We start from the raw sequence: 72,089 nt of genomic DNA on the forward strand, positions 1-72,089 counted from the left end.
CTGGATTTCCTCTTCTAAAACCTGTGTGTCATGGTCCCGGAGTGTCTAATGTAGCAAGTAGTACGGTAGTTAGCAGACACTCTTGTAAGGCCTCACATGAGGTCTATTGAGCCATTGGCCTTCAAACTTAACTAGTATGTAGGCAGCATAACTAGTGCTTAACTAGTTTTCTCCAAAAAATAAAATTCAATCAAGAGTCTTCACACAGTTTTCATTTCATGGAATTTTAATAAAATATCGGAGGTGAACCACTTAATATTTTACAAAATAGGTGTAGAAATATGGAGGGGCTCATTCTGATAACCTCATTAAAATTAAAAAAAAAAAAAAAGTGTAGGAAATGAACATTTGGTGAGGAGTTTCTGTACAATCCTTACAACAGGACAAAAAGTAGAAATGAAGGCCTTGTTAGCACAGGGCCAGGTTATACACAGTCCACCACTGAACCAGACAGTCTTAAGTCAATCAATCATCTTCTCTCCGTTTCTTCTTTTTTTTCTTGATGCTTTTACTAGACTGTAAAAGAAGATGGTATAAATTAGATTACAAAATCAATGCAGCACCCTTTGTCCTTACATTCAGTGTGTACAGTACTTTGTATGGTTGGCAAAATAGTTTTCAAGTACTGACACAGATGTGAGTAATTTCTATTTAGAGGAAAGAAAAAGCCTAAGGGCCCTGTCACACTTACATAGTCAGTTATTTTGGTTGAAAAAAAAAAGACATACGTCCATGAGTTCAACCACTTGCAAGTTGCAACAGTTTTGTACGGGTGATCTTACTGCAATTAGTGCGGCAAAAACTGGACACTCACAATCCCAAAAATTACATTCAGTACTGTACTGCAATCGCTTGAGAATCACAGCAAAATGCTGCATGCAACATTCCTCGTAATCGCGGCAGAGAGGTCATGGTTATAACAGTGCTAGCGCTTTAAAAAGTGCTAGCACTTCGGCTATTAGCAGGAATTACCCGCTAATCGCTTTAGTGAAAACAGGCCCTCAGAGCCCAGGAAGTAATTCCTGTATTTTTCAGATTAAGACGCTCCACTATACAAGACACACCTAAAAAATAAAATAAAATGAAACCTAGCTGCGTCTCATGGACCTTTCCCCTCTAAACGGTCTCTCTAATCTACACTGCCCAGCTACACTACACTTACTCCTGCAGCCAACCGCAACTACACTTCACTAACTAAACCTCTGCTGCCACCAACTACACTTACAGTAACTAACCTGTTGCATCTCACCTGATCCTGCTGCCATGCTCCTACTCACTGTACTAATCTGAGGGTGCCCAGTCATCTTAAATAAAGCTATTCTGGGTCCCAGCTGCCGCACTCCTTTTCACTGCAGCCTCCACATGTAGACTGCAGCCCATCATGCTCCCTGGTTACAGCGTACTCTTCCTGATTCCTTTTGTCTTTGCTGTGTGACCTGCGGTGGCACGTGTACATGGCAAGGCTGCAGTCTACATACGTAGATTGCAGCGAAGAGGAGCTGGGACCCAAAAATAAACCTGGATGATCGAGAACTGCAAGTATATTCGAGGCCAAAAAACCATACCTTTGTTTTTTCCAAACAAAAACACACACAATTTTGGGGAAGAAAAAGTGCATCTTATATTCTGAAAAATATGGTATGCATTCTATATTTATAATCCGCAAAAAAAAAAAAAAAAAAAAATCTTTTAACACCTGCATTAGGCAGGGGTCTGCGAAAGGGCTCAGAACACCCAGTACATCACAGCTTGCTGTAGAGCCATAGATCAGTTGGACTCTTATGACCAGCATCTGGCATGACTTGCCTTCAATTGTACCAGTAATTTGAAACTTGCAGCAGGAGCATGCAACACCACTGGAATGCATACCGGAAGACATAGTCCCAACAAGAGCACAACTCTCGGCCTGGAAGATTTACTTCCATCGAAATACTATATCTCCCAGCATGCATTGCTGTGCAACCACAGGAAGCTTGAATCTGCTTCCCCAACTACCATCTGGGTTGGGGATAGGAATCCCCTCTGAAGGCACGTAATGCCAGTCACCACCAGGCCACTTTAATACAAACCTCCCTTATGGGGGGGGGGGGGGGGGGGTAGATACATTTTATATATTTACCAATATCGACACTCAGCAGCCCCCCCCCCCCCCCCCCCAAAAAAAAAAAACTGAATTGCGATTATGGAGGTTGACATTTCCTTTTAAACAATACCTGTAGCCTGGCAGCCCCACTGATCTAGTTGGCTGCAGTAGTGTCTGAATAACACCAGAAACAAGCATGCAGCTTATCTTGTCAGGTCTGACAATGTCAGAAATGCCTGATCTGCTGCATATTTGTTCAGTATCTATGGCTAAAGTATTAGAGGCAGATGACCAGCAGGCTAGCCAGGCCTATTTGTTGTTTAAGGAAATACAAATATGGCAATCTCCATATCCCTCTCACTTCAGCTACAGCTCTAAACACCTCGCAGAGTCTGCACTCACTAAATGCGTCTAATTGACTGTCCTAGAACAAATTTGCCACCACAAAAATAGTGTTTGCAATTTACACTGGTAATCACCTTGGGAGAATCTTCTGTCATTGCTGGCTCCTCCTCTTGCACTTCATGTTTTTTCTTCTTTTTCTTTGGCTTTACTAAGGCACTTTCCCCATCACTGCCACTCTCTAGCTGATTCTGTGGGAGACAAAATGTTACTATATTTTCTAGCACAAATTCATACAATTCCATGATTTAAGCATTTTCTGAAATTTCTATACCTTTGTCTAATTGGGGGGTCTTCGACTTTGTACTAGTTTCATTATTATGACAGTAACAACCTTTTCAGGTATTGCATCATTGTTATATAGATTGATAGAAATTAGCTAGGTTTACATAACACGTGGATGATGCAGGTTTGTATTTTTACGTCAAAACCAATTGATATCAGAACCTTTCTAAATATTATTGCTCAAGGCAAGTTCAAATTATCTTTTACATAGAGAGAGACTAGTCTTCCATATAAGTAGAGCTCTGCTCCCAATACTTTCAGACCAGATTTACCTGCAGATATTGCCTAGCAGTCTCATTTTACAACCCAAACAGCCATTTTGACGGTCAACCACATTCTCGAAGACAGTAGATTATACAACCTCTAAAATATCTACCCTCTACATGTGGGTACATTTTACTGATATTTTCCAGTGCATAACATACCATTCTAAGACATTTAATTCCAATTGTCTGGGATTATATTAGTACAAAACAAAGTGACTGCCACTCAAAGAACTATAAAGATACAAAACTTTAATCTCAATATCAATTCTGAACACCAGCTAATTCCCCCAAACCTAGTGCCTCCCCCCCCCCCCCCCCCCCATTAAAAAGCTGCATGGACTACAACAACAGGAGCGCTCCTGGGATTATAGTTAGGAGAATGTGATTCATTACAATGCAGAGCTGTAAAAAATGCCCATCCAATTGTATATAGACAGGCCACATGCAGTAAGGCCTGGAACCCACTAGGAGCACTTTTCTAAGCGCTTGTGATTTGAAAAGCTCTTGCAATGCTGTGTGTTCTCACTTGAAGGATGTGATTCAAATATTTGTTGGTACCATTCCAGCTCATTGAAAAAGTATTTTGTGCCTTCGGAAGAGTCTAACTGAAAACAAATCATTCCATGTATACCTGCATGTTGTCACAAAAAAAAGTAATAAAATGGAGATAACTGCTCTTACATTAAAGTGGATCCGAGGTGAAATTTTACTCATTGCATAATTGTGTTCCTTTCCTATTGTTTATAGGGCATTCCTCAAGCCAAATACATTTTTTGTTTTAATACTCTTAATTCCCTATAAACTAAATAAACCACGCCCACAGGTTTTCAGAAAGCCTTGGCAGTAGCAAGGGCTCATGGGAGCTCAGTCTGGGGAGGAGGAGGTGTTACTAGCCATCGATTTCAGAGGCAGAGGGGAGGAGGGGGGGAATTAGTTTTTTTTTTTCACAGGCTGAGTGCTTAAGATACAGATAAGCCTGCCTCTGTGTAATGTTTGCAAACATGGCTGCTGTCATTGTATCACAGGAAGAAATAATCATTTTCTATTAAAGCTGTTTGCAGCTAGATTTGCTGTGTAAACTGTCAAAACAAAAAAAAAAAACACTTTTGATAAGATATATAGACAAGTTACTGGTTATATAGTTTTTCATCTCGGATCCGCTTTAAATCACATCTTAGGTGTATCAATGCACATGCCTGTAGTTTTCTGAATATACATCTGGTATCTACTTATCCCTCCCCAATGTGCAGTAAAATAACTTTACCTTGTCAGATTCTTTTTCAGCTGAAGGGTCAGCATCTTGCCTTTTCTGGTGGGGAGGGGGAAGAGATGTTAGTCCTTTTAGTTACAGTTCTCTATTATAAAATCAAGTAATTTCTAACATACCAAGCTGCAGTGTTCTGCAATAAGATCACTAGTGAAAAAAGCAAGCAGTTTAAATCTAACAGAACCAATAGGTTTTGGACTAGTCCATTTCATGGGGGATTCTCAGATTTTTTTTTTTTAGTTTTCAAAAGCATTTCCTGAACGTCAATTTAACTGCCAAAATGGTAAGTTAGACAGCCTCCCTACTCACTTGCCCACCATTTTGGCAGTAAAAATCTATTAACCCTTCGCACACTCACATGCAAATGTTCAAACAATTGCATTCACAGATTCACTCATCCAGGCACAACTGTTATCCCTACAGCTAAATTAAAAGCCAGGGTTTTAGTTCACAGAAGAATGCATTCTTATGCTTAATCACCTATACTGCGCAGAAGTACCCAGGTAAACATAGGTGTCCTAACTCCAATTCGGTGCACTCCCCCCTTCCCCTGTATGTTTGTCAGCATGCAGACAGCTTATGCTGGTGTATGCGCATGGTGCACATGGACACATAACATTAGCTCCCTTGTGCGATTGGTAAGATGCACTGTCTTTCCCAGGAGAGGAAGTTAGGATGTGTGCTCCTAATCCATTGATAGGTTTGATGCAATGAATGTGTTTGCATGTCTGCACTATGCATGTTACAGGGCCAGAGTTAGGACACCTATGTTTACCTGGGTACTTCTGCGCAGTATAGGTGATTAAGCATAAGAATGCATTCTTCTGTGAACTAAAACCCTGGCTTTTAATTTAGCTGTAGGGATAACAGTTGTGCCTGGATGAGTGAATCTGTGAATGCAATTGTTTGAACATTTACATGTGAGTGTGCGAAGGGTTAATAGATTTTTGCTGTTTTCTAGCCACACCCCCTTCAGCACCTCCCTTTCCCTAATAATTTATTTAATGTCCTAACTAGAGGCGATGTGCCTGGATATATGTATGTTCATTTTGGCAGTAAGACTTAGAAACTGCAATTCAGGAAATGCTTTAGAAAACCATTAGAATACCCCATGTGGAGGTGGACTAGTCCAAAATCTGTCAGTTTCACTGCTTACTTTTTAGCTGGGGTGGTCCTTTATGCGGAAGGAAGACAGTATTAAATACAAAAAATTTAATTGGTCTCAAGGGATTCAATTCATTAAAATATTTCCACACTATTATACAACCTTCTCTGTACCAATATAGGGCCACAATGCATTCCGGGATATGTAGTTCATTGAAGTGGTTACATATCACACCCAGGAGATGGGAGGGAACTACATCAGCATGCAGCCGCCAAGGACAAGATATTATAATTTTGAACCTGGGATACTGAAAGAAAATGAATGTCTCCATATTAGCATAGCTGCAGCTGAGATGCGTGTGTGTATGCTCAGGACCCAAATTACTATGGGTGACATTAATATTGACATTTTAGTCACTCATGCCCAGAGATCATTTCTAAAGCAAATGTGTTTTTTTCGCTCTCCAAATTTATTGTATTGCCAAAAAGCCAGTAGGCTAGAGAAGAGAAAAAAAAAAAAAAAAAAAGGTACACGTGGAAGTACAAAATTACAAATGCTGTTATTCAATACTCAAGCCAAAGATGCTTTATGGGAGGTTCTCCATTAAGACGCTAATTAATATGGCATTGTCAGAATTTTTTGATTTAGAGTTAGCTGTAAGCATACGCGAAGGATAGAGGAAGAGTTGCAGTGGTCCTAAAGTGACATAACATCCAATAAAAAAAAAATAAAAAAAAAATTCCTACTTTATTACCCATTATTGCCTTTGTGCTCAAGTAATTGTTCATTTACAAATTACAAGTTCTCAAACATAGTTTATCTGCTCTGAACACTGCCATTGCATTTTATTCATAGCTGTGTGTACGCTTGAAGCAGAGAGCTCCTTTCTTAGCTAGGAATGTAACAGAGGAAGGCAAACAAAAGATAATGTTATAACGTCTCCAGATGTGGATCATAAGCTGAAGCTTTCCAAGTGCTGTGTTTAACTGTTTGAATGCTGTATGCTACTTTTTTTGTGGTAGAAGGTTTAAGGCTTAAGTAATCTTTTAGAGGGAAGGCTCGGTCCTAATGAGCCTTCCCTCGGTGCTGCGCTGGCTCCCCCGTTCGCGTCCGCAGGGACTTCGGGAGCACTCGGGCTTCCGAAGACGGGCCGCTCCATACTACATACGTGCGAGCGCCTCAGAGGGCGCTTGCACATGCGTAGTATGGAGCGGCCGCGTCATCGGGAGCCCGAGTGCTCCGTAAGCTCCCTGCAGCATGCGGAAGTGGCAGTATTTGACCGAACTGGTCGAATACTGCCACGGGGGATCCTGCGCGGGACCGGGCGAGGAGAGGGAAGGCTCATTAGGACCGAGCCTTCCCTCTCCTTAGGTGAGTATCTGACTTTTTTTTTTTAAAACGGTAAACATTCACTTTAAAAGCTTTTGCTATGATTACCTCAGGTTTACCTTAAAGGAAATAGGAAACAAAATGAGATCTACTTGCCTGGGGCTTCCTTCACCACAGCTTTGCTCCAAATCGGGCTACCCTCCGTAGCAGCTGCCGACCCTGCAGGGTTGGCAGCCCCTACACATGTGCGAGCGCCGCGCTCCTGTGGCCGGGAGCTTTGAGCACAGACACCAGATGCAGTGCTTCTGCGCCTGTGCAGAATGCTCCCGGCTACATGATTGTGAGCGTTGCGGCCTCACACATGCGCAGAGGCTGCCGTCCTTGCCTGGTCAACAGCTGCTATCGAGGGGACCCCGACTTGGAGTGGTGATCCAGTGAGGGATAGTCTTCCAGGGGCTGAAGGAAGCCACAGGTAAGTAGATTTTGTGCCAATTCCCCGATATTTCCAGAGAGTTCAGTGGTCAAGGCTAACTATTAGAAGCAGATTATCTGGACATCAATGCAATGTGTATGGTTTCAAAAGGAAGTAAACAGCCTCAATATTCCTATTCCTCTCAAAACAATTTTATATATAGGATCACTGTGCAGTTCAAGTCTGCATTTTAACAGAATTTAATTTGGTATACATATACACCACACAGTGCAATCCCTGTAATAAAAAAAAAAAAAAAAAAAAAAAATTGAATAGCAAATATAGCAATCAGGACTGTAATTTGTTATAGAATACCATGAAAGCTTACCTTTTTCTTTTTGCTTGAAGTTGCTGGGGTTGCTGCTTCACTGTCTGTATCACTCACATGCTTCCTCTTAAAATTGGTGTGGGGTGGGGGAGAATAAAAAGACCATACATGAAAACCCATCAATAGATCTGAGGGGGCAGTTTTGGAGGTTAATATTTCCAAGCCAATTAACATTTTAGGCAGCTTGGAATTGCTCCAGTCAAAAGCGGTTGTTGAGGTTTTGATTGGTCCAATTCAAACCTGCATACATTTGCATCTCACTGACTGCTACTAACAAAAATGCATGAGCTTCAGTGATTAGTGTTAGCCATCACCTGACAGAGGTAGCACTAGCTGCATCTGACAAATAGCAGCTTGTTAATTTTGCAGGGCGACTCCCCCATAATACCACAGGTTGGTGAGAGGGGGATAACTTCCTGCATTATAAACACTTTAGGAAATTACACAACATACCTTAGGAGCCAATTCAGCTTCAGTTTTGACACTTTTCGTTTGAAAACTTTTCTGTTGGGTGCTACAATAAAATAAATTTAAAAAAAACAATTTGGTACACATGCAGTTTAGATTGTTACAAGCTATTCTACACTGGTTCATACATTTATTGCAATTCAAAATCTGAAAGGATCTCTGGGTAGTTAAAGGAGAACTGAAGTGAGAGGTGTATGGAGGCTGCCATATTTAATTCCTTTTAAGCAATACTAGTTGCCTGGCTATCCTGCCTCTAATACTTTTAGCCATAGACCCTGAACAAGCATGCAACAGATCGGGTGTTTGACATTGTCCGATCTGACAAGATTAGCTGCATGCTTGTTTCTGTTTGTTGCGATTCAGACACTACTGCAGCCAAATAGATTACCAGGGCTGCCAGGCAACTGGTATTGTTTCACAGGAAATATGGCAGCCTCCAAATCCCCCTCACTTCAGTTGTCCTTTAAAGCTTGCAGTCAGGGATGGACTTAAGTCCGAAAGGACTCAAATAAGTGATCTAAATGAGACTTAATTGCCTCAGGTGTGCGGCTGGGAGAGAGGTGGCTACTTCCCATAAGTGTGCCGTCTATGCGTTTCAAATGTCTCGCACGCATCCTATTGGACACGTTGCAAGACTATCGTGCACTCTCCAAGCTGGAAGGAGGAAGTGCGCGGTAGTGAGTCTTGCAATGCATCCAATAGGATGCGTGCAAGACATTTGAAACTCATAGAAGACAGCGGACTTATGGGTAAGTAAACCCCCCCCCCCCTCTCCTAGCCACACACCTGAGGCAATTAAGTCTCATTTAGATCACGAATTGGGAGGGACCCATCAAGTCCCTCCCAGGTTTAAATTGATTGGTCCATTTACAAGCTGCATATATTTGCATGTAAATTTATACATCTGCATAAAATATTTGTATCTCATTGATCCTCAGTGACCAAATAAATGGATTCCTTTTCGGGACGTAGATTCTAGTTTTAAAATGTAAAAATGTTAAGTGGACCTGAACTTTTGCACAGGACAGAAGGAGAACACAGAAATGCACCCAGTTTGTATTTAGAGCATACATGTCAAACTCCAGCCTGTGGGTCAAATCTCCCTCAGAGCCATGAGATTTGGCCCTCAGATGGTTTTCCCACTTTGCATCGTTTGGCCCACTCTAGACCACCAGAGAAGCTATATTGGAGGGTAAGCCCTAGATCACCAGGGAAGCCATAAAGGATGGGGGAAAGCACTAGATACCAGTATTGGAGAGGGAGGGTGCCACTAGACACCAGGAAACTATATTGGGAGGAAGGGAGGACAACTTATCAGGGAATTGTGCAGGGGAGGGAGGGAAAAACCACTATACACCAGGGAACTGTATAGTGTAGGGAGGGGGGCCACTAGACACCAGGGAACCCTCAATGCCTCATGGGACTTGTAGTCCCACCACAGCTGGAGTGCCAAGGTTAGTCATCACCGCTATAGGGGGAAGGAGGGGCTTATAGACACCAGGGAACTTTATAAGGGAGAGGTAACCACTAGACATTAAGGTTGGCCCGCGACTTTTACCCACTTTGAGTTTGACGCCCCTGATTTAGAGAGTTTAGCCTGTTTAACTGCACCTCATTTGTGTCTAATCACAAGTTTTAATTTGATCTCTCCCTGTGTCACATGACTACTATGGCAAAGAGGCCAATTTGAAAGCACAGGATGTTAACATGTCTGCTTCCATGACTCAGGAAGTAGACAGTGCACTTTTAGGATTTCTATTAGCTGTAACAAAAACGTTTTTTGTTTTAAGGTTATGTTCCATATATTTTAGAGCAGAGGACGGTTCTGAGTTCAGGTCCGCTTTAAGTAACATGGTCCAAATAAGACCATTGATGCAATCACTAGGAAGAAAGTTTGGGGCCCCAGTTGTATTGCTCTGCCATTGCTTAGCGAAGCATCTGTACATCACTATGGCCCCTGAATTGTCCTAGTGAACGCATCTTAGCAATACAGATGCACAAGGCTGGGGCCAACGGTCTGCCACATGCTGAGCTAGTAAAATATGGCACATGGGATATCATTTTAACTGGGAAGGGCCAAATTATATATATATATATATATATATATATATATATATATATATATATATATATATATATATATATATATATATATATATATATATATATATATATATATATATATATATATATATATATATATATATATATATATATATATATATATATATATATATATATATATATATATATATATATATATATATATATATATATATATTTTAATTCTCTTTTTCCCCTCAACTATTTGTCTTCTTAATGTGTAAATGCAGAAAATATTTTCATTTTTTCACATGACACCTCCCACAGTTATAAAACGCACACAAAAATATATATATATATATATATATATATATATATATATATATATATATATATATATATATATATATATATATATATATATATATATATATATATATATATATATATATATATATATATATATATATATATATATATATATATATATATATATATATATATATATATATATATATATATATCTATCTCTCTAAGATTATACAATTAAAAACTTACTGCTATATTAATGTGACAGCATGTCAGGAGCCTTAACCTCCCTGGCATTATGATTTCCAGGGTCTAAAAGCCATGCAATTTTTTTCACAAGCTTTTAGGGCTCGTTCCCACTGTTGCGACGCGATTTCGGCCGCATTCCGACGCTTGTAAAAACGCATGCGGATGCGTTTCCGCATGCGTTTTACCCGCGATTTCGCTTGGCAGGGTGCCATGCGAAATTAACCATGACACTGCCAGGGCTAAATAAAATTGAAAAAGGTGCGAAATCGCACGCGAAATCGTGGGTAAAAACGCATGTAACAAACGCATGCGTTTTTACTATTAAATACATTAGCGGCGATTCGCACGGATTCCCGACGCAGGCGAAATCGTTGGCTCTTTTGTGCGGTTTTTTACCGCTGAAAAAAAAACGCACCTCAACAACGCTACAGTGGAAACAGGCCCATCCACTTGCATTACATGAGCGGATCTGCATGCGTTGGACGCATGCAGATTCGCGATAGTGGGAACGAGCCCTTAGACCCTAAAAACAAGAAAATAAAATACATGCTACAGAGAGATCTGCAGCAGCTCCTGCATATAACTCACTCAGGCATGGTATTACTGCTCTGAGCCTGATGAGATTCCTGGATTCTGCTGTGGAGGTTAAAGTGAACCAGAGATGGGGGGGGAATTTTTTCACACATTACCTGGGTGCTTCCTCCATCCCCATCTGCCGGGATCGCTCCCACGCCGCCGTACTCAAATGTCTACAGCTACGAGAACCGGGACCCTGCACTGCTGTCAGAGCCAGTCTAGCGTAAGAAGTGCGCCTTTTGCATCTCGCTCCAGCAGCCGCTGGAGAGATACGTAGAGGGCGCACTTCTCCATAGGCTGGCTCCGATGACGTCAGTGACAGGACCCGGTTCTTGTAGCTGCAAACAGAGGAGGACGGCTGCGTGGGAGCTATCCAGATGGGTGGGGCTGGAGGAAGCCCCAGGTATGTATATATTTGTTTCCCTTTTCCCCCCCGTCTCTGGTTTCCTGTAAGGGGTTAAAACCGTATAACGTGAACTAGTTAAAGTCAAGCTAGCAAATGCAGACTACTACTGTCCAGTTAACTGACGGCTCTGTTACTGCTGCTAACTGACTGGTAAGCAAAGATTTGCAAATTGGGAGTAATCACTGCTTTTCTACAGTTAAAGTCTTAACAGCCTGAACCCAGGAACTTCTTAAGTTTCATACTTTTTGGCTTCTAAGCTCCCCAGACCTCAGTCCAGTCAAGTAAGTGTAGGACATGGGGAAAAAGAAAAAAAAAAAAACACTGCAATATGCCACAAGACAACCCTGAAGTCTAGATCTCCATTAGTAAGCCCTTTTGGCAGTACAAGGCGGACAGATACTGGTTTAGCCTGGTAATTTCAAGGTTTTGACTGATCACATTAAAGCGGATCTGAGATGAAAAACTAACTATAACAAGTAACTTGTCTATATATCTTATCTAAAGTTTAGATAGTTTACACAGCAAATCTAGTTGCAAACAGCTTTAATAGAAAATGAATTATTTATTCCTGTGATACAATGACAGCAGCCATGTTTGTAAACATTACAGAGGGTGGCTTATCTATATCTTGAGCACTCAGCCTGTGAAAAAAAATAAACTAATCCCCCTCTTGCCTCTGAAATCAATGGCTAGTAACACCTCCTCCTGCCCAGACTGAGCTCCCATGAGCCCTTGCTACTGCCAAGGCTCTCTGAAAACCTGTGGGCGTGGTTTAGTTTATAGGGAATTAGAGTATTAAAACAAAAAATGTATTTGGCTTGAGGAATGCCCTATAAACAATAGGAAAGGAACACAATTATGCAATGAGTAAAAGTTCACCTCAGATCCACTTCAACTGCAAAACAGCATGGATATACTTTATACGCGTAATTTCCAAGTCCACTTTATGACTTAGATCAAACCACACAGGGCCTTAGTTTTAAACTGGGGTACTTTGGAGGGTAAAGCAAAATATTTTTGTATTACGAGTTAGTGCTGTATAACACAATACTGTTATAAACATTGAAAGTACCTGTAATCAACATATCCCTCACTCCAACTGCCTGGTGTTTTTTCATTAGGTTTGCCATGTTTGTCAAGCAGACCTTTTTGAATCATCATCTTCTTCTGACTTGCCTTGTAAGAAAGAAACCAATATTAAAGCAAACCGAGTCAGATCTTGACTAGCAGCATTTTCAAACCCAACATTCTATTTTTTACTAGATCCTGCAAATTGTCACCCAAACACTAAAGTACAGTAATCTTGGGCTAAAGGTGCCTAGTTTTTTTTGTTATACCACTATCTTATGTAGCGTGCAGATAATGTTACTGTCCATATGCCATGTATAAAACACCAGTGTTCACACTCTCTACCGCTAGAAACCTTTTTTGCAAGAGCCATCAGTTATAGGGTGATAGATGTTGAGTAATCATTACTTGAAATTCATCGAACACATAATACATCATTTGGCTCAGTCTGCTAGCAATATATTTGAACCACTCTAATGACATCTCCACATTCTATATAAGACACCACATCTGTTAACCAATCAATTCTTACCTTAGGACCAAGACCCCACTTCCGAGGATAAGTATCTCTCTCCATAATGACACGTTTTATCTTTGCCACAATACCATGGTCACATGTTGAAATCACTGCTGTAGTCATAAGGGCAGTAGCTGTAAATTGTAGAAATCCAATAAGTGAGAAACCATCTTCAGAATGCTAAATTCGGATCTTTTAGGCTTTGTGATCAGATAGTTTACATCATCTTTATCACATCAGACACCTTGACCCTTTGCACCTACATGTACAGCAAACTGCAGTACGCAGTAGACTACACTTGTAGGCTGAAGGGATTCTGAACTTTTTAAAGAGAAACAGAACAAACAAGGATGTCTGTGGACTCAGAGAATGGATAAACTTTGTCATCATTTCACATTAAAATGTCTCAAAATAAATAAAATATTCCTCACCTATGCAAATGGCTTCTCCTTTAGTTGTTATCACAACAATATCCTGATTCATTTCAATACCATCCTCATACCTCAGAAGACCAGGTAGCATAATCTTTGCCCCATAACAAATAGCATTAACCTGCATTGAGATAAATACATTCATGAAACCGATATATCTAGCACAATTTTAAACCAAAAAAAAGTATAAGTGCAGCTTCTTACCGCACTGTCCTTCATAACCAATCTTTTATGAGATACAAGAAGCTTTTCCAGTGGGAAGATAACCCTACGAAGGTAGGTTTCATCTTTGTGGTTGTCATATTGCCACTGGGCATCCAATACATCATGCATTGTGACAAGGTTATCCTAGAAATTAGAAAAGACATGTCTAAATCATGTTAAATACATAGAAAATATTTAAGCAAGGTGTCAGCTCCAGGCAAGACTAAAATGAAAGTCCAAATCCTGCAAGCTTATTTCTGTCCCAAAGCTAATTACCAGCCCCAGGGAAAAGCCTGAGGCTGAACTCAACGCTTTTGGGCTACAACAACACTAAGAGGGATTATTACCTTTTCACCTAACACACCCGAACGAACTCTGCGGAGTTCCTGCATCTGTCCACCAACCCCAAGCAGCAAGCCAAGGTGAACACACAAAGTACGGATGTAAGTGCCAGCTTCACAGCTCACCCAAAATATACCTTAGGAAGAGTAGGAAAAAAAAAAAAAAAAAAAAATTAGCATCCAGTTTCTAAGCAAGTAGTACAAACAGGTTTAATATTAAGCAGAGCCATCAGTTATTGGGTGATAGATGTTAAGTCAGCATCACAAAGTCTGTGAAAAATCATATACATCATTTGGCTCAAGTGCAATACTCAAAATATTTATAAAGATTTCATCCTTAACGCTAACCCAAGGTAGAACGTTTAAAAGCAAAAAATACCCCCACATGCTTGAAAACGTGACATTCCTAATGCCAGAGGGCTACAGTTGGAAAAAGCTATTGTGGCTTGCACCTGTCCATGTACAAGTAACTCAGTACCGGTCATGCACCAGTATGAAATATACATGCCCAGTAAAATAAAGCTGCTTGTACATGGCCATTTCCTCCATGCACAAGCCCATTTGTTCTACTGGGCACGCAAAAACCTACAAATGCGTGCTCAGTACAGAGGAGTTTGAACTCAAAATCGGACTCTGGCCATGAAGGTGTCAGCCCTGGGCAGCAGCAGAGGGCTTGAGGAGGATCTGGGAAGCTTCTGGACTATTCTAGAGACTTATCACTTGTAAATAAATGCAATGTCCAGTTAATTTACCTAGTCGACGTTCTGGATCATACTCTATGAGTTTGCTCTCGTAGATTGTTCTTACTCGTAGCTGTCGTTTAACAGCAGCTATCAGAGGAGGCCTTTGGAAGAGTGCACCAGTGAGCGTCTCCAGAGCCTAGGCAAAAAATACAAGAAAAATACAAAAAAAAAAAAAATGTAAATGGAACCCAAAAGGGTGCTACTAACAAATGACATCCAAGAAAACGCCCACATCCAGAATTCATAACAAAAACTACAGTCATAACAAATAGTACTTTTTAAATGGACCGTGAACAGTAAAATAAGCAAAGCCGATGTTTACTGGGGGGTGTTGGCCCTAGAGCTCGCGACTATGTGGGCTGCGCGGCCGCCTCATGCGGCCATGTTAGTGCAGGCAAGAGAGCCCGACCCGGGGCCCTATTGAGCGGCAGGGACCCGGAACAGCACAGAGGGCACCGACTGCGTCATCCGTGCCTACAAAAGTGATGCAGGTATTTAACTTTTTTTGACATTTGGCCTCAGAAGTCCTTTAAAGGTGACGTTACGCGTCATCACGGCGGCCGATGTAACAGTACAGCGCATGTGCGGTTTAGAGTTAGAAAACCGTGCATGCACAGTACAGCCAGCCAGCGTGATGACGTGTAGCATCACCATTAAGGAAGAGTCAGCCCGACACTCGGCCCGGGTGTTGCCAGTCAATTCTGAAGCGGGACCGAGAGGGGAGTCAGGAGGACCTCCTGACCTAAGGTCAGCTGGAGGAAACCCCAGGCAAGTCCAGTTTTTTTTTTTTTTTTTTTTTTTTTACTGCTCAGGGTCCCTTTAAGGGGGAATAGGAAATATCACACAGAACCTTTCATGGCCATAATTTTTTTTTTTTTTTTAAATGGGAGGGGGGGGGGGGGGGTGAAGATTCTAGTGGTACCACGTCGATAAGAGTGAATTCACGCCAATTGTACTAGTCTGCCCACCCCCTTTTGGAGAGTAATGTTTTTCTGTTTCAATTGCAAACAGGATTTTGTGAGCCCTATGCTATATTGATTTCCAATCCCAATATCCAACTCCTGAAATGAACCAATTTGTGAAACACAGCTCATTTGAATTTTTGGGGCAATCCATACTTGTATCTATCAATTAGTGAGTACAGGGGCTGTGGGGGAAGGAGCTCAAGGAGAGACATTGACAATGCACTGAGGTATGTGGATCAAGCATGAACATACTTTTGCTTAGCCTAGCCTCAGGTCAGGTAGGTGAGCTTTAGGCTGCTTTCACATCAGGACATTAAAGTCGCACATTACAGCAGCCCCTAACGCAGAACTCACAGTAATGAAAAATAGGCTGTTCAGTGCCCACGTTGCCTTGGAGTATAACGCTGCACGTTAAATGAAAGTGCAGCATGCTGTGCGTTATACTCGTATTTAGCGCCGTTACAATGTTTGCACATGCTCAGTAATTTTTTTTTTTTTAAATGTGACGTGTGCGCCGTTTTCATTCTATCAGTATGCACCAAAAAGTACGTATCACGTAGTTCAATATAACGTCCAACCAAAACATGCGTTAGGGGCACGTTATGCAACCTTAGTGTGAAAGAGCCCTTAAAGCAGATCCGAGATTAAAAACTAACTATAACAAGTAACTTGTCTATATATCTTATGTAAAGCTTAGATAGTTTACACAGCATATCTAGCTGCAAACCGCTTCAAAAGTTTGATGATTTCTTCCTGTGATACAATGAGGGCAGCCATGTTCTGTTTGTCACAGGCTGAGGGCTGGAGATGCCATCAGCTTGCCTGTGTGTAAATTCTGTCCCCTCTGCCTCTGAAATCAATGGCTAGTAACCTCCTCCTCCTGCCCAGACTGAGCTCCCCATAAGCCCTTGCTAGAGTGCAAAGGCATTGTGAAAAGCTGTGGGCGAGGTTTTAGTTTATAGGGAATTCGAGTAAACAAAGCTTGAGGAATGCCCTATAAACGATATGAAAGGAACACAATTATGCAAGGAGTAAAAGTTTATCTTGGATCCACTTTAAGGAATGATTTACTATGTGTCTGAGATTAATGATAACATTTGATATATTTATACAGTATGATTTTTATGATTGTTGGGACTGTGGGTTCCATTTTATACTTGAAGAAACAGCAAGTATGATTGATATTAAAAAAGGTACTGCATGAATCGATTTCATGTATGACATTTCTTATTCCCCTTAAAAATCCCATTTGTCCCGTTTATGACTGTAGTTCGAACCCTTGTTTTTTTTCTTACCCATGTTCAGTAATAGCCAATAAATATAACTCCAGATTATAATCAGACAGAAAGCCTCTTCTTAACCAGTGGCTACATCTCCTGCTCCCATAAACCAAGGTCATGTCACACTGTAAGACACAGAGTGACAACTTCCAAGGTCAAGAGCACACCAGATTCCAATATGGAATCTAAATGTATCAGAGACAGCCAAAAGGTTCAGAGAATGGATAAACTGTGTCATCATGTATACTGGAGGGACAAAAACACTGGAATAAATTAAAAACAGCTGTCAGACATCTTACCCTTGTAAGCTGCTGCTCATTCTCTAAAGCATTGTGAAGTCGAACAATACCAACATATTCTTTACCTAAGAAGTAAAAAAGGGATAATTAAACCACTGCCAGCATACCAAGCTACACAGTGCCTCACTGACAGTCATGGAAGAAAAAAAAAAAAAAAAAAAAAAAAAAAGAGAGATTCGACAAATTGCATAAATACCTCAAATTACATTTGAGTAATTTAAAGGGTCATACAGATATGCACAATAGCCATTTCTAAATAAAAGCAATTAGACTAATTTATGTATTAAAACAAGGTACCATACGCAAGGGTAACAAACTCCACAAATGTGCCAATACACACCATTAAAGAATATACCGAATTATAAAATTAGAAAGGAATGAGAATGACTGCCCATCATAAGAATGACTACCCATCATCTTCCCTTCCAAAGCAGCAGCAAGCAAATTCAGCAATTCTGTTTTCGGGAAACACCATTGCAAGCTTGGAAAAATGGCCCCATTCTGTGACTGAATGCACAGCACTGAATGCTGTGGTTAGCCCCTTTCTTCATCTAACTGGCTCAGTTCTCATCAGGCCACGCCTACTGAGCAGGGACAGTTAATGAAAAGCAAATAATTTCAAATTGAGAGAAAGGTTATGACTTGCAGCTTGAAACCAGATCACATGCTACTGTGTTTGATCAGTCCATTTGCAAGGTACATAAATTTGCATCAACTCTGAATTACTTGCATCTTATTGCCTGTTGCTGCTAAGGGGAGTTTACAGGTCAGGTAGGTTTTAAATTTCTTTGTAAGCCATTCCTTCGACTGATGTTGAAGAAACCCATATGTACCAGATTTGAAGCATGGGCACAGACTGAATCTCTACAATGCAGAAAGCCAAAACTTCAAAAGGCTGCACAAGGTTTATCAATAAAGTAATTCCTTCCCTGTGCAACATGCCATTTGTTTTAATATAGCAACTTCAAATCAGACGACCTTCCACCCTATGGAGAAGGAAGACGTGAGGATGAGCAGTTACAAGCTGCCAGCATCTGCAGAGCAACAAAATAGCCATCAAGTTCCTGATGACTAAGAGAACAGAGGTTTGGGAAAACCACTGGTACAGGCTTGGAAAGCCCCAAATGTCAAATTATTTTGGTGATATGCAAGAGTGCAGTTGGCCACTGCTGGATCAAACTCCAGCACATCTATGTTCACATTATATAAAAGAATAGTGTCCAAGACATTTTCATTGTTGTCCTGGGATTGGATTTTACCCTCTTTAGCGGTAATCACAAGTTCAGCTTGGGGTAGGAAAAACATGCTAGGAGTGGTACCCCCGAGCTGAACTTGTGGTAGCCGCCAGGAGGGCTGTGCAGAGCAATGCAAGCAGCAGGTGTTTTAACTCAACTCCTGGAGGATCCAGACATCGGCCGCCATTCTACTTCCTCTCCTCCGAGGCTCTGCTTCCCCTTGGTGAGATCGCCATCTGTCATGACAAAAGCCGGCAATCTCACTAAAGGGTTACATCGCCACCCTGAGGATCGAGGGAAGACTGCAGCGCTGGATCCCAGGGAGGTGAGTGAAAGCTGAGCTGCTGCAGAACTCCTTAGCATCATGATTTTTTTTTTTAGGATCTAAAAGCATGCAAAAAACAAAACAAAACAAAAAAAACAAAACAAAAAAAAACCTCAGCTTTTAGACCCTAAAATCCGGAAAGAATCATAACGCCAAGGGGGTTAATAAGTGCATAAAAGAAAAAAAAAAAAAAAAGAGAAAAAATAAACTCACCTGCACTCTGCTGAGACTTTACAAGTCGTGTTGCACGGTCAATGCACACAATTAAACAGCCCGTCACTTTTGGATCTAATGTTCCACTGTGGCCAGTTTTCTCCACACGAAGAATTCGACGGATCCATGCTACAACCTCATGGGATGATGGGTTAGCTGGTTTATCAAGGTTTATGAATCCAGTTCTAAGCAAGAACAGTCAAGTAAGGGTTTTACAAGCGCTAACACTTAATTTACAGGGATTTTTTTTTCATATTTATATGTATTAAATGTAAAATACATTATGAACAATTCTCATTTTCGTTTCCTGATTAAAATGTATCTACTGGTTTGATCCGAGACTAATCAGATGTATAATTCAGAAATAGTGTTGATGCATTCAGCATATCCAAATTTGGAATTGTGTTCCTAATCTTGCTGATTAGAACCTGAATCTTCGTACATATGCACCACAGCAGGGGGTGTCACAGGGGGTGTTGTCTGTGCCCCGACTTCCAGCTCACACATACATTCTACTTCAAGAGAAGTATGAGAGCTGGAATTCAAGGGAGGGCAGCGCACAAAAGTGACAAGGACGAGTTAGCACTCCCTGCCGCAGTGTGCATGTACAAAGATTCAGGTTCTGATCAGCAGTATACAGAACATAGTTCCGAATAGGCGTAACTCAACACTACTTTCTCAATGCAAATGTACTGCCATCAGTTTACAGCTTGAAATGGTGTCAAATACAATGTCTATTGATTGTCCAAGTTCTAAGCGACACTGAATTTTGAATAAAAATTTGTATGCAAGCCAGAATTTAGCATCTTCGTGACCATCTTCAGTAGGAACGATGGTTTCTGCTTTTGACTGGTATTAATCTGCATGAACTTGAAATTGTTAGACTCTTATTAACCATCACCATTGAGGCTTACACATTTCCTGGTAAATGCACAGTCCCACTTCTGAAGTGTCAATGAGATTCTCATTTCAAGTTGATGTGAATACATTTGAATTTGATTTGAATGTATGCACCTGGGAATTGGACCAACCAAATGCAGCAGATCTTGCATCTTTAGTTCTACTATTCAATACAGTTTACAGGAAACAAACAAAAAAAAATTGAACATACATACGGAGGATGCCATCTTTCATTACCATACAAACAGGCCAATTGCCAGGCTGTCATGCTGAGCTTTTGGGTTTTATTTTTTAATCAAACACCTACAAGCAGCATGCAGCATATATAGTCAGATCAGAGTCAAAGTCTGAGCACATAAAACCAGAAAATGGCATAATTTTAAAGGACAACTTAAGTAAAAGGGATATGTAGGCTGCCATATTTCCTGTTAAACAATACCAGTTGCCCAACTACCCTGCCTCATACTTTCAGCCAGACCCTGAACAAGCATGCAGCAGATCAGGCTTTTTGACATTGTCAGATTTGACAAGACTAGTTGCATGCTTGTTTCTGGTGTTATTCAAACACTACTCCAGCCAAATAGATCAGAAGGGCAGCCAGGCAACTGGTATTGTTTAAAAGGGAATGACCATACATACATACATCTTAAGTTTAGATCGTTTACACAGCAAATCTAGCTGCAAACAGCTTCAACAGTTTACGATCATTTCTTCCTGTGATACAATTATAGCAGCCATGTTCTGTTTGTCACATTACACAGAGACAAGTGCTGATCTGCATCAGCCTGTAAAAGCTTTACTCCCCCATTCGTCCTTTTGCCTCTGAAATCTCTGGCTAGTAACCTCCTCCTCCTGCCCAGACTTAGCTCCCATAAGCCCTTGCTACATGAGCCTTAGAGTGCCAAGGCACTCTGAGAAGCTGTGGGCAAGGCTTGTTTAGTTTATAGGGAATTAAGGTGGCCATACACAGATGTACAGCAGATTCAACCATCAGACAGATTTCTGTCAGATGCCTGTCAAGTCTAATCTGACAGGAATCGGATGTGTGCCACACTCTAGGAACAGATTTCCAATAGATTTCAGAATTAAATCTACTGGAAATGTATTGGTAGAAGGAAAAAAAAACAAAAAAACATCTAAATGCATTATTGGACCATTGGAGCCAATACAACTTTATGGGCCATCGATCTGCTGCCAGCAGCAGATAGACCTAGATCTTTCATCCTGTCAGATCAAATCGATCTAAAAATCGGCCACAAATTGCTCAGCCAATTGATCGATGGCTGAAATCAACCACTGTATGGGCCCCTTTAGAGTATTTAAAAAAAAAAGCAATTGGCTTGAGAAATGCCCTATAAACTATATGAAAGGAACACAATTATGCAATGCGTAAAAGTTTCTCTGAACCACTTTAAGACCTGTACACACGCCTGATTAAGTCACAGCAGCCCCTGATCTCCAACCTGTGAATGGAACCGCCCGGCAGATCTACTCTACCCCAGCTACGCTGACCATTGAATGCACCGCACTTCTGCTACATGACGACTCGCACTTGCTGCTCGTCTTCCCCTCAGTCTTCCGCCCATGTGTACAGCCCAGCTATGTCGCCCAATGGGATCATGTCTTGATCCGGCATCAGTCAAAGGTGTGTACACAACTTTAAAGATGGCAGCCTCTGTATTCCGCTCACTCTAGGTTCCCTTTAAAAGCTACTGAAATTGCAGGAATATTAGACTGTATAGCCTAGTTCAGCATACAACGCCACAACACCTCACATACCTTAGCACTTACTTAATATACTCTGTAATATCCCTCTTCAGGGGATTGGATCCAGAAGGAATAGGTGTGTAGTGGGCCGTTCGAACATTCAGCTTATCGAAGTTCTGAAAAAAACCAAAAAAAAAAACCAAAAAAAAAAACACACCTTTAAGATGATAAAGACTTCGAGAAAAATTATGGTACTTCATGGGCAGTGAAATCTAGCAGAAGTCAGCAATTATGCCAGTACTGTATATGTAAAAGGCCTCAACTGTGGAGAGAATATGGCTAGAGAGCAAACCGGTTTCATACAGAATCAGACCATGCCGAGCAACAACTACACGCATTAGATAAACGTATAATTCTCACCCCAGGCGGCAATCTATCAGGTGTTCATAGCTTTACTTGGCAGCCCTTACAGTGGACCTGAAAGCTTGCAGCGGACATAAGAAAAACACAGAAATGCACCATGTGTTTATATAGTTTAGCATGTCTAATTCCCCCCTCATCTGTAACTGAACTCAATGTAATTTGACCCCTTAGCCATATCAGCTGAGTCTGACTGACATGACAGAGCTCATTTGCAAATACAGGATGTTAATGTGTCTGCTATGAAAGCAGGAAGTAGACAACCAGATTTATTGCAGGTTTTGTATCAGCTGTAACAAAGCAAATTTTAATTTGAGGATGCCATCTTTTCTCTTCAAAATGTGACTTGTAAGGACACATACCATTCTCCACCTAGAATATACTAGTGTTAAATGTGTGTGGCTGACTACAGCAAAGTTCTTGACACAGGTCTGGCAATAAGCATGGTTTTAAAAGAACTATGGCTGATAGATATATATTATATGGCTGCCTTTATGCCCCCCTCAGTTCATGGGTTACTTCAAAAACTCATCCTTGAACAGCTACAACTTTATTTATACAAACCTTGAGTAGCAGTGGCCACTGAGATGTATCCAACTGAGCTATTTTGGATTCTGGTCGTATAAGAAAGCTTTCTTCATGCTGTATATCCTGAAGGAAAAAAAAAAAAGTCAGTATTAGGCATTTTTTAACATAGTTCGGTATGGATATAAAGTGTATGCATGAAACGCTAAACCAAAAAAACTGAGGCCGTTAAATTCTGAAAGCACAAGTTTAGTGGAGGCAATTCTGGTTTCACAAAGTATTTTCAAATGGGGAAAAAAAAAAAAATAAAATAAAAAAAAAAAAAAAAAAAAGCAAGATCCTTGCAGCTTCAGTTTGACTGCCTCAGATTGTGAGGTCTTGAAGTTCCACTTCCTGAGACTATAGCGGCCGTTTCCAGCATAGTGGCCAACACACTCATTTACTGTGCATTTATTTAGTATTTCTATAGCGCTGAAATCTTTTGCAGCACTTTACATAGTATGTAGTCTTGTCATCAATTGTGCCTAATAGGAGCTCTCAATCTACGCCCTACTGTAGTCATCTGTCCATAGCAGTCTAAAGGTGCACATACATCTCAACTTTGGCGGCCGATCAACCAGCCAATTCAATTATCTAATTGGTTTAAAAATCAGTTCCGCCGAGCGCGGACCTGACCAACAATGCAACCAATTTGAGCCGAAATTGGTTGCGTTGACAGCGCCTGATGCAAGATGCCGCACACCTGACCAACCGAAGTTGGTTGATCAGGTGTGCGGCGATAAAGTGGCCAATTTTGTAATGAGCAACAAAACACCCACCTCTGCCCCCCATGAGGGCATTTATACATTATTTGTCCGGTGTCAGCCTCCATGTGATGCCCATCTCTAAAACTTCCAGGTGGCTCTTCCGTTAACCCCATACATGACACTGGCGCATAGTGTGTGACGTTACGCGCTTCGTGCCGTCACCAGTGTGTAGTCAGGTAATAGAGACACCTGGAGATGGAGAGCCTACGCAGAGGCTGACACAGGACAGGTAGTGCATAAATACACTCATGTGGGGCATATTTATACATTACGGGGCAGCGGCGGGGTGGACGCAGAGGGCTCGGCTGATTCCCTGGAGATTTTATGCTAACGGGAATCTGCCTGCAGTATATGGGCAACTTTGACAAAGATGCAAATCTCGAATCAAATTTGATTAGAGAAGTCTGCCCATAATCTTCTGATGTATAGCTACCTTAAGGAGAGAGGGAGATGGAGAGAGGGAGACTAACACCCCGTGGCTAATTTAAATATTCTACCCCATTTCGAACAGTGTTCAACCACTTTAGCCACGCTGCCCGCGCTCCCTGTAGCGCGCACTCCCGCGGGTTAACACGCTGCCCGCCGATCAATGAACGGGAAAATCCATTCCCGTTCGTTGATCTAAGCCCCGCAATGATCCGCTAAGCAGGTGTGTGTGTGTGTGTGTGTGTGTGTGTGTGTGTGTGTGTGTGTGTGTGTGTGTGTGTGTGTGTGTGTGTGTGTGTGTGTATATAAATATAAATATAAATATAAACTTACCCAGCCTCCCAGTACTTCCAAGCATCCGGAAGGCCGCTTGGAGGTCGCATTAAACAAAAAGTTACTGTTGCCATCTTGTGGCCAAGTAGTAAAACTACACCCTAAAGCATTTTTCACATACAAATGAATTACTTATACACAAAAAAAAAAAAAATTAACTCATTACCTCCCACACTTTTTATTAAAAAAATTTACAATTAAAAAAAAAAAACAAATAGTTACCTTAGGGACTGAACTTTAAATATTTATGTCAGGAGGGTACAACACTGTTACTTTATAAACTATGGGCTTGTAATTAGGGATGGGCACAAAACTGAAAAAAAATGCACCTTTAATTCCAAATAAAATATCGGCGCCAAACATTGTGATAGGGACATAATTTAAACCGTTTTATAACCGGGACAAAAGGGCAAATACATTTCATGGGTTTTAATTACAGTAGCATGCATTATTTAAAAACTATAATGGCCGAAAACTGAAAAATAATTTTCCCACATTTTTCCTATTGTCCCATTAAAACACATTTAGAATAAAATAATTCTTGGCATAATGTCCCACCTAAAGAAAGCCTAACTGGTGGCGGGAAAAACAAGATATAGTTCATTTCATTACGATAAGTAATGATAAAGTTAGACGAATGAATGGAAGGAGCGCTGAAAGGTGAAAATTGCTCTGGTGCTCAGGGGGTAAAAACCCCTCAGTGGTGAAGTGGTTAAAGGTCATTTCTTAGATTTGACACTTGCGCTGCACAAGTTCCTGCTGCACCTTGCTTGAAGTGGGGCTGGTACAGATGCAGTAACGCACTGATTGAATGACCAGTGCGTTTACATGGGATATGGGAACCTTTCATTTTACTTTATGCCTCAGTATGGTCTCTCCATTAGGTGTTGACATGTAGCCTGTTCTACCAGAGGCCAGAACACTCTTGACCACTGTTAGGGCTGGAACCCACAGGAGCGCTTTTAGCAGCGTTTTGGCAGCACTGCGATACGCTAGCAGTTTGCCAAAACGCTGTGCTAATGTTAATGGATGGGGCAACTTCCACAGGAGCGTTTGCGTTTCTCAGAAACGCAAACGCAGGACCTGCAGCATTTTGGGAGCGCTAGCGCTTCAATGTAAAGTATTGAAACGCTAGTGGAAACGCTCAGCAAAACCTAAACTGAGCGGTTCTGCTAGCGTTTTGCGGTGCAGCGCAATGTAACAAAATGAAAAATTATTCACACGACCAATCAGGATAAAACCGCAAACCGCTATGCACCCGCTGGGCAAAAAAATACAATGTTGCAAAACGCGACCGCAAACGCGCATGAATCCGCTTGCAAACCGCTGTTACAAATTGCTAGCGGTTGCGTTTAGCGTTTGCGGTTTGCAGTGGGTTCCAGGCCTTACACAGCACTGAAGGATGCTTATAAGGCGGTCCCATGGGCAGCTCTCAGCTCCTCGGACCACTGCCTCATCCATCTTATTCCCACCTACAGGAGGCGCCTGGAATCAGCCAAACAGACACTCAAGTTCGTCAAAGTGTGGTCCGATGAGGCCAAGCTGAAACTGCAAGCCTGCTTTGATTGCACGGACTGGAAGTCCCTAGAAGCGCCAGACCTGGATGAATGGGCAGATAACGTCGCTTCATACATCAGTTTCTGCGAGGACTCTTGCGTACCAACAAAATCCTTCAAGGTGTACCTGAACAACAAGCCATGGTTCTCTAATAAGCTTCGTCGACTGCGGAGAAGCAAGGAAGTTGCACACAAGTCCAGCAACCAGGACTACAGGAGAGCGAGAAACGACCTCAGCCGTGTGCTGAGGGTAGCCAAAAAGGAGTACGGTGCGAAAATGGAACACCACCTGCGATCTATGGACACTAGGGCTGTATGGAAGGGGCTGAAGGCTGTCACTAACTACAAGCCCAAACCTAAACATGCAGTACCCAGCCTAAAACTCGGCAAAGAACTTAGCAGATTCTACTGCAGGTTCTAGAACCAGAAATGGGAGGGGCGTATGGTTCAGACCACCCCAGCTCCAGGCCCTGCGACCAACATCCCGAATCAGTTGGTGGTGAGCGAGGCCGACGTACTGCGACTCCTTTCAACGCTAAGCACCAGGAAAGCCTCTGGCCCTCGACGGCGTATCTCCAGCCTGCCTGAAAACCTGCTGTCAACAACTTGCTCCCATCCTCTGCGACATCTTCAAGTCACCACAGAAAAGCAAGGTTCCCACTGTTTCAAGATGTTAACCATCATACTTGTTCCAAAAAAGCAGGGGGTCGCGGACCTTAACAATTTCAGGCCTGTGGCCCTGACGTCGGTCATTATGAAGCCTACACCTGTGGATCACGGACTTTCTCACCAACAGGTCCCAATCCGTCAAGCTGAGCAACATCAGCTCCCAAGCAGTGACAACGAACACAGGGGCTCCTCAAGGCTGCGTGCTGTCTCCTGCAATTGTTCGTGTAGAGGGAGAACAGTAGCGATCAGAGGCTGACTCAGGCAAGGTCATCAAGTTCGCCGATGACACTACCATTGTTGGCCTTGTCACTAAGGACAATATCCAGGAGTACTGTCAGCAGGTGGAGAGAATTTGCAACTGGTGCAAGAAGAACAGGCTGGTGCTTAACACAGCAAAGACTGTTGAGCTAATCATCGACTTCAGGAGGTCTGCTCCCACCCCACCTCCAATGTATATTGATGGCACCGAGGTGGCCAGAGTGCCCTGCGCCCACCTTCTGGGCACTACTATCTCCGGCGATCTCAGCTGGAAGCCCAATATCACTGCCATCCAACGGAAGGCACAGCAGAGACTTTACTTCCTACGGCAGCTGAGGAAGGTCGGCATGACCCAAGGAATTCTGACCAGCTTCTACTCTGCCACCATTGAGTCAATCCTCTGCTCTTCCATCTTGGTCTGGTATGCTGGCGCCACTGCCAGCGACCGGCTCAAACTACAGAGGGTCATCAGGTCAGCGGAGAGGGTCATCGGGTGCCCCCTCCCCTCACTTGCACTACTGCACAACAAGAGACTGAAATCCAGGGCATTGAGGATTGCCAGTGATCCCTCGCACCCAGGCCACCAATACTTCAGTTTGCTCCCTCTGGGCCAGAGACTTCGTGCCATCCCTGCAAAGACTGAGACATAGGAACTCCTTCCTCCCATTGGCTGTCAGCCACTTGAACTCCCTCCACATACTTCCATCAGTGCAAGCCCATGGGGGGGGGGGGGGGGGGGGGGGGGAGCGGGTTGCGCCACTCCCGATCAGTCAACTGAAGCAACCACCTCACAAGGCCAACCGCTGGTCAGCTCTAGGCTGCAAAAATGAACTGTGATGTATGTTTGACGTAAATGTTATCCACAATGTAATCTCTGTTGCTATGCATTCTTCTCTGTCTTCTTCCCGAGCTATATGTATGTGCCAAGAATAATTCCGGGCATGATCGCTCATGCTTGGCAAAATAAACGATTCTGAAACCCTTTAGGAACATTGAGGTGCAGTTTAAAGAGACTAACTAAGGGGGGTACTCATCTCGGTAGGGGGGGGGAGCCTCTGGATCCTATTAACGCATCCCCATAGTCCTGTGCCCCACAGCAGTCTAGCCGCAGCCCACGGAACACACAGCGACAATTTGTCAGACTGTGCAAGATTTACTTTTTTTCTAGCTCCAGCGGGGGCGCTGTTGCAGCTCTCCATTCAGAAATAGTCGATCCCCATCTGGTCCACTCTACTACACAGGCGACTTGTGCATGTGCAGCAGAGCGGACCGACAGATATCGGCTATTTCCGCCCATCTCCGAGCCAATACTGCTTCAGAGCAGGAAAGGTAAATATTTACATCCCCGCTGTTCGGGGAGCTTTATCACCGCCACGGAACACAGGACGACTGGGGAAGCCTCAATAGGATCCAGAGGCTTCCCCCACCCGAGGCGAGTACCACCCAGGGGAACTTTTTTTAGTTACATATTTAATTGTATCAACATAAGTGTGAAAGGGGCCCATTCCTGAGAGGACCTAAGACTATAGACTTGTACAGATGTATGAGGACTGCCATATGCCGGTATTATGCTGGATACACACCATGAGTTTCCGCGTCGCACGCGTCGATTATTTCCGACCGAATTTCGATGATTTTTAGGTCGAATGCCATGTAAAGTATGGCAAATCGACCTAACAATCCATCGAAGCTTGAATCGGACAGGTCAGAAATAATCGAATCGACGCGTATCGACGGCCGCATCGAACGCAGAAACGCATGGTGTGTATCCAGCATAAGGAATTGTTCCTTCAGATGAAAGTTCGGGGCTGAGTACTGTATAGACCGTGTTCACCCTGAACAAATTTATGCCACCTCTACTAGGACCAATAAACTACTGCATTTGATTACTCCAAATTCAAGCTGCACAAATGTGCATCCACTCAAAGACAGCATCTCAAGGATCCTCACTAAGCTTGACTTTTAGGGCAAAAATAAATGCAATGATTGCAAAAAGTTATTTCTGCTCAGTTCTCAATCCACTGACAGTATGCAGAAATTTCCTAACGACCAGCCAACGCCAATAGGTGGCGGCTGGTCGCACCTGTGTTTCTATGGAAACGGCCGGTGTCCTGTTAGTTCAAGGCGGGGGGTGCCTCTATGAACAGCCTGCGATCCTCCGATCGCGGCTCACAGGCTATATGTAAACACCCGGGGACGTAATCCCCGGTGTTTACATTGTACGGCGCTGCCGTAAAGGAGATCGGAGATCCCAGGCCTCTGATAGGCTGAAGCCTGAGGCAGTACAGGACGGATCGCTGTCCTGTATCACCTACATTACGAAGGAGAGGGAGGGAGGGGGATGGTATAGCGCTGCAGATGGGGGCTTTGAGGCCCCCCCACTAGGCACAAACAGGAGGTGATCAGACCCCCCCCAACAGGACATCCCCCAGTGGGAAAAAGGGGATGGGGCGGGGAGAGTCTGATAGCCCTGCCTGCAACCTGATCTGTGCTGGGGGCTAAAGAGCCCACCCAGCACAGATCATAGAAAAACTGGCCGGTCCTTAAGTGGTTAAGGACATGTATTTTCTTGCATCCATAGTTAAAGAAAAAGAATTCCCACAAATGAATTATAGATCTAATAAGTACATGGGTGTGAGTTGAACTGCAGCTGCACCTATTGGATAAACTCAGTTGCTTTCAACATAGGGCCACAGCTAAAGAATAAAACACAGGGGCATCTGGTGTAGACTATACATTGATAGAGGGGATCATGAAAGTTTTGAATTAGGACTATACTACATTTCCTGAACTATTTTTAAAAGAATCAAAGAGTATAATACATTCTTAAAAATCTCATCCTGTGAACAGTATCCATAAAGTTAAGAGTCTGAAGATGATATCACTATATACAGAAAGCTTAATTTAATATATACTTATGTGAAGTTTAACATATTAAAAGTCAGCCAGTAAATGCTACCATACTGATAATTGCTAACAGTACAATACCCTACTACTATACTGCACTGGGGCAGTTAATACCTTACTTATCAAAGTCGTTTCAGAAAACTTCAAACACTGAATTCCACACCACATCTTTTATTATTATTATTTATATAGCGCCGACATATTACGCAGCGCTGTAGAGTGTGTGAATCTCTTGTCACTAACTGTCCCTCAAAGGAGCTCACAATCTAATCCCTACCATTGCCATATGTCTATATTATGTAGTGTAAGTACTGTAGTCTAGGGCCAATTTTTAGAGGGAACCAACTTATCTGTATGTTTTTGGAATGTGGGAGGAAACCGGAGTGCACAGAGGAAACCCACGCAGACACAGAGAGAACATACAAACTCTTTTGCAGATCGTGCCCTGGCTGGGATTCGAACCAGGGACCCAGCGCTACAAGGCGAGAGAGCTAACCACTACGCCACCGTGCTGCCCACGGTGTCTTTACATTACTTTAGCACTATCAGTCTCCTCCCCCCAAAAAATCATGCAGAATCACTAAACGTATGCTTTCTATACAATGCCTTGCTCCTCTGCTCTTCCTAAACGTACACTAAAAAGTAGTAATATATGCAAACGTCAAGTTTATTGATGATCTATTGCACACAATACATATAAAGGCTAGCAGATGGAGATCTCATGTGTCTCAAGCAATATAATCTAACAAAAAGAAATCCTGTGGCTCACGAGAAAAAAAAAAAAAAAAAAAAAAAAAAAAAAAAAAACACACACACACCACACAGTTAAAGAGGTACTTGAGTTACTTACGGCTATCTCCTCAGCAGTCTGACTCCGCCGTTTCTTTGACTTCTTCTTACTACCTGTAAGAGAACAACTGGATTTTCACATATTTCTGGCTGCAACGTAGGCAAAGCAATCACCAAACTGAAATGCACCAATTCACACATAACAAAACTGCGGCAGAACCGCTACGGTGAAAGCACGTGGCAATGCCTCTGCAGACATACCTTCCCCCTCCGCCATGATTGCTCACAGTCCTTCCACGCGGTGAACAAGAAGGAAATGTTCCAGCACCTAACTGATATAGCACGTGGGTGGACTCAGCAATAACGCCCGCCTCTTCCTTCTCCCCGTCTCCTCATTCATTGGGGTTAGCCGACATTTTGTTGTAGATTTTTTTTAGAGTAGTGGCGGAAGTAGTCAGATGCAAATGGTGCGGGATAAAAGCGAATTATCAATAGAAAATATAAATGATTCCAGCTGTTCTCATCTAAAGCAAGATTAGCTAAATACCTTTACTTTTGTAAAGTTTTGATCCTCAGTTTTTTTTTCTTCCTACTCATTTGTTGTCAGTACTGGCAAAACGTGGTGTGTATCGCTATGTAGCTACAAAACGTGGTGTATCGCTATGTAGCTGCTTACCACCAACGGAGATTGACGATATACCCCATGGTCTTTATACCCCTTATACCCTCTCCACCCTTTTGGATTGTATATGTCAACCCCTTATACTGCCACTATAGCCTCACCGTACTTAAAGAGAACCTGAACTGAAAATTAAAAGTCAAAATAAACATAAAAGTGAGTTTGGTCTGTCAGTGTGAAGCAGTACACTAATTACACTACCTGATTGATGTACACACATGCAAGTGATTTCTGCCCTTAAAACCCTGCTGTGCGTCAAATCCGTAATTTTCCCCGGGACTTTCGGCGAGTATCCCACTCCGCCATGCCCCCCTCCAGGTGTTAAACCCCTTGAAACATCTTTTCCATCACTTTTGTGGCCAGAATTAGTGTTTATAGTTTTTAAAGTTTGCCTGCCCATTGAAGTCTATTGCGGTGCGCATGTTCTCGAACTTTTGCGGAAGTTCGCGTTCCTCAAAATCAGAGGTTCGAGCCAGTCACTTACAGTAGGTAGTAGAAATGTAGCATTGACAGATTTTGGACTAGCCCATTTTCTCATAAGAGGGTTCTCAGGGTTTTCTTTATTTTTAAAAGCACTTAGTGAATGGCAGTTGCTCCATCCAACTGCCAAAATAGTGTACAGTGAGCCGGGAGGCTGGCCAGCTTCTTTGTAGTAATCATTTTTAGAGAATGTCTTCATAAAAAATAAAGGCCACGCTTAGAATCCCCCATGAAGAGATGGACTAGCTCAAAACCTGTCTGTGATGTCAGATTTCTAATACCTACTGTAAGTGACAGCAACATAGGAGAAAAGTAATTTATGGCTCATTTTACTCTGGGAGAAATGTACTTCTTATTAGTATGTGTTTTAAATTTTAAGATTTTCGCAACAGTTCCTTTTTAACCAGGGGTCTAGTCCCAGGAAAGGAAGTGAGTGGACTCACTCCGAAAACCTTGCGGCTCGCCAAAAATGGGCGTGGTCAACCATAACATGGGCGTGGTAATGGGTGGGGCCAAATATACATGACCTTAGCAGTGATGTAAAAGGTCTGCCGGGGAAGTTTGAGCTCTGCCGTAGTGTATCCCCCAAAAATAGATGTAATCTGACAGCATTTCACCAAAAAGACACGTTCCTACAAAATACAGATAATATGGCAGTGGTTCCCCCAAAATAGACAATGTGGCAGTACACATAATCTGGAAGCAGTTCCCCAACATACGCGAAACCTGACAGCGGATCACCCAAAATACACGTAACGCCCAAAATACATACACACTGTGGCGATCCGGAAGTGCAACCTTTAGTTTGCATTTAATCTTGCCGCCGTTCTAGTCACGATGTGCACACCTCACCCTTTAGAAGAAGCTTGGCGTTTAGCCTAGCGAAACGGACGTAAGGCCGTGCACCAGCGGCGCCCACAGTTGCCACCTCCCACCACCCAGGTACAGCAATTGGATCTATTTTATATATGATTCTCTCATGCATGTCAGTTTGCATTGCACATTTGCCTTTTTGCACAGCAACGCTTTGTACAAGTTTTTGCATCTTTGTCTGCTGTAATAAACTATAGTGCCAGACTTTCTTTTTCTCCTATGGACCCAGTATATGTAGCCAGGGGGTATATGTGCCCAGTATATATAGGCAGGGGTATATGTCCTCAGTATATATAGCCAGGGGGATATGTAGCCAAGGGGATATGTGCCCAGTATATGTAGTCAGGTGTATATGTGCCCAGTATATGTAGTCAGGGGGATATGTGCCCAGTATATGTAGTCAGGGGTATATGTGCCCAGTATATGTAGCCAGGGGGATATGTGCCCAGTATATGTAGTCAGGGGTATATGTGCCCAGTATATGTAGTCAGTGGTATATGTGCCCAGTATATGTAGGCAGGGGTATATATGCCCAGTATATGTAGTCAGGGGTATATGTCCCCAGTATATGTAGGCAGGGGTATATGTGTCCAGTATATGTAGTCAGGGGTATATGTGCCCAGTATATATAGCCAGGGGAATATGTGCCCAGTATATGTAGCCAGGGGTATATGTGCCCAGTATATGTAGCCAGGGGTATATGTCCCCAGTATATGTAGCCAGGGGGATATGTGCCCAGTATATGTAGTCAAGGGTATATGTGCCCAGTATATATAGTCAGGGGGTATATGTCCCCAGTATATGTAGCCAGGGGGATATGTGCCCAGTATATGTAGTCAGGGGTATATGTGCCCAGTATATGTAGTCAGGGGTATATGTGCCCAGTATATAAAGCCAGGGGGATATGTGCCCAGTATATTTAGGCAGGGGTATATGTCCCCAGGTAGCCAGGTGTACCCCCCCCCCCCCCAGCAGGAGGGGAGCAGCGCAGAGAAGGAGAGCTGTGGGGACAGTGGGGAAGGGCGGACGTCTCCCCCCCCCCCCCCTTCCCTCACCTAGGGGCTCTCCTTCCTGGCTCTCCCCTCCGGTATTTTGAAAGTTCGGCGGCTAAAGTGGGCGTAGACTTACCGCTGTGCTTCCAGCCGCAACTCGCAGGGGACGCTTTGCTCTGTGCGTGGCTAGAGCTAGTCTGGTCTTGAGTAGACCAGACTAGCCGCGCACAGAGTAGAGCGTCCCCTGCAAGTTGCGGCTGGAAGCACGGCGGTAAGTCTCCGCCCACTTTAGCCGCCAAACTTTAAAAATGCTCCCCTCCACACAAGCCAGGGTGGACGGCGCTGAGGAAAAAGTAAGTGGACGCCGTCCACCCGCGTTCACGCAGGACTCGACCCCTGTTTTTAACCCCCCAGGACCGCCTCACGACAATGGGCATGGCCGCGGTGTCTGCCCCAGGGCCGCCTAATGCCAATTGGCGTCAGGTCCTGGTGCTGCAGTTTCAGGAGATCGCGCGCATGCTGCGCACGTATCTCCTGCTTGGGAGGCAGAGCTCCGCCCCGCCTTCAGTCTCCGAGCGGCGATTGCCGCTCGGGAGACTGTTAACTGTTAGACGGCGAAACCGCCGTCTTCACATGTAGTACAACGCTGCGATCAGCAGCAGCGCTGTACTGGGGACAGCCGTGTGACACGGTTGTCCCCCTGGGGGACAAGAGATCGATCAGCTAGCCGATCGTGTGATTGGCCAGCTGGGGGGAGGGAGGGGATTGCTAAAAACAAAACCAGAAATAGTAAAAAACATTTAAAATTTATGAACATAAATATTTATTAAAAAAAAACACAAGAGGGGCGATTAGACCCCACCAACAGAGAGCTCTGTTGGTGGGGAGAAAAGGGGGGAGGGAATCACTCATGTGCTGTGTTGTGCGGCCCTGCAGCTTGGCCTTAAAGTTGCAGTGGCCAATTATGAAAAAAAACAAAACAGCCTGGTCTTTAGGAGGGTTTACGACTATGGTCCTCAAGTGGTTAAGTATCATCGGAGAAGGACCTTATATTGAGTCTCTACAATAGATGAACTAATTGAACATTGCAGTGTGAATAACCATATGGAATTCAAATCTACCATTTCAAGAATAATATTAAGATCATGTTTCAGGACTAGAGATGGGCCGAACGGTTCGCCGGCGAACGGTTCCACGCGAACTTCGGTGGTTCGCGTTCGCGTCCCGCTGGCGAACCTTTGCGGAAGTTCGGTTCGCCCCATAATGCACCTTGAGGGTCAACTTTGACCCTCTACATCACAGTCAGCAGGCCCAGTGTAGCCAATTAGGCTACACTAGCCCCTGGAGCCCCACCCCCCCCTTATATAAGGCAGGCAGCGACGGCCATTACGGTCACTCGTGTGCTGCCTGCGTTAGTGAGAGTAGGGCGAGCTGCTGCAGACTGTCTCTCAGAGAAAGATTAGTTAGGCTTAACTTGTTCCTGGCTGGCTGCATACCTGTTCTGTGAACCCACCACTGCATACCTGTACTGTGAACCCACCACTGCATACCTGTTCAGTGAACCTGCCACTGCATACCTGTTCTGTGAACCCATCACTGCATACCTGTTCAGTGAACCTGCCACTGCATACCTGTGCTGTGAACCCACCACTGCATACCTGTTCTGTGAACCCATCACTGCATACCTGTTCAGTGAACCTGCCACTGCATACCTGTGCTGTGAACCCATCACTGCATACCTGTTCAGTGAACCTGCCACTGCATACCTGTGCTGTGAACCCACCACTGCATACCTGTTCTGTGAACCCATCACTGCATACCTGTTCAGTGAACCTGCCACTGCATACCTGTGCTGTGAACCCATCACTGCATACCTGTTCAGTGAACCTGCCACTGCATACCTGTGCTGTGAACCCACCACTGCATACCTGTTCTGTGAACCCGCCACTGTATACCTGTTCTGTTCAGTGAACCCGCCACTGTATACCTGTTCAGTGAACCCACCACTGCATACCTGTTGTGTTCAGTGAACCCGCCACTGTATACATGTACTGTTCAGTGAACCCGCCACTGCATACCTGTTCAGTGAACCCGCCACTGCATACCTGTTGTGTTCAGTGAACCCGCCACTGCATACCTGTTGTGTTCAGTGAACCCGCCACTGCATACCTGTTCTGTTCAGTGAACCTGCCACTGTATACCTGTACTGTTCAGTGAACCCGCCACTGCATACCTGTTCAGTGAACCCGCCACTGCATACCTGTTGTGTTCAGTGAACACGCCACTGTATACCTGTACTGTTCAGTGAACCCGCCACTGCATACCTGTTCAGTGAACCCGCCACTGCATACCTGTTGTGTTCAGTGAACCTGCCACTGCATACCTGTTGTGTTCAGTGAACCCGCCACTGCATACCTGTTCTGTTCAGTGGACCCGCCACTGTATACCTGTTTAGTGAACCCGCCACTGCATACCTGTTGTGTTCTGAACCTGCCACTGCATACCTGTTCTGTGAACCCGCCACTGTATACCTGTTCTGTTCAGTGAACCCGCCACTGTATACCTGTTCAGTGAACCCGCTACTGCATACCTGTTGTGTTCAGTGAACCCGCCACTGTATACCTGTACTGTTCAGTGAACCCGCCACTGCATACCTGTTCAGTGAACCCGCCACTGCATACCTGTTGTGTTCAGTGAACCCGCCACTGTATACCTGTTCTGTTCAGTGAACCTGCCACTGTATACCTGTTCAGTGAACCCGCCACTGCATACCTGTTGTGTTCAGTGAACCCGCCACTGTATACCTGTACTGTTCAGTGAACCCGCCACTGCATACCTGTTCAGTGAACCCGCCACTGCATACCTGTTGTGTTCAGTGAACCCGCCACTGTATACCTGTTCTGTTCAGTGAACCCGCCACTGTATACCTGTTCAGTGAACCCGCCACTGCATACCTGTTGTGTTCAGTGAACCCGCCACTGTATACCTGTACTGTTCAGTGAACCCGCCACTGCATACCTGTTGTGTTCAGTGAACCCGCCACTGCATACCTGTTGTGTTCAGTGAACCCGCCACTGCATACCTGTTGTGTCCAGTGAACCCGCCACTGCATACCTGTTGTGTTCAGTGAACCCACCGCATCAGTGCGCATACCTGTGCAGTTAAGTGAACCCACCTACCTACGTGAGTGCACGCAGTGTGATATACCACTCCGTGCATACCCGATATGGACAAAACAGGTAGAGGAAGAGGTAGTGCCAGAGCCAGAGGAAGGCCCCCCGGCAGGTCTGCGCAAGGTCGTGTAAATGTAATTTCGTGTGGACCTGGCCCACAGTACAGTGCTCGGGAGAAGGCACGTTCCATCACCTGCCAAGATTGTCAGGACGTTGTTAAGTATTTAGCGACACAGAACACCTCATCTTGCTCAGCCACCAGCGCTACTACTAGCACCACTTCCGCTGCATTTGACACTTCGCAAGAATTATTTAGTGTTGAAATCACTGATGCACAGCCATTGTTGTTACAGCCAGATGAATTTTCACCAGCTCATATATTTGAGTTACCCGGCAACACTATGGGCTCGATTCACAAAGCGGTGCAAAGTGTTAGCACCATGGTGAAAAGGCCCTTATCACGCCTAAAGTCACTTTAGGCATGATAAGAAGAAACTCGCGCGAAGTTGCCGCGCGTACGCGCGTACGCGCGTACGCGCGTACGCGCGTAAGTGCGCGCGCAACACCCGACGCTTCGCGCGAAGCTCCCATTAAACCCTATGGGACTTTGCGTAACGTAAGTGCGCGCGCAACACCCGACGCTTCGCGCGAAGCTCCCATTAAACCCTATGGTAACTTCGCGCGAAGAGCAGGAAAAATCGGTGATAACTCAGTGGTGAAAAGGTCATCACGCCTAAAGTCTTTTAGGCGTGATAACTGGGTTATCACCGCTTTGTGAATCGAGGCCTATGGATGTAACGTGTAAGGAGGATGAAGGACCTACTGATGGTGCATGTTTGGATTTGTCTGAGGCAAGCGAAGTTGGGCAGGATGATTACGATGATGACGATGATAGGGATCCTCTGTATGTTCCCAATAGAGGAGATGAAGAGGGGGACAGTTCAGAGGGGGAGTCAGAGAGTAGTAGGAGGAGAGAAGTTGCTGAAAGAAGCTGGGGCAGCTCTTCGTCAGAAACAGCTGGTGGCAGTGTCCGGCACCATGTATCGCCACCTATGTACAGCCAGCCAACTTGCCCTTCAGCATCAGCTGCTGAGGTCCCCATAGTGCCCACATCCCAGGGTGGCTCAGCGGTGTGGAAATTTTTTAATGTGTGTGCCTCAGATCGGACCAAAGCCATCTGTTCGCTCTGCCAACAAAAATTGAGCCGTGGAAAGGCCAACACTCACGTAGGGACAAGTGCCTTACGAAGGCACCTGGAGAAAAGGCACAAACAGCAATGGGATGGCCACCTGAGCAAAAGCAGCAGCAGCAGCACACAAAAGAAAAGTCACCCTCCTTCTCCTCTTCCTCCTTCAGGTGCATCATCTGCTTCTGCCGCTTTCTCCCTTGCACCTTCACAGGCACCCTCCTCCACTCCGCCTCTGCCCTTGAGCGGTTCCTGCTCCTCTGCCCACAGCAGCAGTCAGGTGTCCGTGAAGGAAATGTTTGAGCGGAAGAAGCCAATTTCGGCCAGTCACCCCCTTGCCCGGCGTCTGACAGCTGGCGTGGCGGAACTGTTAGCTCGGCAGCTGTTACCATACCAGCTGGTGGACTCTGAGGCCTTCCGTAAATTTGTGGCCATCGGAACACCGCAGTGGAAGATGCCAGGCCGCACTTATTTTTCGAGAAAGGCCATACCCCAACTGCACCGTGAAGTTGAGAGGCAAGTGGTGTCATCTCTTGCGAAGAGCGTTGGGTCAAAGGGTACACCTGACCACGGATGCCTGGTCTGCCAAGCACGGGCAGGGCCGCTACATTACGTACACAGCCCATTGGGTGAACCTGGTGGTGAACGATGGCAAGCAGGGCGCAGCGGACCAAATTGTGACACCTCCACGGCTTGCAGGCAGGCCTCCTGCCACCTCCTCTCCTCCTGCTACATGCTCTTCGCTGTCCTCCTCCTCCTTGGCTGAGTGGCAGTTCTCCTCTCCAGCTACACAGCCCCAGCTCCGCAGGGCCTATGCTGCATGCCAGGTACGACGCTGTCACGCCATCTTAGACATGTCTTGTCTCAAAGCGGAGAGTCACACTGGAGCAGCTCTCCTGGCTGCTCTTAAGAAACAGGTGGATGAGTGGCTGACCCCGCACCACCTGGAGATAGGCAACATGGTGTGCGACAACGGCAGCAATCTGCTTGCTGCTTTGCATATGGGGAAGCTGACACACATACCCTGCATGGCACATGTCATGAATCTAGTTGTTCAAAGATTTGTGGCAAAGTACCCTGGCTTAGCGGATGTCCTGAAGCAGGCCAGGAAGTTCTGTGGGCATTTGAGGCGGTCTTACACAGCCATGGCACGATTTGCAGAAATTCAGCGGAAAAACAACATGCCGGTGAGACGCCTCATTTGCGATAGCCCGACTCGCTGGAATTCGACCCTGCTCATGTTCTCCCGCCTGCTAGAACAGAAGAAAGCTGTCACCCACTACCTCTACAACTACAGTAGAATGAAACAGTCTGGGAAGATGGGGATGTTCTGGCCCGACAACTGGACACTGATGAAAAATGCATGCAGGCTCATGCGGCCGTTTGAGGAGGTGACCAACCTGGTGAGCCGCAGTGAGGGCACCATCAGCGACTTAATTCCCTACGCTTACTTCTTGGAGCGTGCTGTGCGTAGAGTGGCGGATAAAGCTGTGAATGAGCGTGACCAGGAACCGTTACGGCAGGAACAGGCATGGGACCAATTTTCATCAGACCCAGCTGTTTCCTCAACACCTGCGGCAGCACAGAGGGGGGAGGAGGAGGAAGAAGAGAAGTCGTGTGCAGAAGACGAGTCAGACTCAGAGGATGATGAGCAAGGTGTTTCTTTGGGGGAGGAGGAGGAGGAGGGGACGGCGGCAGGAGAACACCCGCAGCAGGTGTCGCAGGGGGCTTGTGCTGCTTAACCTTCCCATGGTATTGTTCGCGGCTGGGGGGAGGAGGTTGACTTACGTGACGTCACTGAGGAAGAGCAAGAGGAGATGGAGGGTACTGGATCCGACTTTGTGCAGATGTCGTCTTTTATGCTGTCCTGCCTGTTGAGGGACCCCCGTATAAAAAACCTCAAGGGGAATGAGCTGTACTGGGTGGCCACACTACTAGACCCTCGGTACAGGCACAAAGTGGCGGACCTGTTACCAACTCACCGGAAGGTGAAAAGGATGCAGCACATGCAGAACCAGCTGTCAACTATGCTTTACAATGCCTTTAAGGGTGATGTGACAGCACAACACCAGCAAGGTACCACTGCCACTAATCCTCCTCCCGTGTCCACGCAGTCAAAGACAGGACGCTCCAGCGATCTCATGGTGATGTCGGACATGCGGACGTTCTTTAGTCCAACGCCTCGCCGTAGCCCTTCCGGATCCACCCTCCACCAACGCCTGGAACGGCAGGTAGCCGACTACCTGGCCTTAAGTGTGGATGTAGACACTGCTGTGAACAGCGATGAGGAACCCTTGAACTACTGGGTGCGCAGGCTTGACCTGTGGCCAGAGCTGTCCCAATTTGCCATCCAACTTCTCTCCTGCCCTGCCGCAAGCGTCCTGTCAGAAAGGACCTTCAGCGCAGCTGGAGGCATTGTCACAGAGAAGAGAAGTCGCCTAAATCACAAAAGTGTTAAGTACCTCACCTTTATCAAAATGAATGAGACATGGATCCCGGAGGGCTGCTGCCCGCCCCAAGACTAAGTCAGTCCCCGCACACACAGCATCTCTGCCTGCACGCCGTGTGACTGGCTGCCTGGCCTGCCTCAAGAAGACTAAGTCGCTCCCAGTCCCTCCACACAGCATGTCTGCCTGCAGGCCGCTTGACTACCTTCTCCGCCACCACCAACAGGGTCCGGGACTCCAGGCGGATTGCTGAATTTTTTAGGCCGCTGCTAGCAGCGGCCGCTGTAATAATTTTTCTGGTGCGTGTACATGACTGCCTAATTTTTCTGGCTGCACTGCGGGCAGCTGCAACAACAAAAGAAAAGGCATGTACATGCGCCCATTCCCCTTCGTGATCATTACCTTGCCGTGGTGAAGGGGCTTGCGTATCACAATGAAGCAATGACCGGCGCCTAGATGAGTGTCTCGGGGGGCACACAAAAGATAATAAGGTCGTTGCTTCATTGTGGTCAGACCAAATTTGATCAGCTGGACAGTCACTGTTCTGTCATTCAGCTACATCAGCCAGGCGACCATATGGGCTGTAAAGCCACCAAAACCTGCACTCTCGCCATGGTGCGCACCAGTCCAGCACGGCCATCACTACACAAACAGCTGTTTGCGGTGCGTTACACGGTGAGTTTGGTGTGTCAGTGTGAAGCAGTACCTTAATTACACTACCTGATTGATGTATACACATGCAAGATGTTTTAAAGCACTTTAGGCCTGTCATTTAGCATTCAATGTGATTTCTGCCCTTAAAACGCTGCTTTGCGTCAAATCCAGATTTTTCCCTGGGACTTTTGGCATGTATCCCACTCCGCCATGCCCCCCTCCAGGTGTTAGACCCCTTGAAACATCTTTTCCATCAGTTTTGTGGCCAGCATAATTATTTTTTTTTTCAAAGTTCGCATCCCCATTGAAGTCTATTGCGGTTCGCGAACTTTAACGCGAACCGAACGTTACGCGAAAGTTCGCGAACCCGGTTCGCGAACCTAAAATCGGAGGTTCGGCCCATCTCTATTCAGGACATATGGTGGCTTCCACCGATGAAAAGCAGTAGAATTTACCAAACCCGGTAGAAAGCCTGAGTAAGAAACAAGAGTGGCACATGAGGAGAAACAAGACCCTCCTTAAGCTTAACCATATCCCTAACTCTCAAGGAGTATACAATTATTGGGTCCTTAATAGTTTTAGGTGGATGGAGATAGCCAAAGGAGATTACCAAGGGCTATGAGTGAAGACAGCAACTGCTCGATCGATAGCCATAAGGGGGGCTGCAACTCATCATGCCACATAGCCAGTTGCAAAAATTTGTGCCGCCCTGTAACAAGCGGCAACATTGGGAACATTCAGACCCCCATCTCTCCCTACTGTAACGATTGGTGTCAGCAATTAACAGAATTCTGATTATTAGGTGATTTGCAGTATCACCTATAATGCAGATATATACCTGATTATATGGTGATCTGCAGAACAGGTATACAAGAGCTGATGTGGCAACCAATAGCAATGAGTGATAGGTAAGGTATAGTGCTTGGTGCAACAGTAGTACTGATAGGTTTAGCTATGCCACACCAGAGGAGCTGGTGGGCACTAACAGTACCAGACCCCTTACCAGAGTCTAGGGCCCTCTGGTGAGAGTAGAGAGGTCAGACTAACAGAGTTTGGCAACAGGCTGGCAGATACGGTACAAAGTCAGAAGGCAAAGGCAAGAAGGTTATAACAGGCTGAGTCGGCAACAAGATCAGATGGGCAGAAGTACAGAATCAGTGACAATGAATACTTGCGCCAAAACTGCAGTAAATAACTGAAGTATTTAATAGTAGTTCAAATTATTAAAAACACACAATAAAACAGTATTCCTGTTTACTGGTTACTGATAAAAAGCAAAGTCAGCACTTGCATGTGATCACAGCAACATTCATTCCTCACACATTCAAAGCGCTTCCTCTCTAGCTCCCATGCAATATCAATAAAACCTGTATACTTTCTCCCTCTCTACTTTTTTGCAACCCTCCTATTGGCAGGATTGAAGGATAGTTTTTAGTATTCCTCTTCTGTCAAAGAAACATCAAATGTTGCTCTCATATAGATTCAAGACAGTTCACTTAGTCCAGGAGGGGGGAGAGGGGTTCCGGACTTGTTATCACCATTAACACTCCACTCTTACCACCAACAGTGAGTAGTGGGCTTCCTATGTCTGCACTCCGTTCGTGCAATGTAACGGTAAGTGATGCGCCCCGGCCGAAGGCTCACTTCCTTACACAGTCCTCACAATCCTCGCTGGTTTCCGCGTAGCTGGCCCAAACTTTAGATCGGCATGACACTCCGGCGTACTCTTCCGGGTGTCCTGGTGACGTCACCTTCCTGCTACCAATCAGCTGACATGTTTCGGTGGGCCCGCCCACCTTCCTCAGAGCTCTAAAGTTTGGGCCAGCTACGCGGAAACCAGCGAGGATTGTGAGGACTGTGTAAGGAAGTGAGCCTTCGGCCGGGGCGCATCACTTACCGTTACATTGCACGAACGGAGTGCAGACATAGGAAGCCCACTACTCACTGTTGGTGGTAAGAGTGGAGTGTTAATGGTGATAACAAGTCCGGAACCCCTCTCCCCCCTCCTGGACTAAGTGAACTGTCTTGAATCTATATGAGAGCAACATTTGATGTTTCTTTGACAGAAGAGGAATACTAAAAACTATCCTTCAATCCTGCCAATAGGAGGGTTGCAAAAAAGTAGAGAGGGAGAAAGTATACAGGTTTTATTGATATTGCATGGGAGCTAGAGAGGAAGCGCTTTGAATGTGTGAGGAATGAATGTTGCTGTGATCACATGCAAGTGCTGACTTTGCTTTTTATCAGTAACCAGTAAACAGGAATACTGTTTTATTGTGTGTTTTTAATAATTTGAACTACTATTAAATACTTCAGTTATTTACTGCAGTTTTGGCGCAAGTATTCATTGTCACTGTTTTTGTTGTTTTTCAAAGGGGACGGGAGTGTTAACCCCTTGTACTTTGCAGCCTTACTCTAAAACTAATTTTAAGCAGAGCGCTACAACTGTGTATTTTAAAGAAGTACAGAATCACTGAGAGTAAGAATAGTCAGAACGAGCAAGAGTCATATACAGATAGTACAATATTCAATTATAATTATGGCTATCAAACAATCCTATCACTGTGTGAAATCCCCGGTTTCCTCCCGGATCAAAGCACACCGGATCTATCTAAGGTCTGAGCGTGAACACGAAGTATTCGCAACAGCAGACAAAGAGCAACTGACAGCTCCCTGCTTTTATGCTGACAGGGACTCTCCGAGCCCTGCCCAACTAGCCAGACCAATCAGTGTCGAGAAGCGCTCCCTGTGACGTCAGCCGACCCGCAGGTCAGCTGACCCGCCTTCGGGAAGCGTAAAGGTCACGCCGCTGAGCGCGCGCACGTGTAGCTCTGAGCCTGTGTGCTGACGAGAGCCCTGTGCGTGGCGTGCAAACCAGCTGAGCGGCGGGGATGGCAGCGGCGGTCACGCTGCTTTTCGTGATCGCCGCTTCCCCGCCACTCGTTACAGTACCGACCCCCCCACCCCCCTTGAGGTGTGGACTCCGGACACGTTTTACACGGCTTCTCAGGATGTAATTCATGAAACCTTTTCCTAAGTTCCTCAGCATGCATGCGACAACTCGGCACCCTAGGTCTCTCCTCAGGCCCATACCCCTTCCAATGAACAAGGTACTGTACCGAGTTACGCACCCCGACGAGAATCCAAACTCTGTTAAATCTCATACTCAGGTTCACCATCAATCACCACAGGGGGGGGGGAGGAATCCACATGCCCAGCTGGCTTCAGTAGAGACACATGGAATGTTTTACCCCTTTCATACTGGGTGGCAGAGAAATGACATACGAGACATTTTAGAAACAGGGTATGGGCCTATAAACCTGGGGCCCAGCTTTGCTGAAGGCTGCTTCAGGGCCAGATGACAAATAGAAACCCACACCATGTCTCCTGGCACGAATTCCCATTCCACTGACCGCTTTTTATCTGCCTGCTTTTTCTGAGTCTGAAAGGCCTTTTCCAAATTCCTTTTAACCATAATCCACATCTCCTTTAATGCTCCCTGCCAATCCTCTAGAGCAGGAAAAGGAGAAGAAACCACTGACAATGGGGAAAATTTTGGAGATCTCCTGGTTACCACTTGAAAGGGAGAAAAGCCAGAAGAAGATCTTTTCAAGTTGTTATGCGCGAATTCTGCGAATGGCAAGAATTTTGCCCATTCCAATCCCGCATCAGCCACATAGCATCTAAGGAACTGCTCCAAGGACTGGTTAACCCTTTCAGTTTGCCCATTGGTCTGTGGGTGGTAGCCGGAGGAAAATGACAGGTCCATCCCCAGATGATGACAAAAGGCTCTCCAGAATCTGGACACGAACTGAACTCCCCTATCTGACACCACATTCTCCGGGATGCCATGCAACCGGAAAATGTGCTGAATGAAGAGATCCGCCAATTCTTGGGCAGAGGGGAATCCGTCCAGAGGAATGAAATGAGCCATTTTGCTGAACCTGTCGACTACCACCCAGATGACCGTCTTTCCCTTGGACCTGGGGAGTTCCCCCACAAAGTCCATGGACAAATGGGTCCATGGCTCCTTAGGCACTGGCAACGATTGCAGAGTGCCCACAGGAGCCTGACGAGACGGCTTGCTCCTGGCACAGATGGAACAATCCTTCACAAACTCTTTACAATCAAGAGCTAAAGATGGCCACCAGACACATCGGGAAAGCAAATCCTGTGTTCGAGCAGCCCCAGGGTGCCCTGCATTTTTGTGTGCATGAAACAACTGCAAGATCTGCAGGCGAAAGGGAAGTGGTACAAATAGAACCCCCTCAGGTTTCCCCTCGGGAACATCTTGTTGATAGGGGCCTAAAGTGGTTGACCAATCTTCCCAAGTCTCAGTGGCTGCTAAGACCACCTTCTCTGGAAGAATGCTCTCAGGGGTCGGTGACTGAACTGTCTAATGGCCCAGACAATTGTCGCCGCAACACGCGGCGCGCGCGTGTTGCGGCGACAGGTCGCCCATGAGTATGGGCCGTCGCACGAGCGCGCACCCCGAACTGTCGCCCGCCGCTGATGTCGCCAGGCGATTGAAAGTTTCAATCGCCTGGCGACAGTCGCCGCCGCACCTCCGCCGCAACTGTCGCTAGTCCGCGTGAGTACGCGGACTAGCGACAGCAACCTCCATTGAGAATGCGGAGCTTCCGGCGGGGGGAGGAGGAACGTCGGCGACAGCTTCCGTCGCGCCGCTGGTCCCTCTTCTGCGTGTGTACGCGGAGGGACCTGGCGAGAAGCTGTCGCCGGCCTGTCGCCCACACGCTCACGTGTGCTGGCGACAGGCAACTTTTGCTTCCCGTGAGTATGGGCCATCAGGCTCAAAACATCTAGACAGAGCATCTGCTTTAACATTTTTACTGCCTGGCTTATAGGTAATCACGAACCTGAACCTCGAGAAAAGTAGGGACCAGCGAGCCTGTCGGGGACTAAGTCTCTTAGCCCCTTCAATGTATTCCAAATTCTTATGGTCTGTATAGACCGTGATCGTATGTTCTGACCCCTTCGAGCCAATGGCGCCATTCCTCAAATGCAAGTTTAATGGCCAGCAGCTCCCTGTTTCCAATATCGTAATTTCTCTCAGCGGGGGAAAACTTACGTGAGAAAAATGCACAGGGGTGCAACCTGCCTTGATAACCAGAGTGTAGTGACAGTACGGCCCCGACCCCAATCTCTGATGCATCCACCTCCACAATAAAGGGAAGCGAAGGTGGGTAGGTAGGTAGGCAGCCGGGTGGGTAGGTAGGTAGCCCTTAGCCGGGTGGGTAGGTAGCCTGGTGGGTGGCTGGGTAGCCGGGTGGGTGGGTAGCCTGGTGGGTGGCTGGGTAGGCGAGTGGGTAGGTAGCCTGGTGGGTGGTTAGGTGGGTGGGTAGGTAGCTCGGTGGGTGGGTAGGTAGGTAGCCTGGTGGGTCTTTAGGTAGGTAGCCTGGTGGGTTGGTAGGTAGCCAGGTGGGTGAGTGGGTAGGTAGCCTGGTGGGTAGGTAGCCTGGTGGGTAGGTAGGTAGGCAGCCGGGTGGGTAGGTAGGTAGCCCTTAGCCGTGATCGTATGTTCTGACCCCTTCGAGCCAATGGCGCCATTCCTCAAATGCAAGTTTAATGGCCAGCAGCTCCCTGTTTCCAATATCGTAATTTCTCTCAGCGGGGGAAAACTTACGTGAGAAAAATGCACAGGGGTGCAACCTGCCTTGATAACCAGAGTGTAGTGACAGTACGGCCCCGACCCCAATCTCTGATGCATCCACCTCCACAATAAAGGGAAGCGTGATATCCAAATGCCGCAAGATAGGAGCGGAACAAAACAGCTGCTTTAATAATGAAAAAGCGGAGTGAGCTTCTGCTGACCAGTTATAAGTATCCGCCCCTTTCTTGGTGAGCTGGGTGAGAGGTGCTACTACAGAAGCAGTGGCGGACACAGCCAGCAGTGGGCCCCTGTGCAAAATTTTAATTGTGGGCCCCTACGACCTGCGGCACGCGTAGCGTCGCGGCAAAAAAATGGGCGTGGCAATGACCGGATGAGCTAACTAACTTAAAGCGAACCCGGGGTGAGGGTTTATTTCCTTTTAAACAATACTAGTTGCCTGGCGGCCCTGCTGATCTATTTGGCTGCAGTAATAAACTGAATTACACCAGCAACAAGCATGCAGCTAATCTTGTCAGTTCTGACAATATTGTCAGAAACCCCTGACCTGCTGCATGCTTGTTCAGGGTCTATGATTGAAAGAATAAGAGGCAGAGGACCAGCACGGCAGCCAGGCAACTGGTATTGCTTAAAAGGAGAGAAATATGGCAGCCTCAAGATTATTCTCACCTCAGGTTCCCTTGAAAAGTGCAACGCAAAGACAGTGGGCCCAAGTTTTGGTGACCCTTTCCCCAGAAAATTCACATAATTGTGCAGGTTTTCTCAAGAAAATACACATCATGTCGGCAGATATGCCCAGAAAATACGTGCAATCATGTCGGCAGATATGCCCAGAAAATACGTGCAATCATGTCGGCAGATATGCCCAGAAAATACGTGCAATGATGTCGGCAGATATGCCCAGAAAATACATGCAATGATGTCGGCAGATATGCCCAGAAAATACGTGCAATCATGTAGGCAGATATGCCCAGAAAATACGTGCAATCATGTCGGCAGATATGCCCAGAAAATACGTGCAATCATGTCGGCAGATATGCCCAGAAAATATGTGCAATCATGTCGGCAGATTTGCCCAGAAAACACATGCCATCATGTAGCAAATTTGCCCAGAACATACATGCAATCATGTGGCAGACCTGCCCAGAACATACACGCAATCATGTGGCAGACCTGCCCAGAACATACACCTGCTAAAATAAATAATAAAAAAAACCATTTACTCACCTGCAGCAACAGACCTCCTGTCCCAGCCTCCATCCGGTGCGCAGCTCCCATGGGTGGTTGGGTGGATAGGTAGCCTGGTGGGTGAGTGGGTAGGTAGCCTGGTGGGTAGGTAGCCTGGTGGGTAGGTAGGTAGGCAGCCGGGTGGGTAGGTAGGTAGCCCTTAGCCGGGTGTGTAGGTAGGTAGCCTGGTGGGTCTTTAGGTAGGTAGCCTGGTGGGTTGGTAGGTAGCCAGGTGGGTAGGTAGCGGGGTGGGTGGGTAGGTAGGTAGCCTGGTGGGTGGGTAGGTAGCCGGGTGGTTGTGTAGGTAGCCGGGTGGGTGGTTAGGTAGCCGGGTGGGTGGTTAGGTAGCCGGGTAGGTAGCCGGGTGGGTGGGTAGCCTGGTGGGTAGGTAGGTAGGCAGCCGGGTGGGTAGGTAGGTAGCCCTTAGCCGGGTGGGTAGGTAGCCTGGTGGGTGGCTGGGTAGCCGGGTGGGTGGGTAGCCTGGTGGGTGGCTGGGTAGGCGAGTGGGTAGGTAGCCTGGTGGGTGGTTAGGTGGGTGGGTAGATAGCTGGGTGGGTGGGTAGGTAGGTAGCCTGGTGGGTCTTTAGGTAGGTAGCCTGCTGGGTTGGTAGGTAGCCAGGTGGGTGAGTGGGTAGGTAGCCTGGTGGGTAGGTAGCCTGGTGGGTAGGTAGGTAGGCAGCCGGGTGGGTAGGTAGGTAGCCCTTAGCCGGGTGGGTAGGTAACCTGGTGGGTGGCTGGGTAGCCGGGTGGGTGGGTAGCTTGGTGGGTGGCTGGGTAGGCGAGTGGGTAGGTAGCCTGGTGGGTGGTTAGGTGGGTGGGTAGGTAGCTGGGTGGGTGGGTAGGTAGGTAGCCTGGTGGGTCTTTAGGTAGGTAGCCTGGTGGGTTGGTAGGTAGCCAGGTGGGTAGGTAGCCGGGTGGGTAGGTAGGTAGCCTGGTGGGTGGGTAGGTAGCCGGGTGGGTGTGTAGGTAGCCGGGTGGGTGGTTAGGTAGCCGGGTGGGTGGTTAGGTAGCCGGGTAGGTAGCCGGGTGGGTGGGTAGCCGGGTGGGTGGTTAGGTAGCCGGGTAGGTAGCCGGGTGGGTAGGTAGCCGGGTGGGTGGTTAGGTAGCCGGGTAGGTAGCCGGGTGGGTGTGTAGGTATCCGGGTGGGTAGGTAGCCGGGTAAGTGGTTAGGTAGCCAGGTAGGTAGCCGGGTGGGGGTGTAGGTAGCCGGGTGGGTAGGTAGCTGGCAGGGTGGTTAGGTAGCCGGGTAGGTAGCCGGGTGGGTAGGTAGCCGGGTAGGTAGGTAGCCGGGTAGGTAGCCGGGTGGTTAGGTAGCCGGCAGGGTGGTTAGGTAGCCGGGTAGGTAGCCGGGTGGGTGGTTAGGTAGCCGGGTGGGTGGGTAGCCGGGTGGGTGGTTAGGTAGCCGGGTAGGTAGCCGGGTGGGTAGGTAGCCGGGTGGGTGGTTAGGTAGCCGGGTAGGTAGCTGGGTGGGTAGGAAGCCGGGTGGGTGGTTAGGTAGCCGGGTAGGTAGCCGGGTGGGTGTGTAGGTATCCGGGTGGGTAGGTAGCCGGGTAGGTAGCCGGGTGGGTAGGTAGCCGGCAGGGTGGTTAGGTAGCCAGGTGGGTAGGTAGCCGGGTGGGTGGGTAGGTAGCCGGGTAGGTAGGTAGCCGGGTGGTTAGGTAGCCGGCAGGGTGGTTAGGTAGCCGGGTAGGTAGCCGGGTGGGTGGTTAGGTAGCCGGGTAGGTAGCCGGGTGGGTAAGGTAGCCGGGTGGGTGGGTAGCTATCCGGGTGGGGGGCCCGACTCCTATCCTCCCTCCCTCACCTCGGGGGCCCCCCCTCTCGGTATGCGGGAGAGCAGAAAATACAGGAAGTCTCCGGGGCTGCAGCAGACGCTAGAGGCAGCTGCCGCTTGGTCTCCGATATGTCTCCAACTTTGTATACTGCTCGCTACTTCCTGGTTTAGTAGCGAGCAGAGATACAGAGTTGAAGACAGGGGAGACCAAGCGGCAGCTGCCTCTAGCGTCTGCTGCAGCCCCGGAGACTTCCTGTATTTTCCGCTCTCCCGCCGCATGAGGGGGGGGGGGGCGAGGTGAGGGGGGAGGACAGGAGTCGGGGCCCCCCAGGTTAAAAAAAATAAAAAGTAAAATAAAAAAAAAAAACAGCAATACTTAATGGGCCCCTGAAGCAGCGGAACTTCAGGGGCCCTCGTGCGGCGGCACGGCCCGCACGGCCGTATGTCCGCCACTGTACAGAAGAGAATCCTTTAATAAATCTTCTATAGTAGTTAGCGAAGCCTATGAATCTCTGGAGTGCTTTCAACCCCACAGGTTGTGGCCACTCCAGAACGGCAGAGACTTTTCCTGGATCCATAGAAAGACCAGAGGTAGAAATGATATACCCTAAAAACGGAACTTCAGACACCTCAAAAAGACATTTCTCTAACTTAGCATACAGGGAATGCTGCCTAAGTTTTTTTCAAAACAAACTTTACATGTTCCCTATGTTTTGTCAGATTATAAAACGAACTTTCCCAGGACTTCTCTGAACACCTCATTGATCAACTCCTGGAAAACGGCAGGGGCGTTACACAACCCGAAGGGCATGACAAGGTATTCGTAGTGCCTGTCGGGCGTGTTAAACGCCGTCTTCCATTCGTCACTCTCCCTTATGCATACCAGGTTGTATGCCCCTCTCAAATCGAGTTTAGAGAAAATACTAGCATTAGTCACCTGGGAGAATAAATCATCAATCAGAGGGAGTGGGTAACGATTCTTTACGGTAATCTTGTTCAATCCCCGATAATCAATACATGGCCGAAGGCTACCATCTTTTTTCTGAACAAAAAAGAAACCTGCTCCGGCCGGAGACCTAGAAGGACGGATAAACCCTTTGGCCAGGTTTTCCTTAATATGATCCTGCATAGCAAGTTTTTCAGGACCAGAAAGGTTATACAAGTGACCCCATAGGGGGCATACAACCTGACCGTAGCTCAATAGGACAGTCAAAACTTCGGTGTGGGGGAAGTTTGTCTGCAGACTTGGGACAGAACACATCCGCAAACTCTGCATACTGCCTAGGCACCCCCTCCACCTGAACCTTGGTGGCGCAAACAGCAACTTTCTCCATGCAATGATGATGACAAAAGGAGGACCAGCTTAACAGCTGTCCGGAACTCCAGTCAATCTGAGGAGAATGCTTTTGCAACCACGGCATCCCCAGGATCACAGTGGAGGTTGCCATTTGAAGCACAAAAAACTGTAATTTTTCTTTATGTAATACCCCTACATGACACAGCAGTACAGGGGTCTGAGAAAGAGGCTGTTTACACTGCAGAGGAGAATCATCCACAGCTGTTACCAAGATCTGTCTGTCTAATGGGATTAGGGGAATCCCTAATTTCTTAATGAAGTCATAGTCTATAAAATTCCACGAGTCCACGAATGCCTGAGTGGACCGAAGTTGACCTTCCCAGGTGATAGAACAGGGGAGGAGCAAGCGATTATCTGTTAGAGGTAATGCTGGCTCTCCTAGGGTAGTACCTCTAACTACGCCTAGGCGGCAGCGTTTCCCGACTTCTTAGGGCAGTTCTGTACTACATGACCTTTTTCTGTACAGTATAAACAGAGTCTCTCTGACCGTCTGCGGTTTTTCTCTACCTCTGAAAATTTTGAATGCCCGATTTGCATCGGTTCATCCAGAAGAGGAGAAAGTGACGTATAGACTTTAGGAACAGATCTCACAGGGTATCTCCCACGAGTCTGCCTCTGATAACGAATGCGGCGATCAATCTTTACCGCCAATGCAATCGCTTCATCGACAGTTTTAGGCTCAGGATGAGCTAACATTACATCAGATACTGGGTCAGACAATCCTGTTAAAAAACAATCTAATAAGGCGAACTGTCCCCATCTAGCCGACACAGCCCACCTTCTAAATTCTGCGGCATAAGTTTCCACCGTATTATGTCCCTGTCTGAGGGACTTTAGCTTCCTTTCAGCAATGACTGCGATATCAGGATCATCGTATATTATAGCCATAGTCTTAAAAAATTCCTGGACTGAAGATAGTGCTTCATGACCACTGGGAAGACTGTTTGCCCATGTCTGTGAATCCCCTGATAAGGTTTTAATAAGGGTCACCCTCTGACTTTCTGTTCCTGATGAAATAGGTCTCATCTCAAAGTAAGAGAGGCAACGATTTCTGAAATTCTGAAAGTCAGATTTGTGGCCTGAAAACTTTTCAGGGAGAGGCATTATTAAATCAACAACAGGAGGGGACTGCACTGGTGCGGTTGCTGGCTGGAGAGCTTGCACAACTCCAGACAGCTGGGTGATCTGCGTTTGTTGGGTATTGACCAACACGGTTAAATTGTTCACCGCTGTGGTCAAGGCCCCAACTTGGCTACACAGTGCGTCCATAGACATTTTGGTCTGCTGTTCTGTAACGATTGGTGTCAGCAATTAACAGAATTCTGATTATTAGGTGATCTGCAGTATCACCTATAATTTAGATATATACCTGATTATATGGTGATCTGCAAAATCACCTATAATACACGTATACAAGAGATGATGTGGCAACCAATGGCAATGAATGATAGGTAAGGTATAGTGCTTGGTGCAACAGTAGTACTGATAGTTACATAGTTACATAGTTACATAGTTATTTTGGTTGAAAAAAGACATACGTCCATCGAGTTCAACCAGTACAAAGTACAACTCCAGCCCGTCCCCCACATACCCCTGTTGATCCAGAGGAAGGCGAAAAAACCCCCACCAGGCATGGTCCAATTAGCCCCAAATGGGAAAAATTCCTTCCTGACTCCAGATGGCAATCAGATAAAATCCCTGGATCAACATCATTAGGCATAACCTAGTAATTGTAGCCATGGATGTCTTTCAACGCAAGGAAAGCATCTAAGCCCCCTTTAAATGCAGGTATAGAGTTTGCCATAACGACTTCCTGTGGCAATGCATTCCACATCTTAACCACTCTTACTGTAAAGAACCCTTTCCTAAATAAATGGCTAAAACGTTTTTCCTCCATGCGCAGCTCATGTCCTCTAGTCCTTGAAGGCCTAGGGACAAAAAGCTCATCCGCCAAGCTATTATATTGCCCTCTAATGTATTTATACATGTTAATTAGATCTCCTCTAAGGCGTCTTTTCTCTAGACTAAATAAACCCAGTTTATCTAACCTTTCTTGGTAAGCGAGACCTTCCATCCCACGTATCAATTTTGTAGCTTGTCTCTGCACCTGCTCTAAAACTGCAATATCTTTTTTGTAATGTGGTGCCCAGAACTGAATTCCATATTCCAGATGTGGCCTTACTAGAGAGTTAAACAGGGGCAATATTATGCTAGCATCTCGAGTTTTTATTTCCCTTTTAATGCATCCCAAAATTTTGTTCGCTTTAGCTGCAGCGGCTTGGCATTGAGTACGATTATTTAACTTGTTGTCGATGAGTACTCCTAAGTCCTTCTCCAAGTTTGATGTTCCCAACTGTATCCCATTTATTTTGTATGGTGCTAGACCATTGGTACGACCAAAATGCATGACTTTACATTTGTCAACATTGAATTTCATCTGCCATGTATGTGCCCATATAGCCATCCTATCCAGATCCTGTTGCAATATGACACTATCTTCCTGAGAGTTGATGATTCTGCACAATTTTGTATCATCTGCAAAAATAGCAACATTGCTCACTACTGCATCTACTAGGTCATTAATAAATAAATTGAAGAGCACTGGACCCAGTACAGACCCCTGTGGGACCCCACTGCTAACAGTCTCCCATTTTGAGTACGATCCATTGACCACAACTCTTTGTTTTCTGTCCATTAGCCAGTTCCCTATCCATGCACACAAACTCTTCCCCAGTCCTTGCATCCTCAACTTTTGCACCAGACTTCTGTGGGGAACAGTGTCGAAGGCCTTTGCAAAGTCCAAGTATATCACATCTACAGCATTCCCAATATCCATATTAGCATTCACTACCTCATAAAAGCTGAGCATGTTAGTCAAACAGGACCTGTCTTTAGTAAACCCATGTTGATGCTGAGAAATAAGATTATTTTCTACTATGAAGTCATGTATAGTATCTCTTAGTAACCCCTCAAATAGTTTGCATACAACTGATGTTAAGCTTACAGGTCTATAATTTCCTGGATCAGATTTTTTGCCCTTCTTAAATAATGGGAAAACGTGGGCTGTACGCCAATCCACTGGGACTCTGCTAGTTGCAAGAGAGTCACAAAAGATAAGATAAAGGGGCTTAGCTATAACTGAACTTAATTCTCTTAGGACCCGAGGATGCATGCCATCCGGGCCAGGTGCCTTGTCTATTTTTAATTTATTTAGTCTTGCCTTTACTTCTTCCTGCGTTAAGTATTTAATATTACAGTTAGAAGATTGAGACTCTTCTGCCTCTGTAATTTGCAACAGTGCTGTTTCCTTTGTGAAGACAGAAGCAAAGAAAGCATTTAATAACTCTGCCTTACCTTGGTCATCCACCATTGAGTTCCCACCCTCATCCTTTAGGATTCCTATACAGTCAACCTTTCTTTTTTTAGAGTTGATGTACTTGTAAAACTTTTTTGGGTTAGATTTGATATCCCTAGCGATTTGATTTTCAGCTTCGATATTTGCCAGCCTAATTTCTTTTTTACAATTTTTATTGCACTCCTTATAATTGCTTAGTGCAGCCTCAGTCCCCTCCTGTTTTAGGACCTTATAGGCATTCTTTTTCCTCTTCATTTTATCCCTAACCTTTCTATTCATCCATAGAGGCCTTTTTTATTCCTAGACATTTTGTTTCCATATGGGATATACATACTACAATATTGATTGAGAATACGTTTAAAAGCTTGCCATTTCCCTTCAGTGTCGTCCCCTTGTAGTACATTATCCCAGTTCACCAAACTTAGTGCCTGCCTAATTTGATTGAACTTTGCTTTTCTAAAATTCATAGTTTTAGTGGTCCCGCTGCCCCGTGGCCTATCAGTCACCAGATCAAACGTTATCATGTTGTGATCACTATTTCCCAAATGTTCTTGAACCTGCACATTTGATACATTATCTGGTCTATTAGAAATGATCAGATCCAGTAACGCATTCCCCCTAGTTGGTTCCGTTACCATTTGAGTCAAGTAATTGTCCTGTAGTGCTGCCAGAAATCTGCTGCTTTTACCAGAATGGGTAGCCTCAATACCCCAGTCAATGTCTGGAAAGTTGAAGTCGCCCATAATTATGACCTCGTTTTTACTTGCAGCTTTTTCAATCTGCTGTAGTAATCGCAGTTCTGCAGCTTCATTAATAAGAGGTGGTCTGTAGCATACCCCAATAAGCAATTGGCAACTTTTATTTCCACCATGAATATTTACCCAAACGGACTCCACATCTTCGCAATCTTCCTCCATCTCATCGTTGAGGACCGCTGTAAAAGAATTCTTAACAAAGAGACAAACCCCTCCACCTTTTTTCCCTGTTCTATCCCTCCTAAACACATTGTATCCTTTTAAATTAGCTATCCAGTCATGGCTTTCATCCATCCATGTCTCGGTTATTCCCACAATGTCATAGCCTTTGTCATTCAGAATGAACTCTAGTTCGTCTATTTTATTTGCAAGGCTCCGAGCATTGGTTACCATGCACTTTATATTTTTACCAACACATTTACCAATTTTGTTTACACGAAATGGGCTACTTGAAGTTTTACCAACCTCCTTAATCTTTACACTGTCCCCAACCTCAACCTCCTTAATCTTTACACAGAGGAGCTGGTGGGCACTAACAGTACCAGACCTCTTACCAGAGACTAGGGCCCTCTGGTGAGAGTAGAAAGGTCAGACTAACAGAGTATGGCAACAGGCTGGCAGATACGGTACAAAGTCAGAAGGCAAAGGCAAGAAGGTTATAACAGGCTGAGTCGGCATCAAGATCAGATGGGCAGAAGTACAGAATCACAGAGAGAGTAAGAATAGTCAGAACGAGCAAGAGTCATATACAGATAGTACAATATCCAATTATAATTATGGCTATCAAACAATCCTATCACTGTGTGAAATCCCCGGTTTCCTCCCGGATCAAAGCACACCGGATCTATCTAAGGTCTGAGCGCTAACACGAAGTATTCGCAACAGCAGACAAAGAGCAACTGACAGCTCTCTGCTTTTATGCTGACAGGGACTCTCCGAGCCTTGCCCAACTAGCCAGACCAATCAGCGGCGAGAAGCGCTTCCTGTGACGTCAGCCGACCCGCAGGTCAGCTGACCCGCCATCGGGAAGCGTAAAGGTCCCGCTGCTGGGCGCGCGCACGCGTAGCTCTGAGCCTGTGTGCTGACGAGAGCCCTGTGCGTGGCGTGCGACCCAGCTGAGCGGCGGGGATGACGGCGGCAGTCACGCTGCTTTCCGTGATCGCCGCTTCCCCGCCACTCGTTACACTTACCTGGAACAGAGTTGATCGCAAAATCCTAGGCTTCACGGTACCCCAAATAAAGGTGAAAATAGAAGATTGTAGCCGGTTCAAGAGAACCCAAGGTTTATCTTCGGGGGAGCAGATGGGGCACAGAGGCATGTGCTCTGCCTAATGACAAGGCCCTATGTCCCCCAACCGCCGCTCTCTGTGTCCCCCCCCCCCACTGCCGCGCTATAGCCCTAGCCGAGTTTAGCAACAAGATTTGTTGCTAACTCGGAAGTAATCACAGGGGAGAGGAATTCTCTGTTCAAAACGCCCGCCAGGGGCGTTCCTGAGCTGCCAGCTCTGTCTCTCTGGCCGTGCCTCCTGCCACTCCCCTGCCTCCCTGCACGCTATGAAAGACACACAGTCTCTCAGTGCAGCGTCGTGACCCAGAGGTCACTGAAAGTGAAAGTGAGCCATTGCAGCCCACGGGAGCGTCGGGGAGCGGCATTTTCTGCAGCTACCTGATCCACTCAGCCCGTGGATCAGGTAGCCTACTTTTTTTTTTTTCATTTTTTGGGCTCTCTTTAAGGACAACTACCGGAATGTTAACAGATAATACCTGGAAGGCATAGAGCAGCTTGAGTAAGATAGAAATTTTTATGGCAGCAATACGCCCAAGCCATGAAATATTGTACCATTTCCAACAATGCATATATTAAGTATTGCCTTGAATTAGTTTTGGATAATTGGCCTTGAACATAGTATCATATGAACTCGTAATGTAAACACCTAAGTACTTAAGTTTAGAAAGCTCCCGCTTAAATTCAAAGGAAGATTGTATGGCCAGCAACTCTGACATTGGGAGTAAGACATTTGCCTCAATTCTGCTATGTGTGGTAAATATTTTTTTAATTGGTAAATTACCTCATGCGGTATTTTCCTATTTTTTGGGGGCAATTATGAAAGATTTTTCCGTATTTCTGAAAATGCGGTAAAATGTGTGGTAAAACGTGTGATAAAAGCAGAAAATGCAATAAAACATGCAGTATTTCAGCGGCAAATAATAATAGTCTTTAGTTGTCTTCCGTAACTTAAGGTTTTTTTTGGGGGGGTGTGGGGAAGGTGCTACATATTTGATTATGTAGCAACCTATGGAAAGTATATTTATAGGCATCCCCTATAAAAAAAAAATCCAGTGAATATTTGGAGTTATATTTTTACTTTTCTAGCCTGAACAGGAATTCCACTAAAACAGGAATAGGAGCTGATCAGGAACACCACGAAAAACTGCAAAATGCATTCAAATTGACTTTACTGCCAGGTACAGGCAGGTCTTAGGCTCCCTGCACACTGCAAATCCGAATTGCGATTTTGATTTACGCATTCGATGTTCCCTGGATGCTCTCAAAAGAAAAACGCAGAAAAAAACGCAGCATGCAGTACCAAGTAACAATCGGAAATCGGAATCACATGTTAAAATGGTTTAAAAATCTAAATCAGAATCAGATGTAGTGTACAGGAGGCATTTAACTGTTCGGTAAATTATGTGCTAACGTGCACCCTATTTTTCATGAGAATTCCAACGTTTTGTGAAACAATGCACATTTTACGACCTAATTTACCACATGGGGTAAATTATGACTAAAATCTACTACCAGAATAGCAAACTGCTTTTACCTCATGCAGTAGAATACCACTTATGAGGTAAAACGGACGGTAAGCATAGAGGAATTGAGGCCATATTGAGGGCATTGGAGCTAGTAATCCTAAGGCCTGAAATATCTTAAAAATGAGCAAATCATCCGCTAAGCTAGAAAGGGAATTGTGGGCATCAGTGAGTGTCAGAATTACATCATTGGCATACATGCAGACCTCCCAACTTTTTGACATGAGAAAAAGGGATGCTCCTCTGCCACACCTCTAATCGTACCCATCACTAAATATTAATAAATAAAAGATGTCATTTTAGAACTCCAACCACACTGGCCCTTTCTACCATCACTAGTTTTTCATCATTAACATTTGGAATTAAGAAACATATCAATTTTTAGGATGGCAATCAAGTTTAGAGCCAATTAAACATATTTTTCTGTAGAAAAATACATATATTTACATAGATCTGTACATCAGCAGTGGGCTCCCACAGGGGTCAGTACTGGGTCCAGTACTCTTCAATTTATTTATTAATGATCTAGTAGATGCAGTAGAAAACAATGTTTCTATTTTTGCAGATGATACAAAATTGTGCAGAATCATCAAATCTCAGGAAGATAGTGACATATTGCAACAGGATCTGGATAGGATGGCTATATGGGCACAAAAAAAAATGTAAAGTCATGCATTTTGGTCGTACCAATGGTCTAGCACCATACAAAATAAATGTGATACAGATGGGGACATCAAACTTGGACTTAGGAGTACTCAACGACAACAAGTTAAATAATCATATTCAGTGCCAAGCCACTGCAGCTAAAGCTAATAAAATTTTGGTAGAAAACACCAGAAAACCGCTCACACCACCCTGGGATAGTGCTGGATCCAGGACAGGCCAGTCCAACGAGACAGAAGCAAAGTAGGAGGATGTCCGCACGATATCCCTCAATCAAGTTCCTTTATTATGGACGTATCCACACCAAATCACACATCATATAGCTGACATGTTTCGAACCGAACGGTTCTTACTCATAGCTAAAAAATCAATGACACTAGACACCATATATACCATCCTCCTGTGGTGGGGGAGGTCCCGCAAATACAGTCACTCCCCTTAATCACCACATCCAGGAAGGGATATTCACATCCCGGAGAGAAGCGACTCTTTCGGGTAATGTGTCCTATACGGTATGTCTGCGCTCCATCAGGTTTTATTTAAAAATGTATAAAAGAAAAAACTCGTAAAATAAAAAATAAAAACAGACAATATAAGAGCCAAAAGAGACAAAGACTAAGGAGCAACTCTGTACTACGTTATCAATGCCAAATCCCAACGGGAATTTAAACCTTTAGGGGTTCTCGTTCCTAGTCTAAAGATCCATAGGGCCTCTCGACTGGTAAGTCGTTTAGTCAGATCCCCCCCTCTCTGAGCTGGGAGAATCCTTTCCAGACCATGGTAGGAAAAAGAAGCCATATTGCCATCATGGACTTGGCGAAAATGCTTCGCTACATTAGAAATATTGGAACTAAGCCAACCGGGGCCGCAAAAGTGTTCACCGATTCTGGCACGTAAAGATCTAGTAGTGCACCCCACATATTGTAGGGAGCACTCGGTGCATGTGATAAGATATATCACATATGGTGTGCCACAATTGATGAATTCCTTGATTGGAAACTTGCGTCCATTTGTGGTTGATATTGCTTCCCGTGTGCGCTTGTGTACACCACAGTAGTGACATGTTTTTACCCCGCATTTGTAAGAACCAGACAGACTAAGCCAGGTCGAGGATCTAGGTCTAGACTCAAACAGGCTAGGCGAAAGGGATTGGGCTAGAGTGGGGGCACGCCTACTGGCAAAACGTACTCCCTGTTGTAGGATGATCCGCAGGTCTTCATCCCCCTTTAAAACAGGGAGATACTTTTTTAAGATGGAGACTATCCTATTGAATTCCACACTGTAAGTTGTAACAAAAGTGGGCCTCGAATCTGTAATATCCCTCCCTTCAGTTGCTGTCAGCAAGTGATCCCGACTTTTTTGATTGGCCCTAATTTTTCCTTTATTAATCATCCACCCAGGATAACCTCTATCCAAGAGTCTGTTCTCCACCTTCTTGACTTCTTCCCCGAGCCACGATTCCTCCGAGCAATTTCGTCGCGCCCTGATAAATTCACCCACAGGGACCGCACAAACGGTATGCCTCGGATGGCAACTCGTGGCCCGGAGAGTGGTGTTGCCGCTGCAGGGTTTTCGAAATGTCCTAGACTGCACTCTCCCCTGAACAGGATCCCCCACTAGAGTGACATCTAAGTAGTCTATTGAACTCACCCCCCAGTTGTGGGTGAACTGCAAATTCAAAGAATTGTTATTCAGGTCACCCACAAAAGCGGGGATATCCTCAGGGGCCCCCTGCCAAACCAACAATAGGTCGTCGATGTACCTCCCGTACCACGCAACACTCCCCAGGAGGCGACCCCCACCCCCAAAGACGTGGCACTCCTCCCACCACCCCATATAGAGGTTTGCCAGGGATGGAGAAAACTTGGCCCCCATGGAGGCGCCACATCTCTGGAGGTAGAAGCCGCCATCAAACATAAAGTAGTTGCGGGTCAGGAGGTACTCGACAACCAGGTATATAAAGGTTCGGAGATCCTCAGAATAAGAGGAATATCTCTCCAGGTGATATCTAATGGCTTCAATGGCCAAATTGTGGGGGATACATGAGTATAGGGCCTTCACATCGATGGTAATCCATACATAGTGTCTTTTCCACATAAAGCTCTTCAAACTTGAGAGTAAATGTTTAGTGTCTCTAATGTAACCTGGGAGACGCCTAACCAGTGGTTGCAACATTGAATCTACCCACTCACTCAGGCGCTCCCCCAGAGAGCCAATGCCAGCCACAATGGGCCTGCCCTCCGGGGGAACGCCCGATTTGTGGATCTTAGGAAGGTGATGGAAAACTGGGGTGATCGGACTGGAGACACCCAAATAGTCCACCATTTTTTGATCCAACAGACCCAAACTTTGTCCATAAGACAACAGGTTAAACAATTCTCTCTGAAAAACTCTCATAGGGTCTGCCCCCAATTTCCGATATACTGTAGAGTCATTCAATTGCCTAAGGGCCTCAGACCTATAACTGTCACTATCCAGTACAACGACAGCACCCCCCTTGTCCGCGTTGCGGATAACTATGCTCGAGTTACTCTGAAGATTAGAGAGGGCCTGTCGCTCCTGGTGTGACAGATTCGGTCTGTTTTTACTCAGATCCCCTTCCAGTTCCACCAAATCTCTCTCCACCAACTCTTGAAAGGTTTCCACATGATGTGTTCGGCTAGCCAAGGGATAAAAGGACGGGTTACGAGCAAAGATCGGCTTAACATCATCTATGGAGACTAAGCCAGTGCTTTCTGTGGCCAAAGAATCTAAGGCCCACCTAGCACTTAGCTCCTTAAAATCTCCAATATCATCAACACCGCTCATAGCTCTATCAACCCGGCCCTCGACTGCCTCACTATCAAGAAAATGTTTTCGGAGTAGAACAGCTCTAATGAATCTATTTACATCAACTATAGTTTCAAAAACATTCATATGTTTAGTTGGTGCAAAAGAAAGGCCCTTCTCAAGGACCCGCTTCTCCACATCCGAAAGTACATACCGGGAGAGATTCACCACACTCTGTATCCCCTCCCTCCCTGTTCTGGGCCACCTGGCTCTATGTTTCTTCCCTGCCCGTCTGGTCTTCCTTCTCTTCCTTTCCTGCCCCTCCTGCGGCCTTTCCTCTGTCCCCTGTAGTCGTTGGTTGGACCATATACGTTTTTTGAAAAGCCTGAGGCTATAGGGGCCTGCAAAGAGCGGTCATGTGTTCCAGGGACTGAATTATCAGACAGGTCAGAGGCTTCTGGGGAACTAAAGCTAACCCTTCTCCCTTGTTGTCTCTGTGTTCTGCGGAGGATCGGTCTAGGTGATTTGGGTGATCTCGCTAAGGTCTCCCACTTGCCCCACTCATATATCACCCCTCGCTTGTAGTCTTCTACATCCCTTAAATACTTAGATCTCTTGGTTTCTGTTATAATACATTCTAATTTAGCAATGTTGTCACATAACTTTTTGTTCAAAACGTCATACTGCTCTAAACTCTCACATTTCGAAATATTATTTTTTAATTCTGTGATCTTAAGTCTAAAATCAATCAGCTTTTCCTCCTCATAAGTAATGATGAGTTTCATCAAAGCCAAAGAACAGTCTGTCAGAATCTCGTTCCATTCTATGATGAATTGTTCAGAGTAGATTGTGGTGGGTACCTTTTTTATGCGGAGACCTCTTGGTATAATTTTTTCCGCAACATATTGCTTAAGCGTGGTTAAATCCCACCAAACCTTGGTTTCTTTCCCAATAAGGGACTCCAACTGTGAGAAAGATGTCCTTAAGCCAATTTCCGGCTCTTTATCCCCCACAAACGGCTTTCTGGAAAAAACAGCTGCAAATTTTTGACATCTATTCGAATCATATGCCAGATCTCCCAAACCTATAAGATGGCCCTCTCCGAGTCCACCACCCCCCTCTCGCCGACAGTCACCCTCCCAAGCAGGTCCAGATACTTGTGTCAAACTAGCCGAGGCTTGTATTTGATCTGCAATATCTTTGCTTGAAGGCCACTGCCAGGTGGGGGGCTGTTCAAAATCAGCATGGCGGGACTCAGTAGATTGGCCAGCCGATTCATGGGAAACAGATGTGTCTGCCTGGCGCTTATCAGGCTGAGAAACTTGTCCCAAACTCTGACTGTTAACATCACCTTTGTCAGAACAAGGTACAACAGATGATTTCAGATTAAGATTGTCATTGTCAGTACTAGCAGAAACAGATGGCGCCGGAGTTACCTGTGGTCTGTTGTTCTGTTCCAGGCTCCAATCATCCAGAAGGCCCTCCACCAGCTGCTTACAGTGCGGGCGAGATTGCAGGCATAATCCCCCTGGAGCCGGTAAATGGTCTACAGCTCCTATCGGCTGCTTCGGTCTGGCCCCGAGTGATGACATCATCAGGACTGCGCCATGACTCGGAGCTCCTGACCCCAGAGAGTGACGTCTCGCTTCTCCTTCCAGGCTCTGAATGCGGAAACCCGCCCGCTCAAGTGCAGCAACATGTGGGGCAACATCAGCGTCCTTCAGGAGGTGCAGGGACGCGCCGTCTCCCACCGCATCAACGAGCAAAGGAGGTCCAGGCGTAGCACCACTCCTCTCCCCCAGAACAGACAGAGGCCTCGGTAAGTCCATCCTATTATGCTGACGTGTCTCAAACACTTGTTGCGTCGTCCGCTCGTTTATTGGTTTCGTATCCATCCTGGCAAGTGCAGTTTTCGTGACCACAGTCTTTTCCATAGATGTAGAGGAGGATTGAGAGGGTTTAAAATATAGATCCAACTTAGACTTGGGGACATTGGCATGTCCACCTTGTAAGGCAGAGTTGCTCCTCAAAGTACGATGCTCTCTCTGTGCCATAAAATCACTTGATGTGTGTGCTAATATAGAAGCTCAATATATTAGTAGCTATTTAGCAAAAAGGACTTGACGGGTCTACGTGGAGCTGGTACATACAAGCCATCAACCGAGTAGAAAACACCAGAAAACCGCTCACACCACCCTGGGATAGTGCTGGATCCAGGACAGGCCAGTCCAACGAGACAGAAGCAAAGGAGGAGGATGTCCGCACGATATCCCTCAATCAAGTTCCTTTATTATGGACGTATCCACACCAAATCACACATCATATAGCTGACATGTTTCGAACCGAACGGTTCTTACTCATAGCTAAAAAATCAATGACACTAGACACCATATATACCATCCTCCTGTGGTGGGGGAGGTCCCGCAAATACAGTCACTCCCCTTAATCACCACATCCAGGAAGGGATATTCACATCCCGGAGAGAAGCGACTCTTTCGGGTAATGTGTCCTATACGGTATGTCTGCGCTCCATCAGGTTTTATTTAAAAATGTATAAAAGAAAAAACTCGTAAAATAAAAAATAAAAACAGACAATATAAGAGCCAAAAGAGACAAAGACTAAGGAGCAACTCTGTACTACGTTATCAATGCCAAATCCCAACGGGAATTTAAACCTTTAGGGGTTCTCGTTCCTAGTCTAAAGATCCATAGGGCCTCTCGACTGGTAAGTCGTTTAGTCAGATCCCCCCCTCTCTGAGCTGGGAGAATCCTTTCCAGACCATGGTAGGAAAAAGAAGCCATATTGCCATCATGGACTTGGCGAAAATGCTTCGCTACATTAGAAATATTGGAACTAAGCCAACCGGGGCCGCAAAAATGTTCACCGATTCTGGCACGTAAAGATCTAGTAGTGCACCCCACATATTGTAGGGAGCACTCGGTGCATGTGATAAGATATATCACATATGGTGTGCCACAATTGATGAATTCCTTGATTGGAAACTTGCGTCCATTTGTGGTTGATATTGCTTCCCGTGTGCGCTTGTGTACACCACAGTAGTGACATGTTTTTACCCCGCATTTGTAAGAACCAGACAGACTAAGCCAGGTCGAGGATCTAGGTCTAGACTCAAACAGGCTAGGCGAAAGGGATTGGGCTAGAGTGGGGGCACGCCTACTGGCAAAACGTACTCCCTGTTGTAGGATGATCCGCAGGTCTTCATCCCCCTTTAAAACAGGGAGATACTTTTTTAAGATGGAGACTATCCTATTGAATTCCACACTGTAAGTTGTAACAAAAGTGGGCCTCGAATCTGTAATATCCCTCCCTTCAGTTGCTGTCAGCAAGTGATCCCGACTTTTTTGATTGGCCCTAATTTTTCCTTTATTAATCATCCACCCAGGATAACCTCTATCCAAGAGTCTGTTCTCCACCTTCTTGACTTCTTCCCCGAGCCACGATTCCTCCGAGCAATTTCGTTGCGCCCTGATAAATTCACCCACAGGGACCGCACAAACGGTATGCCTCGGATGGCAACTCGTGGCCCGGAGAGTGGTGTTGCCGCTGCAGGGTTTTCGAAATGTCCTAGACTGCACTCTCCCCTGAACAGGATCCCCCACTAGAGTGACATCTAAGTAGTCTATTGAACTCACCCCCCAGTTGTGGGTGAACTGCAAATTCAAAGAATTGTTATTCAGGTCACCCACAAAAGCGGGGATATCCTCAGGGGCCCCCTGCCAAACCAACAATAGGTCGTCGATGTACCTCCCGTACCACGCAACACTCCCCAGGAGGCGACCCCCACCCCCAAAGACGTGGCACTCCTCCCACCACCCCATATAGAGGTTTGCCAGGGATGGAGAAAACTTGGCCCCCATGGAGGCGCCACATCTCTGGAGGTAGAAGCCGCCATCAAACATAAAGTAGTTGCGGGTCAGGAGGTACTCGACAACCAGGTATATAAAGGTTCGGAGATCCTCAGAATAAGAGGAATATCTCTCCAGGTGATATCTAATGGCTTCAATGGCCAAATTGTGGGGGATACATGAGTATAGGGCCTTCACATCGATGGTAATCCATACATAGTGTCTTTTCCACATAAAGCTCTTCAAACTTGAGAGTAAATAAAATTTTGGGATGCATTAAAAGGGAAATAAAAACTCAGGATGCTAGCATAATATTGCCCCTGTTTAATTCTCTAATAAGGCCACATCTGGAATATGGAATTCAGTTCTGGGCACCACATTACAGGAAAGATATTGCAGTTTTAGAGCAGGTGCAGAGACGAGCAACAAAATTGATACGACGGATGGAAGGTCTCACTTACCAAGAAAGGTTAGATAAACTGGGTTTGTTTAGTCTGAAGAAAAGACGTTTTAGGCTGGGTGCACACTTAGCAGAAACGCTAGCATTGCAGAAAATGCTGCATTTTTGCCGCTAATGGATTTTTGATGCATGCGTTTTCAAAAATGCTGGTTTTGTTGCATAATCTTGAAAAACGCAGCAAAAATGCACATAATGAAAGTCAATGGAAATGCAATGGTATGCATTTTCCATGTGTTTTTCTATGCGTTTTTTGGTTTAAAAAAATTGTTTTATGATGTATTTCTGCTTCCTGTTGTCTTCCTAGTGATTTGCATAAAACTCAAAAGAAAAATGCATAAAAAACACATACAAAACGCATATGCGTTTTGTATATGCGAAGCGCCAAAAAAATTAAAACGCACGCAAAACGCTTGGAAGATGCATCTGCGTACAAAAAATGGTATCGCAAACGCACCAAAAACTAAATAAAAAATGCAGCAAAAATGCACCAAAAAAAGCACACAACATAAATGAAACAGGACATAAAAGTAAAACGCAGCATTTCATGTTATGTGTGCATCCAGCCTTATGTTGGTGGGGTGATAATATTCAGCTGGCCCGATCAAGCCGCTCGACTCCTGCCCGCTCGATCCCCGCCGGCGGACAATGGCAGGGAATCGAGCGCTGATAAGGAAGCTCCAGCGGGGAAGAGCGGCAATGGATCCGCGCGGACAAGCGGGGACGCGACTGAGGTCGATCCGGCAGCTAATCGGCCGCCGGATCGACCCGTGTATTCCCAGCATTAGAGGGGATCTAATTAAAAATGTATAAATACATCAGAGGGCAATATGAAAGCTTGGAAGATGAGCTTTTTGTCCCTAGGTTTTCACAAAGAACTTGAAGACATGATCTATGCATGGAGGAAAAACGTTTTAGACATTTATTTAGGAAAAGGTTCTTTACAGTAAGGCTAGGTCCACACTAGACACAGTTGCAGGATGGACACTGCAGTCCGGATCCGGGGAAGATTAGGGGAAGTACCCACCGTACTGTAAACTGATGAAAGTGCATCAGTTTTGCATCAGTTTCCGTTCAGGTTTTTCCCTGACAGAAAACGTCTCTATCATTAGGAAGGAGTGGGAGGATTTTTTGGGCCAATCATAAAGCTCAAGCTATCCATTTTCACATCAGTTTTTTGCCTGTGGAGCTGGAGATGCGTTTTCTCATTGCTTTTCACTACCCCTGCGTGTATCCGTGGTCCTGATCCATTGCGTGAAAATGCAGCAGATCCGGACCTTCCGTTCAGGTTTTGAAAACCAATAAATACAACAAAAAGTGCGCTCACTCACTCCTGGTAAACCCAGATATACGATATACATGCAAAATTTTACAAGGTATAAATAGTTCAGTTCATCATTTTACATGTCCATGGATCGCAGAATCAGTCACCAAGCATATAGTGTGTAATCCAAAATCTGTCAAAGTAATCCTGCGCTCACATGTATCTCCTCCACTCCGTGGTAGTATTATACATAGAAAGAAGAGAAAACACAAAACATAGCATAATACTGTTTCAATAACCTATATCTATTTACACAGTCCACAATGCTTTGCATGCACTTATAAATCCACCAGCAGTCAGTATCATAGGCCCTCGCCGTGTGACACCATTTCCCGCGCCACAACCAACAAGCAAAAAACCCTGTGCAGTGAGCACTCATTCAATCCTGGCAAACACTTGGTGAAGAAACTGGCACTTCCGCAGTGATCAAACCACAGGCAGGGTCTTACAGGTCCTCACCATCTGTTGTGGCCGCCCAGGCACAGGCAGCAGTAAAAGCATAGACCCACAAGTTCGAATCACCTCCTCCTGTGTGTAGGTTATTAACCACCACCACTAGCCTCTCACCTTTTTGGCTGCTGCCCAAATTATAAGACAGCAACCACACTTTAGTTTTATCCCCGGCAATCTCCCCAGCGTTTCTTCAGCGGTACAAATGCCTCTCCCAGAATAAAAGGCTCATCCAAACCTAATGACTGAAGGAGCTCAACATAGTGTAAAACTGTATCATTTATTAAAAAAGTTAAAAAGTAGTGCACTCACATCTCCCAAGTAAAAACAGCGCATATCAACAAGGTAATCCAAGGTAATCCAGCATGCCGACTTGCCCACGCCTCTAAGCTCCGCCCAACGCGTGATGGATGAGCCTTTTATTCTGGGAGAGGCATTTGTACCGCTGAAGAAACGCTGGGGAGTGTAATGATCGCTGCTGCAGCAGCTATTACTGGAAGGAGTAGTGCTGCAGCTCAGGCAGTTCTGATCTATTTCCATGCAAGTTGCATAGCTTTGTCTGTCTTTCCCTGCTGTCAGCTTGTGACTGATTATCATTCACCTGTGTGGGAATCTGCATGTCTGCTCCCATTGGATGACCTCAGTATAAAGATCTGCTTCCTGCAGGGTTTCCTTGGGTTTTCATAGCTTCAGCCTAAGCCTGCCTTGCTGTCGCTTTAGCCCCCGATCGTGTTTCTTGTTATAAAGATACTTTGCTGGTCTTTGCATCATATATTGGTTCATTGCCAATATATATGCATACCAGCACGTTTATTATTTTCCTTGTATTTGTGTTACGTTAATACATCAGTGTCGCTGATGTATACGTACACGAACTGTTTATATCCTGTGTGCAGTTAGTCAGCTTTCCAGCACGTTTTGGTAGGTTGCGCGTACCGTGACCACCCGTGCTGAGGTAGTTACCCTGCTCCTGGTTCTGCTTGTGGATTGCGTTCATCTCTGCGAAGAGATAACGAATCCTTCTGAATCCTGTTCTGTTACTGTTTGTGGATTGCGTTCATCTCTGCGAAGAGATAACGAATCCTTCTGAATCCTGTTCTGTTACCGTTTGTGGATTGCGTTCATCTCTGCGAAGAGATAGCGAATCCTTCTGAGTCCTGTTCCCTGTATTGCTCCAGTCTAAGTCAGTGTTCCAGCTTATGTCATATATCGGTTCATTGCCGATATATACATATGTTAGTCAGACGTTACAAATAGTTTCATTGATAGCTGTAATTGTAATGCGCTAGGAAAACATACTTATTGTATATTTATCTGTGTTACGTTCATCTATCTTAATCCTGCTATTTTCTGACTATCCTGTCCTGTCTTTGTGAGGCACGCCATCGCCGCATCGCATTGGCTGCCTCATTCCAGTCTGTCTGGTTTTGGACGCTTGCTGTCGCTAAGTAGCCGCTAGCTAGCAAGCGTTCATTCTGTCTACCTGTCCTGATCTCCTCAGTTCTGGTTTATGCGCTCAGCGCTACTTTGCGCTGAGACGTTATAACGAAAGCATTGTTTGTGGCTGTCAGATCTGTACCGGCTCTGTGCGCCACAATCTCCTATTGGAGTCAGTCCTCCCCTCCACTATACTAGGGATAGCCTGTTTCCTGGTGCTAGTGTGTGTACCTCCTCCACGCCAGCTCATGCGTTGCATGCTGACTGTGGAGAATACACCACCAAGCGTTACATTATGAAAACCCCATTACCAATCCCCATTGTGGGGGGGATTCCCAGAAAGTATGACACTGTTAATTATGGTTCCTGTTCCTTTAAGAAATTTGAAGAACTTAGCTCTGAAACAGAAAATGAGTTTTTCTCTGAATGTGCCAGGTTCCTGACCAATCCTGATCTCCAAGCGACTCCTGTTTCAACCTGGGCACTCCAACTAAGTTATATTTTGTTTAAAGGGGAATTATTCCAGTGGGCATTTGATGTTCTCAATCATTCCGATTTGAAAGAGAGACCACTGGAATTTCTAGTGTTTGTGATCCATAACTGGTTGCGCATAGATCCATTGCCTTTTCCTCTTAATGAACTCCTGGCAGCAGGCCAATCAGCTGCTCCTTCAATTGCTTGCAAGAATGAGCAGCAAGCAGAAAGTGTTACTGATAATTTTCCTGCAGCTTTGAATAAATCACCAAAAACCGCAAGGTCAAAGGCAAAACGCAAACGTTCTAAGAAACGTGTCCAATCTGCAGAATCGTTATCCTTAGCGACTGAGACCTATAATGAGATTCTGCCATTAACAGATAATGAAATGCAATTGTCTTTCAGGGGAGTTAAATGGACTTATGAAACTACTAATGAACTTTCCTCCCTGGCTAGGGAAAATAAAGATTTTTGTTTAAAAGAATTATCTGAGTATGATTATGATGAGATATTACAGAGTATTGAACAAATCAACTTATTTGTGAACCAAGGAAAGTTTGCATACACTACAGTTCAACACTTGCTACAGGTATTGGAGATTCTTAAGAATAAGGAATCTGCCAATCTGCTAATTAACCCTATACATGTGCCTGCCACAATCATATCTGCAAACCATGATCTGCCTGTTAAGTATGCTTGGAATCCTCCATTTGAGAAAGGAGAGATGGAAGCTCTGGTCAATGAATGGAAGAATGATTCAAGTTCATTTTGTCAATTTTACAGTGCAAAAAGTGAATTGGTATTGAATGCATGCATTAAGTCTGCCTATAACCTAATAAAAACTGGTGTGTGTGAGTATGACTTTGTGGCTCCATTGATTGATGTGTGGGAACTGATTTTGGATGATTTTTTTGTGACTCCGAATTCGCAAATTTGGCGTTCTGACCCGCCTGCTTCAGCACCTTTGGCTGATTCAGCAGGTGATTCGGAGCTCTTTTTGTGTGAAATTGAAGTTCCTGCAATTCCACCCTGTACCATGGATAACTCAGTGTTACTTCCCAGTAAAACAGAAGCCACTGATACATTCTTAACCTTGCCCTGCGCAAATTTCTCAGCAGAGAATCCAGAGGTCCTGCTGACTTCCGAGTCCAGCCTAGCCAGTACTCATGACTCTTTGTTTAGTGAAACAGACACCAGAAAAATCTTGTCTGTCTCTGCAAACACTTCTGCAGAAATTACCTGTGTTAATAAAGTTCAACTCCTGTCTGATCCAGCAGATGCTCAAACATTGTGTCTTGATCTTCCTGTTTCTACACCTCGCTCTAGTTTCGTGAATAGCTCAGAGCATCTGCTATGTCAACCTGAAATCGCAGAATTATTACCTTGTTCAGAAAATTTTCCAATAAATTTGCCCTGTACCATGAATTGTGCAGTAGATCTCTCCAATGAAACTCAGGTCACAGAATCATTATGCTGTCCAGCAGGTGCTTCCATGGTTTTGCCCTGCAATATGGACTGTTCAGTGATCCTGTCCAGTGAAGCTGTGGTCGCAGAGTCTTATGCTTCACCCAGTATTTTGGATACTTTAAACCCTCTAGCAGAGGAGGCTGAAGCACTGCTTACCTCAGTTTGTGTTGCAGTAATATTCACTTGTCTAGCAGCTGTTTTGGAATTACAGTCTGCTCTAATAAAACTTGATGAATTTCTGCCCAGCAAAGCAGAAGCCATTGAAATATTGTCCTCGTCAGCAAGTGTGTCAGATACCTTGCCCTGTACACAGTCTGATTTAACCAATGTTGTTGAGTCCCTCTCCAGTGTTGTAACAGCCGAGGAACTCCAGCCCTGTCCTCTGAATGTTTCAGAAGTCTTGCCCTGTAACATGGATAATTCTGATTCTCTGGTCAAAATAATAGAAATCTCAGAATTTCAGTCCGGTCCGATCAGTGTTCCTGAAACCCAGCCCTGTATCCTGAAAGATTCTAGTTCTCTGGCCGCTGTGGCAGAGGTTCCAGAGTCCCCTTCCTGTCCAGGGAATTCCTCAGTTTTGCCTAGTCCAGTGGGGGCTGCTGCAATACTGACTTGTTCTGCAGCGCCTCATGAGCTCCAATCCAGTGTATTAAATGAGTCTCTGTCCAGTCCAGAGGTAGTTGTGGAGTCCCTATCTGGTTCAGTGCATACATCAGAAGATTTGTCCTGTTTTGTTGGTGCCCCTGAATCTGATTTGTTACTGACTTTGCTGGAATCAGTGACATCTAAGTCTGATCCAGCATTCTCATGTAAAAGTCCAGTGGTTGCGAAGTTTAGTCATGATGATTTTTTTTTGGCCAGTCCTGGTTTTGGTCCTGTCTTGGCTGACCCTGAGGCTCACAGTTCCTTGACATGCCCAGAGGTTTCTCTTATGCCGGTGTGCCCAGATGTTCTTTGTGTGCCAGAATGCCCAAGTGTGTCAAAGGTGTTAGCGTGCTCTGATGCTTCCTTAGTGGGAACATGTTCTGATGTTGCCAGTCTGCCTGCATGCCCAGAGATGGTTCTGGTCCCTGAAAGCCCTGATATTGATGTTTGTCCTTGTGGCCCTGACTCGGGAATTGCCCTAGGTTCCATAGGGGTTCTTGATAGTTCTCCATGTGAGCCTAAGGGGCGTTCTGACATATGGGGATCTCTTTGGAGCTTCAAGGTGTTCTGGGAGGTCTCTGAGAAAACCTGTCCTGGTACCTTGGACTGGTTCAACAGTGGGTTTTGTGTTGGTAAAGACAG

The 72,089-nt window shown here is 45.5% G+C and overlaps 1 protein-coding gene and 2 non-coding genes across 3 annotated transcripts; all 3 read right to left on the bottom strand.

The window, feature by feature from the left end:
• Nucleotides 1-208: 208 nt before the first annotated feature.
• Nucleotides 209-30,836, bottom strand: DKC1 (dyskerin pseudouridine synthase 1). Its single transcript, XM_068249711.1, has 17 exons — nt 30,767-30,836; nt 30,567-30,619; nt 22,801-22,887; nt 21,901-21,992; nt 19,210-19,394; nt 17,437-17,501; nt 14,902-15,028; nt 14,156-14,286; nt 13,809-13,952; nt 13,605-13,725; nt 13,189-13,307; nt 12,661-12,764; nt 7,991-8,051; nt 7,538-7,603; nt 4,301-4,345; nt 2,563-2,676; nt 209-516 (listed from the first exon to the last, which is right to left on the bottom strand). The coding sequence occupies exons 1-17, from the start codon at nt 30,780-30,782 to the stop codon at nt 466-468; spliced, it is 1,581 nt and encodes a 526-aa protein (XP_068105812.1). The 5' UTR covers nt 30,783-30,836; the 3' UTR covers nt 209-465.
• On the bottom strand, nt 13,024-13,099 carry LOC137529202 (small nucleolar RNA SNORD83). The gene has a single exon (XR_011023625.1). It is a non-coding gene; the product is annotated as a small nucleolar RNA SNORD83 (small nucleolar RNA).
• Nucleotides 14,374-14,447, bottom strand: LOC137529201 (small nucleolar RNA SNORD83). The gene has a single exon (XR_011023624.1). It is a non-coding gene; the product is annotated as a small nucleolar RNA SNORD83 (small nucleolar RNA).
• Nucleotides 30,837-72,089: the final 41,253 nt, after the last annotated feature.

This window comes from Hyperolius riggenbachi, chromosome 8 (assembly GCF_040937935.1).
Source record: "Hyperolius riggenbachi isolate aHypRig1 chromosome 8, aHypRig1.pri, whole genome shotgun sequence".
NCBI classification, from domain to species: domain Eukaryota; kingdom Metazoa; phylum Chordata; class Amphibia; order Anura; family Hyperoliidae; genus Hyperolius; species Hyperolius riggenbachi.

What these genes read in the sequence shown, in the direction of transcription:
- DKC1 (XM_068249711.1), bottom strand. An exon ending in AAAGTCTCAGCAGAGTGCAG is followed by an intron (nt 17,502 to 19,209) that starts GTGAGTTTATTT and finishes TTTACTTCTTAG; the next exon opens with GTAAAGAATATGTTGGTATT. An exon ending in AAGCTGAATTGGCTCCTAAG is followed by an intron (nt 7,604 to 7,990) that starts GTATGTTGTGTA and finishes ACCAATTTTAAG; the next exon opens with AGGAAGCATGTGAGTGATAC.